Raw genomic sequence first — 72,089 nt, 5'->3', positions numbered from 1 at the left:
TTTTTGTCCTATTGTGCCCTCCGTGTCGCGCAAGCGTGAGGGAGTACCTCTGTAGGGTGTTGCAATATGTTAATGATTCGCTTATAGTGGGTTGCTTGAGTGACAGAAGCATAAACCCGAGTAAGGGGATTGTTGCGTATGGGATAAAAGGGGACTTGATGCTTTAATGCTATGGTTGGGTTTTACCTTAATGAATCTTTAGTAGTTGCGGACGCTTGCTAGAGTTCCAATCATAAGTGCATATGATCCAAGAAGAGAAAGTATGTTAGCTTATGCCTCTCCCACATAAAACTTGCTATCGGTCTAGTAACGTAGTCAATTGCTTAGGGACACTTCCACAACTCCTATCACCACTTTTCCACACTCGCTATATTTACTTTCTTGCATCTTTATCTAAACAGCCCCTAGTTTTTGTTTACGTGCTCTTTATTATCTTGCAAACCTTTCCTATCACTCCTACAAAGTACTTATAGTTTCATACTTGTTCTAGGTAAAGCGAACGTCAAGCATGCATAGAGTTGTATCGGTGGTCGATAGAACTTGAGGGAATATTTATTCTACCTTTAGCTCCTCGTTGGGTTCGACACTCTTACTTATCAAAAACTGTTGCGATCCCCTACACTTGTGGGTTATCAAGACCTTTTTCTGGCGCCGTTGCCGGGGAGTCATAGCGTGGGGTGAATATTCTCATGTGTGCTTGTTTGCTTTATCACTAAGTAATTTTTATTTGCTGTTCTTGTTCTCTATCTTTAGTTATGGATATGGAACACAAAATACCAAAAAATTAGAGGTACTTGCTACTCATGTAGATGGGGTAACTCCTAAAACCCCCGATTCTCATTATGTGAGAGATATTATGTACTACTTTGATAATCCTGAGAAAACCCCATTCAACTTTCTAATGGGAGACACGTTGGATCAACGTGAATAATTTAGGGATTATCGCTCGACACAAAAAGGGAAACTATTATGGGATCAATTTATTATGTTGCGTTGGTATGCTTGGAATCTATGCTTGAGATATGATATTACTTGTTGCTCTAGGATGGAGGCTCCACACCTTCCCCTTTCATGCAAATTTAATGATAATGAAACCTTAGCTTCTTATGCTAATGGTATATATGGTTACTATGATGTGGAACAAATAAAAGAATTTGTTGCTTTTAAGGCTTCTTATGAAATTGAAGCTTTGTTTGAAAAGTATGTAGCTCTTGATGATGAGGGTTATAGGCCTAAAAATCTTGCTATACTTAGATATTGCTATGCAAATTATGAATACAATTACTATATTAATGCATTTATGAAGAAAGTCTCCGCTGTCCAAGAAGAGACTAATATTTTGCAGGAAGCTATGGAAGAAGAAATTGATGAAACTGTGAGCTCATTGGATGAAAAAGATGATGAGGAGAGCGAAGAACAAAACGAGGAAGAGCGGATTAGCTACCCGTGCCCACCTTCTAATGAGAGTAACCCTCAAACTCATACATTATTTAATTCCCCTTCGTGCTTACCGAAGGATGATTGCTATGATCCCTTGAATTTGTTCGAAATATCCCTTTTTGATGATACTTGCTATGCTTGTGGCCAAGATGCCAATATGAATTATGCTTATGGAGATGAACTTGCTATAGGTCCTTATGTTAAACATGAAATTGTTGCTATTGCACCCACACATGATAGTCCTATTATCTTCTTGAATTCTCCCAACTACACTATATCGGAGAAGTTTGTGCTTATTAAGGATTATATTGATGGGTTGCCTTTTACCATTGCACATGATGATTTTGATGAATGTAATATGCATGTGCTTGTTGCTCCTACTTGTAACTATTATGAGAGAGTAACTTTATCTCCATCTCTGTATGTTTCCAATACGATAGAATTGCAAGAAACTACTTATACTATGCATTGGCCTTTACTTGGTGTGCATGAATTGTTCTTTTATGACATGCCGATGCATAGGAAGAGAGTTAGACTTCGTTGTTGCATGATATATGTTACTTTGTGCTCACTACTAAATTACAAATAATTGTTAATTAAAATTGGCTTTGATATACCTTGGGATCCGGGTGGATTCATTACTTGAGCACTAAATGCCTAGCTTAATGGCTTTAAAGAAAGCGCTGCCAGGGAGACAACCCGGAAGTTTTAGAGAGTCATTTATTTTTGTTGAGTGCTTTCATATAGTTTAAAAATAAAAAAATAAAAATAAAGAGGGGAACCTAAAAACTTTTCAAAAAGGAAAGTGAAAGTGAGAGAGACAAACATTGTTGAAGTGGGAGCTAGCCTTGAACTTTGGTCATGCTCACGGAAACTTTGTGAATCTTGATTACAGAAACTTTTCAACAAAAATAATTATCCCCTTGTACAATTCCATTGTATTATAAAAATAATGTGCCAAGGTTTGCCTTTAGGATGTTTACAATGCTTGTTGGTTTGTACGGTGCACGACAGAAACTTTGGTTGTAGTGCACGATTTTCGATTTTTATATGGAACGTCAATTGGTTCTGATTCCTTTTGCACCGTCTTTCTGTGAAACGTGTTTATTTTACCTAATTTTGGTAGAATTTTTGGGGTACCAGAAGTATGGTGGATGTTCAGATTGCTACAGACTGTTCTGTTTTTGACAGATTCTGTTTTTGATGCATGGTTTGCTTGTTTTGATGAAACTATCAATTTATATTAGTGGATTAAGCCATGAAAAATTTATATTACAGTAGACACAATGCAAAAACAAAATATGAATTGGTTTTCAACAGTACTTAGAGTGGTGATTTGCTTTATTGTACTAACGAATCTTACCGAGTTTTCTGTTGAAGTTTTGTGTGGATGAAGTGTCTAAATGAGGAGGTTTTGATATGAGGAAAAGGAAGAGAGACAAGAGCTCAAGCTTGGCGATGCCCGAGGCACCCCAAGTAAATATTCAAGGAGACTCAAGCGTCTAAGCTTGGGGATGCCCCGGAAGGCATCCCCTCTTTCTTCAACAAGTATCGGTATGTTTTCGCATTCGTTTCGCTTATGCATTATGTGCAAGTCTTGGAGCGTCTTTTGCATTTAGTTTTCATTTTTCTTTTATGCACCATGCTGGTATGAGATAGTCCTTGGTTGATTTATAGAATGCTCATTGCACTTTACTTATATCTTGTGAGTATGGCTTTATAGAATGCTTCATGTGCTTCACTTATATCATTTGAAGTATGGATCGCCTATTTCTCTTCACATAGAAAACTGCCATTTGTAGAATGCTCTTTTGCTTCACTTATATTTGTTAGAGCGGGGGCATATCTTTTGTAGAAAGAATTAAACTCTCTTGCTTCACTTATATCTATTTAGAGAGATGATAGGAATTGGTCATTCACATGGTTAGTCATAAAATCCTACATAAACTTGTAGATCGCTGAATATGATATGTTTGATTCCTTGCAATAGTTTTGCGATATAAAGATGGTGATATTAGAGTCATGCTAGTGGGTGGTTGTAGATTGTAGAGACACTTGTGTTGAGGTTTGCAAGTCCCGTAGCATGCACGTATGGTAACTGTTGTGTGACAAAATTTGAAGCATGGGGTGTTTCTTTGATTGTCTTCCTTATGAGTGGCAGTCGGGGACGAGCGATGGTCTTTTCCTACCAATCTACCCCCTAGGGGCATGCGTAGTAGTACTTTGCTTCGAGGGCTAATAAACTTTTGCAATAAGTATATGAGTTCTTTATGACTAATGTGAGTCCATGGATTATACGCACTTTTACCTTTCCATCATTGCTAGCCTCTTCGGTACCGTGCATTGCCCTTTCTCACCTCGAGAGTTGGTGCAAACTTCGCCGGTGCATCCAAACCCCGTGATATGATACGCTCTATCACACATAAGCCTCATTATATATTCCTCAAAACAGCCACCATACCTACCTATCATGGCATTTCCATAGCCATTCCAAGATATATTGCCATGCAACTTCCATCATCATCATATTCATGACTTGAGCATTTATTGTCATATTGCTTTGCATGATCGTAAGATAGCTAGCATGATGTTTTCATGTCTTGTCCTTTTTCTGATGTCATTGCTACGCTAGATCATTGCACATCCCGGTACACCGCCGAAAGCATTCATATAGAGTCATATCTTTGTTCTAGTATTGAGTTGTAAGTAAATAAAAGTGTGATGATCATCATTATAGAGCATTGCCCATAAAAAAAAGGAAAGGCCAAAGAAGCCTAAATAAAAAAGGGGGCCAAAGAAGCCCACCCAAAAAAGGAAAAAAAGAAAAAAAAGAAAAAGAAATAAAAAAGAAAAAGAAAAGGGGCAATGTTACTATCCTTTTTCCACACTTGTGCTTCAAAGTAGCACCATGTTCTTCATATAGATTGTCTCCTATGTTGTCACTTTCATATACTAGTGGGAATTTTTCATTATAGAACTTGGCTTGTATATTCTAACGATGGGCTTCCTTAAATGCCCTAGGTCTTCATGAGCAAGCAAGTTGGATGCACACCCACTTAGTTTTCAGTTTGAGCTTTCATACACTTATAGCTCTAGTGCATCTGTTGCATGGCAATCCCTACTCCTCGCATTGACATCAATTGATGGGCATCTCCATAGCCCGTTGATTAGCCGCGTCGATGTGTGACTTTCTCCCTTTTTGTCTTCTCCACATAACCTCCATAATTATATCCTATTCCACCTATAGTGCTATATCCATGGCTTGCGCTCATGTATTGCGTAAGAGTTGAAAAAGCTGAAGCGCGTTAAAAAGTATGAACCAATTGCTCGGCTCGTCATCGGGATTGTGCATGATGGGAGTATTTTGTGTGACGAAGATGGAGCATAGCCAGACTATATGATTTTGTAGGGATAAGCTTTCTTTGGCTATGTTATTTCGATAAGACATAATTGCTTGGTTGGTATGCTTGAAGTATTATTATATTTATGTCAAATGATATACTATTGCTTTGAATCACTCGTGTCTTAATATTCATGCCATGATTAGACATATGATCAAGATTATGCTAGGTAGCATTCCACATCAAAAATTATCTTTTTATCATTTACCTACTCGAGGACGAGCAGGAATTAAGTTTGGGAATGCTGATACGTCTCCGTCGTATCTATAATTTTTTATTGTTCCATGCCAATATTATTCAACTTTTATATACTTTTGCCAACTTTTTATACTATTTTTTGGGACTAACATATTGATCCAGTGCCCAGTGCCAGTTCCTATCTGTTGCATGTTTTTTGTTTCGCAGAAACCCAATATCAAACAGAGTCCAAACGGGATAAAAACGGACAGAGATTTTTTTTGGAATATTTATGATTTTTGGGAAGTAAAATCAACGCGAAACGGTGTCCAGGGTGGCCACGAGACAGGGGGCGCGCCCTCCCCTTGGGCGCGGCCTGGGCTCTCGTGGGCCACCCGTGAGGCGGTTGACGCTCTTCTTTTGGCGCAAGAAAGCTAATTTTATGAGAAAGATCTGGGCGAAAGATTCACCCCAATCGGAGTTACAGATCTCCAGATATAAAGAAAACGGTGAAGGGGTAGAATCAGAAAACTCTCGCCCCTCCCAAGCCATGGGAGCCAAGGACCAGAGGGGAAACCCTTCTCCCATCTAGGGAAGAGGTCAAGGAAGAAGAAGAAGAACGGGGCCTCTCTCCTCCTTGCTTCCGGTGGCGCCGAAGCGCTGCCGGGGGCCATCATCATCACCGTGATCTTCACCAACACCGCCGTCATCTTCACCAACATCTCCATCACCTTCCCCCTTCTATATTCAGCGGTCCACTCTCCCGCAACCTTCTGTACCCTCTACTTGAACATGGTGCTTTATGCTTCATATTATTATCCAATGATGTGTTGCCATCCTATGATGTCTGAGTAGATTTTCGTTGTCCTATCAGTGATTGATGAATTGCTATGATTGGTTTAATTTGCTTGTGCTTATATTGCTATCCTATTGTGCCCTCCGTGTCGCGCAAGCGTGAGGGAGTACCGTTGTAGGGTGTTGCAATATGTTAATGATTCGCTTATAGTGGATTGCTTGAGTGACAGAAGCATAAACCCGAGTAAGGGGATTGTTGCGTATGGGATAAAAGGGGACTTGATGCTTTAATGCTATGGTTGGGTTTTACCTTAATGAATCTTTAGTAGTTGCGGACGCTTGCTAGAGTTCCAATCATAAGTGCATATGATCCAAGAAGAGAAAGTATGTTAGCTTATGCCTCTCCCACATAAAACTTGCTATCGGTCTAGTAACATAGTCAATTGCTTAGGGACACTTCCACAACTCCTATCACCACTTTTCCACACTCGCTATATTTACTTTCTTGCATCTTTATCTAAACAGCCCCTAGTTTATGTTTACATGCTCTTTATTATCTTGCAAACCTTTCCTATCTGAAATCGTGGCACTCGGGCCCTACTGACAAGCATTAAGCATAGCAAAATCATAGCAACATCAATCTTAGAACATAGTGGATAGTAGGTGAGGGAGTCCCGGATTAGGGGGTGTCCGGATGGCCGGACTATGACCTTTGGCCGGACTCCCGGACTATGAAGATACAAGATTGAAGACTTCGTCCCGTGTCCGGATAGGACTTTCCTTGGCGTGGAAGGCAAGCTTGGCGATTTGATATGAAGATCTCCTCCCATTGTAACCAACTCTATGTAACCCTAGCCCTCTCCGGTGTCTATATAAACCGGAGAGTTTTAGTCCGTAGGACGAACAACAATCATACCATAGGCTAGCTTCTAGGGTTTAGCCTCTCTGATCTCGTGGTAGATCAACTCTTGTACTACCCATAGCATCAATATTAATCAAGCAGGAGTAGGGTTTTACCTCCATCAAGAGGGCCCGAACCTGGGTAAAAACATCATGTCCCTTGTCACCTGTTACCATCCGCCTAGACGCACAGTTCGGGACCCCCTACCCGAGATCCGCCGGTTTTGACACCGACATTGGTGCTTTCATTGAGAGTTCCTCTATGTCGTCACCTTTAGGCCCGATGGCTTCTTCGATCATCAACCACGATGCGATCCAGGGTGAGACTTTTCTCCCCGGACAGATCTTCGTATTCGGCGGCTTCGCACTGCAGGCCAACTCGCTTGGCCATCTGGAGCAGATCGAAAGCTATGCCCCTGGCCATCAGGTCAGGTTTGGAAGTTTAAACTACACGGCAGACATCTGCGGGGACTTGATCTTTGACGGATTCAAGCCACGGCCGAGCGTGCCACACTGTCACGATGGGCATGATTTAGCTTAGCCGCCGGATAACGCCCAAAGCGTCGCTCAGGTGCCCGCTCTGACCATTAGCTCGGAGCCGACTATGCCAGTTGGGGACGGACGGTTGGACGCCGCCCCAGGAGCCGCAATCTCTACGGCAATAGAGCCGAACACCAGCCTAGTCCTTTGCGAGGCCTATGACTCCAGGGTGCCGGACTCCGTTCCGAACTCCGAATCTTCCACACCTCTTCCGATCGAACCCGATTGGGCTCCATTCATGGAGTTCACCGCCACGGACGTCTTTCAGCACTCGCCCTTTGGCGATATCCTGAATTCACTAAAGTCTCTCTCTTTGTCAGGAGAGCCCTGGCCGGACTATGTTCAGCATGTTTGGGATGCGGACGACGAAGAAATTCGAAACCCACCCACCAGCCACTTCGTAGCCGCTGTCGACGATTTAACCGACATGCTCGACTTCGACTCCGAAGACATCGACGGTATGGACGCCGATGAAGGAGACGACCAAGAACCAGCGCCTATAGAGCACCGCGTAATCACCTTATCACACGATGTATGCATGGTGGACACACCTAAAAGAAGCAACGACAAGGATCAAAAGGGCACAACCAGGGATCGTTCCCTCGAAAAACAATCAAAGCGGCGGCGTAAGCGCCGCGCCAAGCCCCACCTCGACAGAGACCCAGCCATGGAGCAGGGCGAATCAACAGAAGACGAACATGCCATCGAGCAACCGTTCAAACAAGGTGGACAAACCGAACAATCCGTCCCCAGCAAAGGTAATAGTCTGGACGACCTCACGCCGGACAAGTCGCTGGAGCACCAGAACCTCCACCAAAGGCTCGTCACCACTGCACGTAGCCTGAAAAAGCAGAAGCGGAAGCTCAAAACAGCGGAAGATGCAATCAGAATAAGATGGAGCAAAGTACTCAATACCGCACACAAGTATGGCAACAGTCGTCACACAAAGAGCTTTCCGAAGCGGAAATTACTACCGGAATTTGATGAAGAGGCCCTAGAGCCCCCATAATCAAAAAACAAGGAAGTCACCAGGTCGGATAGACGACCCCACGATCGACCTCAAACAACAAAGGGCGCCGCATTCAATGCGGCACACGAGTCTCCCAAAGATTCGCATCAGAAAAACGGCCCGACCAGATCCATCTACGGGCCAAGAAAGCAAGCTTCATTGAGCAATGCAATGCAAAAAATATCCGAACATCGCGGCACACCTACATACAGGGGCGCCGTGCATCCCCTATGTTTTACCGATGAGGTACTGGATCATGAATTTCCAGCGGGATTCAAGCCCGTAAACATAGAAGCATACGACGGAACAATAAATCCTGGAGTCTGGATCGAGGATTGTATCCTCCATATACACATGGCCAGAGGAGATGTCCTTCACACCATAAAATACTTACCCCTTAAGCTTAAAGGGCCAGCCCGGCATTGGCTTAAAAGCCTCCCCGAAAACACCATGGGAAGTTGGGAAGAGCTCGAGGATGCTTTCCGGGCAAATTTCCAAGGGACCTATGTCCGACTCCCAGATGCAGACGATTTGAGTCATATAACTCAACAACCCGGAGAGTCAGCCCGGAAACTCTGGAACAGATTTCTTACTAAAAAGAATCAGATAGTCGACTGTCCAGACGCCGAAGCCCTAGCAGCTTTCAAACATAGCGTCCGAGACGAATGGCTCGCCAGACACCTTGGCCAAGAAAAGCCAAGAACAATGGCCGCATTAGCAAGCCTCATGACCCCCTTTTTTGCAGGAGAGGATAGCTGGTTGGCAAGAAGCAGCACCAGCGACCCGAATACGTCCGAACTCAGAGATGGAAACAGGAAACCGCGCCATAACAAAGAACTGTGCCGGATCAAGGACAACAGCCCGATGAGCACGGCAGTCAACGCCGGATTCAAAAGCTCTCGGCAAAATCAAAAAAAGCCGCCCCCAAAGATGACAGGGACGAGCTATCCAACCTCAACAAAATCCTGGACAAAATATGTCAAATCCACGGTACTCCCGGGAGACCTGCAAACCACACCCACAGAGATTGTTGGGTCTTCAAGCAGTCCGGCAAACTCAATGCCGAACACAAGGGGCTCGACACACCAAGCGAGGATGACGACACGCCCCACAAGTAGAACAACGGAGAACAAAAGAAGTTCCCATAAGAAGTCAAAACAGTAAATTCACTTGAGCTGACAAAAGGGAAAAACAGAATGGCGCCCACGAAGATACGCGCCACACGGCCCGCCCCAGAGGAGCACCATCACTGGTTGTTACAACCAATCACCTTCGATCATCAGGATTACTCCATAGGTATCCGGAACGCAGGCTGGACTGCCTTGGTCTTGGATCCGATTATTGACGGACTCCAATTTACACAAGTCCTAATGGATGGCGGCAGTGACCTAAACCTATTATATCAGGACACAATCCGCAAACTGGGGGTAAACCCAGCAACAATTCGCCATGACAACATTTCCTTTCAAGGAATCACGCCGGGCCCAGATACCCAGAGTATGGGTTCCCTGTCGTTAGAAGTCATGTTCGGCTCACCCGAGAACTTCCGAAGCGAAAAGCTAACCTTCCACATCGCCCCATTGATAAGTCGCTATCAAGCGCTACTGGGACGTGAAGCTTTCGCCCGCTTTAACGCAATACCGCATTATGCATCCCTCACACTCAAAATGCCCGGTCCGCGAGGCATCATCTCATTAAAGGGAAATATCAATTGATCCCTGAAGTACGGATAATGGTACGGCCGCCTTGACAGCCGCACACTAATCCAGCTTCACTACCCCGGACACGGTTCGACAAGTCCGGCGTAAACATACAAAGGCCTAACAGCCGCATAACTCTGTACAAGGGGCTCCCCGTGTTTACACCAGGAAACAATACGGCCCAATCTTACTCATGCCTCTGTGTTATATTTTGTTTATTCTAATATAGATTTCTCGCACGATTATTTTTCACTAAGTCCCTCTCTTTCACAGACAAACACTGTGCTACGCCCGTCCAGGATATGGCACAACGGAGACACAGGCGCAAACGTGCAGTAGGGACCCGTTATAAGGATTCTCTTCAGATTAAGACCCTGCGTAAACCTTTCTTACTGTCTCTTGTTGATACCATCCCCCGGTTTTCACTATAGCCGAGGAGGAGGCTGGCGTCTTGGCATGTGGCCACGCTAGAATTTTGCACATACCTGGACACCAGGGGCCTTTTTACCAAAGGGCTATTGTTCGGCCCGTCCTCAGAAAGACCGAATACCTTAGGGAGTGTTTGGCGTCGCGAGTTTGGCCTTATATGCATCAGCTCCGAATCATGTCTTTGGTCAAATGTTGGGTTTGCTCAGCTCCTGTGTTTTGTTGCCTTATGTTCCGCTCTATCGGCTAAGGCGGCACCAGGAGAACTACTGCGATTGTGCCCTAGTTCGGCCAGGCGAGCACCTCAGTAGAGAAAGCCGAAAACTGACTGTCATGATATAGCGAGAGACTGGTCAACCACTCGATGACTTTCGGAATCTTTAGGATTCCTCCGCATTAACGAAGGGACGCTTCCTGGTCAGGCACACACGTGCCTCGAATTCGGGCGAGCGCGGTGCCCCTAGGGGCTATTCAGTAGCCCCACTGTCAAACTCCTATGGCTATGTGAAAGTGATAAAGCATTATAGTCCGGTTGCCTAGTTCGCTGCGCTACCACCTCCTTTATAGGACCAAGACGTTGGATTAAGTGTGAAAAGGCGCCTTTTTGCAAACACCCCCGCATTCTATGCGTGGGGGCTGAAGCCAACGACTGTCATCTTTCAGGTTATATACACATATACATTAACGGCCACACAGGAGGCATTATAATTCTTGCAAGCACAAGTATAAAAAGCTTTTATATTCTATCAAAATATTCGTTTTACAATAGTACATGCTATTCGAACACAACATCCTTCGAGCATTGCGACTCTATTAAACGAGCGCCATGAAGAACTTCCTCAAATTAGTGCTTGGCAGGTACTCGGCTTTCGTCCGAATCCCGGGATGCAACGACACTGGCCTTCATATCCGCCCAGTATGTTTTGACACGGGCAAGAGCCATCTGTGCACCCTCTATGCACGCCAACCTCTTCATTACATCAGCATGCGGCACCGAACCAAGGAACTGCTGCACCAAGCCAAAATAACTCTTCGACTCCGGCTTCTCCGGCCACAGACGACTCGCAACATACCTCATGGCGAGTCCGGATAATCTGTTCAGCTCCGCCCAGGCGGCCAAACGGTCGGATACCGAAAGTGGGCGTTCTGGATTGTAGAACTGCGACCAAAATAGCTCTTCCAATCCATGGTCACCTCGGCCGCGGAAGTGTTCGGTCGCGTCTGCCGCACTAGCTGCCAAATCCAGATACGTGTTTTCCACACTCCACTGCCGGTCTAACGGAGCATACTTGGGGTCCCCGAACTCCATCCCCAGCATATAGGGCTTTCCAGCCATGATATCTCCGGCCTGACGTGGCTCCTCCTTTATAGCTCTCATTGCAGAGCGAGTATCCTTGGCCTCGGCAGTGATCTTTTCAAGATCCTTCTGAGCCGCCTTATCTCCTTGTTCAAGAAATTTACAGCGGTCGGCAGCATCCTTCAATTTTATAGCCATCTCGGCTACTACTTTCTTGCTCTGGCAGTGAGCAGCCTGTTCGGCTCTTAGCTCTTCAGCCGCCTTAATGGCAGCCGCATCACTTTCCCTTGCTTCCTCCTTGGCTCGGGCAAGTTCCGCCCGAAGGTTCTCCACGGCAGCAGCACTATCTACATTAAGCACATATCTTATAAGGCACGAGCACCAAACTCCTCTTATCAGATGTCTTTGGAACATACCTTGGGCCTCATCTAGCCGCTTATTTACAAGCGCGATGTCGGCATCCGCCACGTCAAGTTGCCGCTTTAGCTCGGTAGATTCATCAGTCTGGCTAGCCACCGAACGCCTCACCACCATCATAAAATAGGTGGCATATTATACCTGGGGTTATGATCCTCTGCGCGCCGTCACTTTTGACGACACACAGAGTCTCAGGGGCTACTATTTATACAGGGCGCATTTTATATGCTGCTCTACCAAAAGGTGCACCTTTTTACGTACCTCAAAGCCTGTTAGTAAACTCCTGGCAGCCTCGTACAGTCCGCTTTCCGCGGATGAAATCCTTCCAATCACCGTGTTCATCAACATACGGTGTTCTTCTGAGATGGACGCCCTCCCGAGCAGATCCTTCAACCCCTCTGACCGCGCACCAGAGGGTGCCGGACTAGCCGGACGACCTTTTTCAGGGTCCGGACTTAGAAAAACCCTCCGAGACAACACCTCGGGGTCGCCTGCCTCATGAGACGGTTCAACAAGGGGAGGCGTTTCGCTCTCTATCATCTCCAGACGAAGATCCCCTGAAGATGAGCTCTACTGAGAAGGCTTGAGATCCGAACTGCAAGGTAATATTTCGGTTATCTTCCTCAGAAATAAAACAGGAATGTCATTCATTTTGGAACCCCTCTCTTCACTTACGGCTCGGGGGAGAGCGGATCCCCTTGAGGGCGCAATGCGGCCGGGGCATTCTCCGGCGCCGAACCCTCTTGCGAAGATTTCTTCCCCCGTTTTGAGGCCATCCCCTCCGGGTCTTCAGAGGCAGTCCTTTTCTTTCCCTGGTCGGGGGAATTTTCGATTCCTCCCTTCCTAACAGCCTCCTTCGCGGAGGCGGTAGCTCCTTGGTTCCTCCCTTCGCCTTCTGCCAAAAGCACGACCTCCAGCATCCTGGTTAACACGGGATCCGGCGCGGTCTCAGGCATGGGGGCTGGACACCTGATAAGCTTTGCCTTCACTATCCACTCCTGTTCAAAGGACAGCTCTGTTAAGGGTAATTTTATGATGAAAATACAGATGGCATGTCCAAATACGGGGCTACTTACTCGAGCATCCGGGCGATTGCAGCTCAGACTTGCGTCCTTGGACAAATCCGGACACCTTGCTTGTGATCCGAAGAACAATTTGTACATCTCCATGGGCGTCGTGCCCATAAAGTGTTGGAGGACTCGCGATCCCTCTAGATTAAATTCCCATAGGCGGAGAGGGCGACGTTTGCAGGGCAGCGTGCGGTGAATCAGCATAACTTGCGCCACTACGGTCAAGTTGATATCTCTTTCTAGAAGATCTCGAATGCGGTCCTGCAGCAAGGGCACGTCTTTGGACGGCCCCCGGGTAAGCCCTTCATTGACCCATGACGCTAGCCATGGTGGGGGACCCGAGCGAAAAGCAGGTGGCGCCACCCATGTGGTGCCCCTGGGGGCTGTGATGTAAAACCAGTCCCGTTGCCATAAGACGAACTCCTCTTGGAAAGAGCCCTCGGGCCATGGAGCGTCGGCCATCTTGCTTACGATGGCTCCTCCGCACTTAGCGTGCTGCCCCTCGATTGTCTTCGGTTCCACCTTGAAGGTTCTCAGCCACAATCCAAAGTGAGGAGTAATATGGAGGAAGGCCTCACACATGACAATGAACGATGAGATCTGGAGGATGGACTCCGGAGCTAGGTCGTGAAATTCCAGCCCGTAATAAAACATAAGTCCCCTCACAAAGGGATCAATCGGGAAGCCTAGCCCCCGAAGGAAGTGAGATATGAACACCACGCTCTCACCGGGCTGGGGAGCGGGAATGACTTGCCCTTGTGCAGGCAGCCTATGCGAGATTTCGTCGGTCAGATACCTGGCATCTCTCAGCTTTCGCGCGTCTTCTTCCGTAATGGAGGAAGGCATCCACCGGCCTTTAAGGTCGGAGCCGGACATCGTTGAGGGTCCGAGGCGCCTAAAGCTGGAGCTCTGGATGTTGGAGCTCAAGGCGAGGGGCGGATTCGATCGAGTTAAAGGAGTCGAGCCTTGGTCTCTTTATAAAGAGCTTGAATACCAAGAGCCCTCCCCGTAACCATTTGGGACTCGCTTTCAATTAGGGAGTCATACCAAAGGCACGGTTGGGTTACCCATGCCCGTATTGATGATAATCCCGGAATAAGAGGACACGATCTCTGCTTTGACAAGACGTGCCAAGGAAACCGCCTCACTAAACGCGCTGAGGTGGAACAGTAAAATGATTCGAATAAAGGCCTGGCCGTGGCGTGATGTCACGCTGCGGAATACGTCAGCATATTAGATTTGTGCAGATATTATTCTCTCTACGGTGGCATGTGGAACTTATTTTGCAGACCCGGACACTATCCTTGTGTTCAACATCTTCTATGAAAAATTTGGAGGAGGAACCCGCCTTGCAATGCCGAAGACAATTTGCGCGCCGGACTCGTCGTCATTGAAAGCCTGGTTCAGGGGCTACTGAGGGAGTCCCGGATTAGGGGGTGTCCGGATGGCTGGACTATGACCTTTGGCCGGACTCCCGGACTATGAAGATACAAGATTGAAGACTTCGTCCCGTGTCCGGATAGGACTTTCCTTGGCGTGGAAGGCAAGCTTGGCGATTTGATATGAAGATCTCCTCCCATTGTAACCGACTCTATGTAACCCTAGCCCTCTCCGGTGTCTATATAAATCGGAGAATTTTAGTCCGTAGGACGAACAACAATCATACCATAGGCTAGCTTCTAGGGTTTAGCCTCTCTGATCTCGTGGTAGATCAACTCTTGTACTACCCATATCATCAATATTAATCAAGCAGGAGTAGGGTTTTACCTCCATCGAGAGGGCCTGAACCTGGGTAAAAACATCGTGTCCCTTGTCTCCTGTTACCATCCGCCTAGACGCACAGTTCGGGACCCCCTACCCGAGATCTGCCGGTTTTTACACCGACAGTAGGGATCAAACCCTAACAAAACTAACATGATTACATGATAAATCTCATCCAACCTGTCACCGTCGAGCAAGCCTACAATGGGATTACTAATGCACATCGGTGAGCATCATGAAATTTGTGATGGAGGATTGTTGATGATGATTATGGCGATGGATTCCCCTCTCTGGAGCCCCGAACGAACTCCAGATCTGTAGCGACTAGACCTCAAACGATCAAGTCTCTGTGCATCAGTGTCATCCCTGGATCGATAATGCTGACACACACATTACGTGAGGAATTATAACAGAGTTTCAATCACACACTTACTACATCGAGTCCTCTTAAAGAGTATGATTACACAAAATATCATGGCTGAAGGCCATCTAAACTAGATAACAACGGAAGCTTCGAAGGTAAATGAGTCCATCAACTCCAACGACATAGTTGAGTGCAAAACAACGACCTATCGCACCTTATTCGTTGTCTGAGTAGTCTGCAACATGAGACGTTGTAGCCGTGTAGGTCAGCACATTGAATATGCTCGTAGAGTTACATTGTAAAGCAATGAAATGCAAGAACTATGTCTACATTACCGTGGAATTGTCACGGAAGATATCCTAGTGTAAGGACTTAGTCGTGAGGCTAACGCATCCATGTGGTAGCTTGAGAGGGGTTGATCGGGATGAGAGACGCAACACACAAGACAAGGATTTAGACAGCTTCGGGCCCCGGGAAACATCATCCGGTAATAGCCCTACATGCTGTTTATGGCTAGGTCTCATTATGCTCATTAGGAGACGCAGTAAATCCGGCTCTCCTCTAGTTGTGTCTAGCCTTAACAATTATTTTCTTGTCCCCTCTTTTGGGGTGCCCCGCCCCTCCTTATATAATTTGAAGGGGCGGATTACATGTAGAGTCAAACTCGGATAGGACTTAACCTATTTTGACGTCTTACCATAGGTTTCTCACCATTGGATTCTTAACGTCTTGGGCTTCTTAACGTAAGCCGGCTTACAACCCGGCTTACAATTTGGCGTACAATCTGGCTTAACTGTCTGCCAGCTTACATGATTGTGTCTGTCGGCTTACAATGCTTAACTGTGTCCGCTGGCTTACAATGCTTAACTGTGTCTGCCGGCTTACATGACCGTGTCTGCCGGCTTACAATGCTTAACCGTGTCTGCCGGCTTACGTGGCTGTGTCTGGCGGCTTACATGACTATGTCTGCCGACTTACAATCTCTTGGTCACTGATGTCCCAGCCGGGTCATATCTCCGGCCAGGTCATACCGCAGGGTATATCCCCGACATTAGCCCCCAGTTTAATTTGGATTCATCCACGTTAAACTGATCCTGTAAAACAAACACAAGAACAATTTTGACAGATTATGCTCCGGGTTAAGAACTCTTGTAAGTCGACACCTGATCATCCTTAACTCCTTGGTATTTCCTTGTTCTAGAAAATCTGAGTCAATAGACCAGCTTCAAAAACATTGGTCATGAAGTACTCATCCGATTTTCAGCCAGCTTGAAGATGTAGAACTTCATTATATTCATATCACTTGTAGCCCCCAAGTGCCGGGTCATTATGAAAGAATAAGCACGGACATGGTAAATATGATCATGTAGACTTGAGCAACGTGTAGCCCCCAAGGGCCAGCTTAGTAAGATGATACTGAGCTGGGACTCTGTATATAATTCGTTGATAATAACATCATATGATGTAATGTCCACCATGGGGCTTGAACCCACGTCCATAAGGTTAAGAGCTTGGTACTCTACCAACTAAGTAGTGATTCTTTCAATGTAATGGATTAAAGCTTGCGTACCTTGAATTTCTGACAAGAGCAATTGGTAGCCCCCAAGGGTCGGCTCAATACAATGTGATGAGTCGGGTCTTCAATAAGTTGAGCAAAACATGACTTTGCATTAGCCCCCAAGTGCCATGGTGCATGCTGGCAGTGACATGGGACTTGCATATTTGACATAATCTTAATTGGAATAATGTAGCCCCCAAGTACCGGGTCGTAAGCCTACAGCAACTCAGGACTATTCCCTCCATTGTAACATAAATCATGTCCATTGATAAAATAATAGCCATTATGCTGAAGCGACTTTGAAGACCTCCATCATAATATTGGTTATGATAACAACAAAAAATCCAGCCATGTTGGCTATTAAAGATTTGAATAATATAATCTGTGATATTGAATCATACTGCCGGTTTATGATACCAATGAAGTAAGGGTGATAACCCAAATCTTAGAAGCCAAGACTTCCAACTATTTGATGTTTGTCATATGCTGCGACTTATCATTCAAAGTCAAGCCGGGTTAAATAGAAACCTCATATATATGCCTTAGACATGAACAAAAAGGTCTCAAGACAAACCCAAAATATTGTATTTTCAAAACATTAAGTCAAACAGAGAGAAAAAAGCGAGGCTTCTGATTCAGATACGACCAGTAAGCCGGACCAAAAGGGGTTAAGCTATGATTCGAATACGATCAATGAAGCCCCCTAGTGGGTTTGGTATTGCGCCGATCAAGAGGGTACCGACAGCTATGTTCTCTTTGGTTCGAATACGACCTATGTTTGAACAGGAAGCCCCCCTAGTGACCTTGAGAGTTTTTTAAGCACTCTGATTCGAATATGATCAAAGTCGGACCCAGAAAGGGGTTAAGCAATGATTCGAATACGATAAAGAAGCCCCCTAGTGGGTTTGGCATTGCACCAATCAAGAGGGTACCGACAAATATGTTCTCTTTGGTTAGAATACGACCTATGTTTGAACAGGAAGCCCCCAAATGACCTTGAGACATTTTTTAACGACCCTGATTCAAATACGACTAGAGTCAGACCAAACGGGTTAACGGCTATGTTCTATTTGGTGAATGTCACCTATGTTTGAACAGGAAGCCCCCAATGGTTATTGAAGTAGGGTACCTATGTTCTTGTTGTGCTTTGCATCAGACTCTCTTTGGTCCCTTTAATTTTTCCTGAGAACTCGAACTTTACAAGATATAAATTCTTCTTGAGCTGGAATTTTAAACCGGATATTGAGAGCTTCAAAACCTTGTGAGAGCCATGTCCATGTAGCCCCCAAGTATTTAAGACTACTCAAGGAGTTGCCTTGAGACTCTCCATGTTTGACCATGATATGACCAATGGATTGCTAAAATATGTTGAATCTCGACGGGTTATGAATGACCCTATCCATTGATCCATCCGGTGTAGGCAAGGGCCATAGCTTGATGGTCTCCTTTATGATGAATTCTGCATAAGGATTTACACAAATGAGATTAATTGTTCATGAAGAAAAATAATATGTACTAATAAAATAGACTTAGATGGATATCACGTGATTTGTCCGGACAACCTATGACCAATATGTAACGTTCGTAGATAACCTTTCAGTACTGTTACTGAATTCCCTTTGATCCATATGAATCGAGAGTATTTTTATGTTGAGCCCCTCGAGGATCCTACCACATACTGCCATAGCTCCTTTTTATCCATTGGGTCAACTTCTCCTCCTCCTTTATTTTTCTTGTCTACACAAGAGCAGCACAGAGCATAAAGTAGAGCAACGTGAGCAGAACCATCGATGGGGAAGCAGCTTGGCGGTTAACGAGGCGACTTAGCGGCATCCTGGTGCGCCCGCAGCGGCGTCTTGGCGCAGAACAGATTTGGCGGCTCAAGCGGTGGCGGCAATGCACAGCGAGGGCAGCGGCCCAAAGCAGCAGCTCGGAGTCGGCGTACAGCAAAGGCGGCCCGCGACCCGCAGCGACGACTCGGCGATTTGAGTCAGGCCGGGGAGGCCCATGGCACGGAGGCGAGTTAATAGAGTCAGGGTCCAGCCATGGCAAGCCGTTGAGGGGCAGGCAAAGGCCCGCAGCAGAGCATCTTGAGGCGAGCGAGGCTGCGCTCGACCTGTGGCAAACCAGGCTGAGACGAGTCCACGGTAAGGCCACAACGACAATAAGTCGGTGCCGAGACCACAGAAACGGTAGCTCAAAAGTGAAGGCTGGCAGCGGCGGCTTGACGCGAGGTCCTGCATTGGCGTGTCAGAGGCGAGGAGGGCCGCAACAGCAGCCCAGCATGTCGACAAAGGCGGCTTAAGCATGGCTGATGCAAACAGTTTGACATGCCGAAGATGAGGCGAACAGAGGCCCAGGTGCTGAGTAACGGACCAGAAGCAAGGCGGCGAGGGCGAGCTTGCACCGGCAGAAGCAGTGGCGCGGCCCAGGGCGACAGAGTGTCACTAGCGCATGGCCGCACAGGAGCACATGGAAGAGCCGGACGCCGGGGGCGCACAAGGGCGACTTGACAGCTGGCAGAGGCGGAGCCAACGGGTCGGAGCACCGCAAAGGGGACAACCCTATGCAGTTCAAAGCGGAAGCAGCAGTTGGCGTAGGCGCGGCGTCGTAATTCGCATGGGCGGCTTGTCCGGCCGCTTGGGATATGGGTGCATGAGCGCAGAGACAAGGCCAAGGCGGGCCACAACCCAATGAGGAAGCAGTTTGTTGCCCTGGTGGCTAGCGCGAGCAAGGTACCAATACATGGTCTGGTGTTCGAATTCGGCCGAAGGCAAATTTGATGGAGGTGACCCGCTGCACAGTCGAAGATGCGGCAATAGTGGAGGTGTGCTAAATGGAATGGCCCACAGCGGCGACTGGGGAGACCCTGGCGACTCAGCGCAGAATGATGTGGTGGCGGCTCAGCAACACAGGGCCGCGGCTCCAGGCGGGTGATGGCCATAGGAACGGTGGTCTAGCGCGAGGCAGGTTGCAAAGGCAGAGCAGAGGGGCCGACGACGGTGTGGGCAACCCGTAGTAGCATGACCCGGATGCTCGGGAGCAGAAACAGCGGCGGCTCGGCCGCGGAACTGGGCGGCGGGTCAGCGCATGGAGAGCTAGCACAGTCACTCTCCACATGGTTGGTGGTTCAGGGAGGTGTGAAGCCAAGGCAGCTTGGCCGCTCAAAAATCCGACATAGGTGGGTCGCAGCGTGACTGAAGAGGCCCAAAGCGAGGCGACTTGACGGAAGGGCCGACTCGGAGGTGCTCTGGCAAAGGCGGGTTATAGTCAGAGGCGGAGCCGGCTTGAAGCTCGGTTGTGGCCATGCAATGGCAGCTTGAAGGTGACGCCAGCGAGGTGACATGGCGCCATCTCCGGTGAGGTGAAGGTGACACCACGGGAGAAGTGCAACGATATTGGCGGGTCGATGGACGCAGTCAACACGTAGTAGGCAGGGGAGGCATCCGAGGCGGGGTCAGTACGGTGACTTGCGGCAAGGCCTCGCAAGCATCAATGATGGAGTCCGGGGCGGCTTGAGGCTCGGTCCTCAGCGGCTTGAAGGTGGAAGTGAGCGGGGCCGGCTTATGGGGGCGGAGCTGCGTCGCAGCGACAGAAGAGAGGATAGCACCATGGTGACGGTGGTTCTCCATGGCGACTCGGCAAAGCGAGGGCGGCCTGGAGGCGGGTCATCTCGACGGCATTTGGCAGGCGGTGCAGTTGAGCAAAGGCCGGCGTGGTAGGGGAGGCCCCATCGCTACTGCTCAGGGCGCAGCTCGGCGGGTCAACGGAGCGGGTCAACAGAGGAGTCCCAGGCCGAGGAGAATCTTCTTCCGGGTCGTGGCCCTTTTCCTTTGTCTCTGATCCAACTTTTTAACTCGCACTTGGTAGTTTTGCTTAGTGGCCATAACAACTAATGAATTTGAGCCGTCTCGTGACGTAGTTAGGATTGGATGATCGCTTCAACTGGATTTAGTCTTTGTGCCAGAAAACAACATCGGCAGACCGCTGTCATAGGAAATAGGAGCAGTGGTAATAAGATCGGATCAACTTGAGTCTTGTCTCTGTATCCCTTGGCAGATCGGGTTTTGCGTGTTTCGATCAGAACACGAGCTGCAAGGGACAAGTTTAATCCACTACGGAAACTTTCATCATCACTGCGACAGAAAAAACAGCGTGCAACCGATGCAACCCTAAACTTTTATGCTCAATCTTGTATACACCGCCGCTGAAAACTTCCTCAATCTTTACTGATGAATCTTCGTAGTTGACGTGAATTCTTTCATGCCGGCTCTTGCTGATCCGGCGGTTCGTAGTTTCTCGGTCCCTGAAAGATATCCCTTCAAGAACTCAACACCACCGTGCGCCAGGCCCCATGGTGGGCGCCAACTGTCGTGGAATTGTCACGGCAGATGTCCTAGTATAAGAACTTAGTCGTGAGGCCAATGCATCCATGTGGTAGCTTGAGAGGGGTTGATCGGGACGAGAGACGCAACACATAAGACAAGGATTTAGACAGCTTCGGGCCCCGGGAAACATCATCCGGTAATAGCCCTACATGTTGTTTGTGGCTAGGTCTCATTATGCTCATCAGGGAGACACCGTAAATCCGGCTCTCCTCTAGTTGTGTCTAGCCTTAATGATTATTTTCTTGTCCCCTCTTTTGGGGTGCCCCGCCCCTCCTTATATAAGTTGAAGGGGCGGGTTACATGTAGAGTCAAACGCGGATAGGACTTAACCTATTTTGACGTCTTACCATAGGTTTCTCACCATGGGCTTCTTAACGTCTTGGGATTCTTAACGTCTTGGGCTTCTTAACGTAAGCCGGCTTACAATCCGGCTTACAATCTGACATACAATCTGGCTTACCATCTGGCTTACAATCTAGCTTACCATCTGGCTTACCATCTAGATTACAATCTGGCTTACAATCTGGCTTAACTGTCTGTCGGCTTACATGACTGTGTCTGCCGGCTTACAATGCTTAATTGTGTCCGCCGGCTTACAATGCTTAACTGTGTCTACCGGCTTACATGACTGTGTTTGCCGGCTTACAATGCTTAACTGTGTCTGCCGGCTTACGTGACTGTGTCTGCCGGCTTACATGACTGTGTCTGTCGGCTTACAATCTTCCGGGTCACTGATGAAACTCCAAGTCCCAGCCGGGTCATATCTCCAGCCAGGCCATACCGCGGGGTATATCCCCGACATTAGCCCCCCGTTTAATTTGGATTCATCCATGTTAAACTGATACTGTAAAACAAACGCAAGAACAATTTTGACAGATTATGCTCCGGTTTAAGAACTCTTGTAAGCCGGCACCTGATCATCCTTAACTCCTTGGTATTTCCTTCTTCTAGAAAATCCGGGTCAATAGACCAGCTTCAAAAACATTGGTCATGAAATACTCATCTGATTTTCAGCCAGCTTGAAGATGTAGAACTTCATTATATTCATATCACTTGTAGCCCCCAAGTGCCGATTCATAATGAAATAATAAGCAGGGACTTTGTAAATATGATCATGTAGACTTGAGCAACATGTAGCCCCCAAGGGCCGGCTTAGTAAGATAATACTGAGCTGGGACTCTGTATATAATTCATTGATAATAACATCATATGATTTAATCTCCACCATGGGGCTTGAACCCACGTCCATAAGGTTAAGAGCTTTGTACTCTACCAACTGAGTAGTGAATCTTTCAATGTAATGGATTAAAGCTTGTGTACCTTGAATTTCTGACAAGAGCAATTGGTAGCCCCCAAGGGTCGGCTCATTACAATGTGATGAGTCGGGTCTTCAATAAGTTGAGAAAAAAATGACTTTTCATTAGCCCTCAAGTGCCATGGTGCATGCTGGCAGTGACATGGGACTTGCATATTTGACACAATCTTAATTGGAATAATGTAGCCCCCAAGTGCCGGGTCGTAAGCCTGCAGCAACCCGGGACTATTCCCTCCATTGTAACATAAATCATGTCCATTCATAAAATAATAGCCATTACACTGAAGCAACTTTGAAGACCTCCATCATAATATTGGTTGTCATAACCATAAGAAATCCAGCCATGTTGGCTATTAAAGATTTGAATAATATAATCTGTGATATTGAATCGTACTGCCGGTTTATGATACCAATGCAGTAAGGGTGATAACCCAAATCTTAGAAGCCAAGACTTCCAACTGTTTGATGTTTGTCATATGCTGGCGACTTATCATTCAAAGTCAAGCCGGGTTAAATAGAAACCTCATATATTTTCAAAAACATAAGTCAAACAGATAGAAAAAAGCAAGGCTTCTGATTCGAATACGACCAGTAAGCCAGACCAAAACGGGTTAAGCTATGATTCGAATACGATCAATGAAGCCCCCTAGTGGGTTTGGCATTGCGCAACTCAAGAGGGTACCTACAGCTATGTTCTCTTTGGTTCAAATACGACTTATGTTTGAACAGGAAGCCCCCTAGTGACCTCGAGAGTTTTTTAACGACTCTGATTCGAATACGATCAAAGTTGGACCCAGAAAGGGGTTAAGTTATGATTCGAATATGATCAAGAAGCCCCCTAGTGGATTTGGCATTGCGCCGATCAAGAGGGTACCGACAAGTATGTTCTCTTTGGTTCGAATACGACCTATGTTTGAACAGGAAGCCCCCAAATGACCTTGAGACATTTTTAACGACCCTGATTCGAATACGACCAGAGTCAGACCAAAAGGGTTAACGGCTTTGTTCTCTTTGGTGAATGTCACCTATGTTTGAACAGGAAGCCCCCAATGGTTATTGAAGCAGGGTACCTATGTTTGAGTTGTGCTTTGCAATAGACTCTCTTTGGTCCCTTTAATTTTTCCTAAGAACTCGAACTTTGCGAGATATAAATTCTTCTTTGAGCCGGAATTTTAAACCGGATATTGAGAGCTTCAAAACCTTGTGAGAGCCATGTCCATGTAGCCCCCAAGTCTTTAAGACTACTCAAGGAGTTGGCTTGAGACTCTCCATGTTTGACCATGATATGACCAGAGGATTGCTGAAATATGTTGAATCTCGACTGATTATGAATGAACCTATCCATTGATCCATCCGGTGTAGGAAAGGGCCATATCTTGATGGTCTCCTTTATGATGAATTTTGCATAAGGATTTACACAAACAAGATTAATTGTTCATGAAGAAAATAGTATTTACTAATAAAATAGACTTAGATGGATATCACCTGATATATCTGGACAACAGATGACCCATATGTAATGTTCGTAGATAACCTTTTAGTATTTTTACTGAATTCCCATTGATCCATATGAATCGAGAGCATTTTTATGTTGACCCCCTCGAGGATCCTGCCAGATACTGCCACAGCTCCTTTTTGTCCATTGGGTCAACTTCTCCTCCTCCTTTATTTTTATTGTCTACACAAGAGCATCATAAAGCATAAAGTAGAGCAGCGTGGGAAGAACCGGCGATGGGGAAGCATCTTGCCGGTTAACGAGGCGACTTAGCGGCATCCTGGTGCACCTGCAGCGTGGCTTGGCGCAGAACAGATGCGGCGGCTCAAGTGGTGGCGGCAGCGCGCAGCGAGGGCGGTGGCTCAAAGTAGCAGCTCGAAGGCGGCGTACAGCGAAGGCGGCCCGTGACCCGCGGCGACGGCTCGGCGATTTGAGTCAGGCCGGGGAGGCCATGGCGCGGAGGCACGTTAATAGAGTCAGGGTCCAGCCATGGCAAGCCGTCGAGGGGCGGGCAATGGCCGGCAGCAAAACATCTTGAGGCGAGCGAGGCTGCGCTCGACCTGTGGCAAACCAGGGTGAGACGAGTCCACGGTAAGGCCATAATGGCAATAAGTCGGCGGCGAGACCATAGAAACAGCAACTCAGAGGTGAAGGCAGGCAGCTGGACATGGCTCTCAAATCCCAATTAAAAGTATCATCATTAACCCAACAAATTAATTAAAGTAACGTGATGAGATCACATCAATAGATTCAATTACTAGACACTCAAGATGTCCATAACCGGGGACACAGCTAACCATGATTAGTTTATACACTTTGCAGAGGTTTGCACACGTTTCCCGACAAGACTCGACCGCATCCATGATTGGATGATCGAGACATAGTCTTTCTGAAACATTAACTCTCTACTCCGGGTGGACCGGTACTCCTACTTTCCCCTACATCTGCTACTCCACCTCTTCAAGAGCTGACGCAACATACTCAACTAAGCCAGAGCCCATAATGGCTTGTGGCTGCACACGGAAGTTTCTAGCATGAATAATCTTATGATCCCTTTGAGCCTGGGTGGCATTCCATAGGAAAAATCACACGGGTACTCTGGGATTTCCCATGAACAGGCAACACTGGGTTCCCCAGGTGCCTCAACCAATCCACCCAGATGTATATTAATGTTACCACCTTAATGTTATCCATGATTAAATAACTCTCAAACTTCCATGCGTGAATCACGATCCAATCCCCGTCTACGAGCATGGCTAAGCTATAATAAGCATAAGGTATATTCCTTGTGTGATCCAAAGGTATTAGGTTCCTACCTCAAGCACTACAACCAAAGCCACATGTTCCCAATCCTACTCATGCAAATATTTGAGGGGCAGAACTAATGCATAGTAAAAAAAACTGGGTATAAAAGAGTATGATCAAAGTGTAACTTGCCTTGCTGATGATCCGCAAACTCTAGAGATTCATAGTAACAAGCTTCACACTCCGGGTAATCTAGCGTAAACAAACAATAGCATACATAAGCAATCGCTCAATCGAAACAACGGGAAAACCGAGAAAAGATTCAAATCAAACACAAAACAGGCAAATGACTTAAACTAACAAAAGTCAATCCTAACAGCAATATTATCATGTGGATTAGATCTTATCAATAGGTACATGTGATTAGCTACGATTTGCAAAAAGAATCAACTCAAATGGAGAAACGAAACTCAAAATACGAACGAAATAAGATCATTTACTAATCTGGACTAAACTCAAATTTTACAGTACCCAAAACATGTTCAAGTTGGTTAACTGGAAAGAACAGAATGATATGAAGATTCAGGCGTTGGTTTCATCTAATATGGATAAACGAGTAAAAAGTTATGCTAGTTTAAAGATCTGGGGCTAAATCACAATAAAACTATTTGCGGATAGGTCCCTGGCCGAAACTAAACTAAAAAGAAAAAATACTACGATGCGAACGTTTGCTAACAGAACTTATACGGCGAAAATCATTCGTTAAAATGAACGAACGAAAAACGTTCGTTAAACTAAACCGTAAAATAAAAAAATGGAAATAAAACTAAACCGAAAGAATCGACGGTTCTTACTGGTTTCCAAAGAAAAACTGGCGGCGGCGAGGTAGATCGGAATGGCGGCGGCTCCGGCGACGACGTGCGGTGGCGACGGCGGGACGGCGGCACGCGACAGTGCGGTGAGGCGGCGGCGGCGGCACGCTGCTGTGGTGGAGGCGGGGCGATGCGGGGCGAGGTGGAGGAGAGGCAGTGGGGATGCGGGCTTATAAAAGCCGTCGGGAGGGGGGGCTCGACCCCGACTTGGTGCCCAAGTCGGCTGGCGGCAGTGGCGCGGATCCGGACTCCGGCGAGTCCGGTTCCCGCACGGAAGGGCGAGGCGGTGGCACAACGGGCCGGCCTGCTTGGCTGGGTCTTCGGCCGAGTCGGGCGGGAAGTTTTTTTTTTAAATAAATTTCGTCCGAAAGAAAAATCCTAAATAAATATAAAGAAAAATCTAAAAATTCCAGAAACAATTTTCACCGTCTAAACTTAATATTTAGGACAACGTGAACATTTTTCTGGACTAAGATGCAATTTTAAAAAATGCAAAAAAATTCTAATTCAAATAAAATAGCAAATAAAATACCAATAAAATCATAATTTGATTTTAAAATTCTTTCTCCAATATTTCTCTTGGGTTGAAGAAGTCATATTATCTTCTCTCATATATTTTAGTTATTGGAAATAATTGGAGAGGAAAATAATAAAATCAATTTGATCCTTTCTTCAAATTTGAAAAAAAATCAAATATGAATTGTTGAAACCTCCAACTCTCTCCTTGGGTCCTTGAGTTGCTTAAGATTTCTAGGACCACAACAAAATGCAGAATAAATATGATATGCATATGATGATCTACGTATAACATCCAAATTGAAAATTTGGGATGTTACAAACCTACCCCTCTTAAGATGAATCTCGCCCTCGAGATTCGGGTTGGTCAGCAAAAAGGTTTGGGTGGTCTCTACGGAGATCTTTTTCTCGCTCCCAGGTAGCTTCCTCCTCGGTATGGTGGCTCCACTGAACTTTGCAAAACTTGATAACCTTGCTGCGAGTAACTCGACTGGAAAACTCGAGAATTTTGACTGGCTTCTCTTCATAGGTCAAATCACTATCTAACTGAATTGCTTGCAATGGCACTGTATCTCTGAGAGGAATATCGGCCATCTCTGCGTGGCACTTCTTCCACTGGGAAACGTGAAACACATCATGAACTCCTGACAATCCTTCTGGCAATTCCAGCTTGTATGCAACTTCTGCCGTGCGTTCCAAAACTCTGTATGGTCCCACAAAACAGGGTGCCAGCTTTCCCTTGCCTCCAAAACGCTTAAGTCAACAAAGTGGGGACACCCGAAGATATGCTCTATCTCCGACTTCGTAAACTATCTCCTTGCATTTAGTATCTGCATAACTCTTCTGCCTGGATTGGGCTACCTTGAGTCTATCGCGAATCAACTTAACCTTCTCTTCCGAGTCCTTCATTAAATCTGGTCCGAACAACTGTCGATCTCCAACTTCATCCCACGATAACAGTGTCCTGCACCTCCTTCTGTACAAGGCTTCAAAAGGGGCCATCTTCAAACTGGCTTGATAACTGTTGTTATAAGAGAACTCTGCATACGGCAAATTGCCGTCCCAACTAGATCCATAATCTAGTGCACAAGCTCTCAACATGTCCTCCAGAATCTGATTAACTCTCTCGGTCTGTCCATCTGTCTGTGGATGAAAGGTTGTACTAAACTCTAGCCTGGTACCCAAAGTTTCATGCAACTGATTCCAAAACTTTGAAGTAAACTGGGTTCCTCTATCTGATACAATGGTCCTCAGAACTCCATGTAGACATACAATCCTGGTCATGTATATCTTTGCCAACTTAGCACTCATATAAGTGGTCTTCACCGGGATGAAATGAGCTACTTTCGTCAAATGATCAACTACAACCCAGATACAGTCATAGCCTGAACGAGTCCTGGGTAATCCAGTGATAAAATCCATGCCAAGCTTATCCCACTTCCATTCGGGTACCGGCAATGGTTGTAGCAATCCAGCTGGCTTCTGATGCTCTGCCTTGACTCTCTAACATACATCACATACTGCTACATACTCGGCTATATCCTTCTTCATTCCTGTCCACCAGAAACTTTCCTTTAAATCCAGATACTACTTAGTGTTTCTTGGGTGAATCGAGTACGGTGAATTATGGGCCTCCTACAGAATCAACTTCCTGATCTTGGGGTCGTTAGGCACATATATGCGATCCTGAAACCATAAAGTGTTGTACTCATCCTCACAAACTTCTTTAGCCTTTCCTTTACTCATCCTTTCCTTTATCTCCGCAATCCCCTTGTCAATCTTCTAGGCTTCCCTGATCTTACCCAAAAGAATTGACTGAATTTCCAATGCTGCAACATAACCTCTCGGAACTATCTCCAAGCATAACTCTCCAAGATCATCTGCTAGCTCATTTGGTAATCCTCCTGTTATGAGTGTGTTAACATAACTCTTGCGTCTCAACGCATCTGCTACGACATTGGTCTTTCCGGGATGGTAGTGCAATTTCATATCATAATCCTTGATGAGCTCCAACAATCTCCTTTGCCCGAGGTTCAACTCCTTCCGCGTGAAGATGTATTTCAAACTCTTATGATCCGTGTATACATCACAATGTCTTCCAATGTGAAAGTGTCTCCATGTCTTCAGCGCATGCACTACGGCTGCTAACTCCAAATCATGTGTAGCATAATTCAGCCCATGAGGTTTAAGCTGTCGTGAGGCATATGAAACAACTCTTCCTTCTTGCATAAGTACAACTCCAAGTCCTTGACATGAAGCGTCACAATATACTTGGTAATCCTTACGTTGGTCTGGGAGAATCAGCACTGGGGCTGTAACCAAACGTTTCTTCAAGTCCTGAAAACTGGCTTCACACTCCTCAGTCCATTTAAACTTGGTGTCCTTCTTCAATAACTCCGTCATGGGCTTTGCAATCCTGGAGAAATTCTTAAGAAACCTCCGATAATAACCTGCGACTCCAAGAAAACTCCTGACTCTCCAACTGATGTGGGTGCCACCCATTTAGTGACAGGTAGGGTCTACTGCTATTCCTTCTCCGGATATAACATGTCTGAGAAATCCAACTTCCTTAACCAAAACTCACATTTGCTGAACTTGGCATACAACTGATGTTCTCTGAGCTTCTCAAGAACCAAACACAAATGCTCCTTATGCTCTTCTTCATTCTTCGAGTAGACCAATATATCATCAATGAACACCACGACGAACTTATCCAGAAACTCATAAACACTTTGTTCATCATATTTATGAAATAGGCAGGTGCGTTAGTCAGACCAAATGACATAACGGTATACTCATATAGCCTGTACCTTGTGGTAAAAGCTGTCTTCGGTATATCCTGCTCTTGGATCTTCAACTGGTGATAACCTGATTGAAGATCGATCTTGGAGAAAACTTTAGCTCCTTGCAACTGGTCAAACAAATCATTGATCATCGGCAAAGGGTATTTGTTCTTGATTGTCACTTCATTCAGTGCATGATAATCAACAACCATCCTTAAAGATCCATCATTCTTCTCCACTAGAAGCACTGGGGCTCCCCAAGGTGATGAACTTGGTCGAATGTAACCTTTCTCCAGTAACTCCTTTTATCTGCATCTTAATTTCCTCCAGATACTTTGCGGGCATCCGATATGGTCTCTTTGATATTGGAACAGTGCCTGGCAATAGCTCAATCAAAAACTCAATGTCTCGATCTGGTGGCATGCGTGATAACTCCTCCAGAAATACGTCGGGGTAGTCCTTCACCACTGGTACTTCCTCCTGTACAACTCCTGATAAGGAATTCACTTGAGTCCTCCTCGGCGCATGCCGGGATACATACTTGATCCTGTTTCCTTCTGGGGTGGTGAGAAGAATTGATTTACTTGCGCAGTCGATGTTTCCTTCAAACTTGGATAGCCAATCCATTCCCAGTATCACTTCCAATCCTTGTGACTCCAGAACAATTAGGTTGGTGGGAAAACATGTCTACCTATGGTTAGTGGCAACTGATAGCATCCCCTACTAGCCATATACTCCGCTCCTGGGGAACTTACTAACATAGGTGACTTAAGCGCTACGGTTGGCAGGTTATACTTATCCACAAATCACCTTGATATGTATGAATGTGATGCACCAGTATCGAAAAGAACAAGTGCGGTAAATGCATTAATCAAAAACTTACCGACAACTGTGTCGGGTTGATCCTCAATTTTCTCCAGCTGACGTGGTTCACCTGACCTTTGGTGAAGGGGTTCGGCTTCTTGGCAGAACCTCCATTGCCATTTCCATTCTTAGCTTCAAGACATTCAATAGCATAATGTCCGGTCTTCTAGCACTTGAAACAGGTAATGTGGCTCAGATCCCTCTTGGCTGGTGTTGAAGGGTTCGAACGGTTCTGGGTGCTGCTTCCTCCATTCCCGTTGCCATTCTTGGGGCCACTATGTTTGTGCGAACTTGCTCCATTGTGCGTGTGTCCTCCATGGTTATGGCCTCCATGGTTGTGGTTATGTCCTCCCGAGTACGGGGAATAGCGGGGATTCTGCTGAGCTCCTGAGGTGTACCTCCACTGTCCATACTTCCTCTTGCGATTATCAATCTGTTGTTGCTTGCCTTCAATCATGAGAGCCATGTTACCAACTCCTGGTAGTTGTTGAATATTGCCACCATCAACTGCATGCTTAGCTCATCATTCAGTCCCCCCAGAAACTTCTCCTGCTTAGCGGCATCTGTAGCTACGTCATCAGGGGCATAACGTGCTAAATTGATAAACTCATCCACATACTGGCCCACTGTACGTCCTGCTTGGCGCAAGTTGCTAAACTCGCGCTTCTTCATGCTCATAGCTGCTACTGAAACATGGGCAGTGCAGAAAGCCTGCTAAAATTGATCCCATGTAACAGTGTCAATGGGGGGTAAGTGGCTGTGAAATTCTCCCACCAAGATGTTGCGGGTCCATCAAGCTGATGTGCGGCAAAACACACTCTCTCTGCATCCGTGCATCCTGTAGTGGTCAGCTCTCTTCCAATCTTGCGGAGCCAATCATCTGCAACAATCGGCTCGGTGCTACTAGAGAACACCGGCTGATTCAACCTTAGAAAGCGGGCTAGGTGATCAACAGGGGGTGGTGGTGGTGGGATGTTGTTGTTGTTGTTGTTGCCTTGGTTCTGGTTCTGAACTAGTATCTGCATCAAGGCATTTTGCTGCTGGATCAACTGAGTGAGCTCCAGTGGGAAGGAAAATCCATTGTCACGTCTCGGAGGCATCTGATGGGTTAGAAGGGGTGAGAAAACAGAATAGAAATGAGGTCTAAGAGAGATTCACTACCCATATGCCCATGAGACAAACACAATAAATTTCACTTCAATCAATAGCACACAAGATCACACAATCGGTCTAACCTATGATTACAAACTCGATTGTTGCTAATTACTTGGAGGAAAAATGACTACTAATTACAATGATGGTCATCTAGAAATTTTTATCAGAGGAAGACTCCATGATATCTGCTCCAACTTCGTCAATGTAGTCGTCATCACTATCATCATTTGCATCACTATCCGTGTCGGTGTCGTCCAAGATGATGTAGTCCTCCGAACGGATCTCTGTTGCTCACTTGATATTCTCCACTGATATTCCCATCTTCCTCTTCAGATCTTCATGATTCTCCTCTAGTACGGAAATCTCTTCCTCATATCCATCGCGTGTAGAATTGAGTTCCTCTTCTAGCTAGTTATTTCTCTTCACCAATTTCTTGATCTTCTTCATGTGGATAATCTGTTGATTCTCCTGGCGATGAATAAGATCTCCCATTTCTTGAATGTAGGCTGCAATTGATCCATCCCTCCTGGTACGAATCATCTCCAATTTGTCATCTAGGCGGCCACATATTTGATCAATGGTATTCTCCAGCTCCTTATGATACACCTCACATATGCGTCCAAAGATGATATGTGCTGCCATGCTCTTTCCTATACTCCAGCTTGGTGCATCCAGGTAGAAATCAATAGGCTCTATTGTTGGCGCAAATGTCCTCCTAGGTACCCAGACTTTGATCTTCCAGCGCGCCTCTTCCGTTACAGATGTAGAGAAAGTCCCCGTGCAGCTTGGTAGTCTGATGTTCAAATAATTAGTGACTTCCTTCAAGTGGCGTCTGAAAGGGGTGTCGTCATCCGGTTGAGTGAACTTGTTCCTGGGATCCGCCATCTATAGAGTAGAAAGAGAGGAGAATTAGAAATGAGTAGAGAAGAGAAATCTTGTGGCTCATTCTAGTGGTCATGTCCTACAGTCAGCGTGTGCTCTGACACCATCTTATAGCTACCAGACCTCAAACGATCAAGTCTCTGTGCATCACTGTCATCCCTGTATCAGTAATGCTGACACGCACAATACTCGAGGAATTATAACAGAGTTTCAATCACACACTTATTACATCAAGTCCTCATAAAAAGTATGATTACACAAAAATATCATGGCTGAAGGCCATCTAAACTAGATAACAACGGAAGCTTCGAAGGTAAATGAGTCCATCAACTCCAATGACATAGCTGAGTGCAAAACAACAACCCATCACACCTTATTCATCATCTGAGTAGTCTGCAACATGAGACGTTGCAACCGTGTAGGTTAGCACATTGAATATGCTGGCAGAGTTACACTGTAAAGCAATGAAATGCAAGAACTATATCTACATGCAATATTTGGCTCGTGGAGGCTGTAAGTTTATGGTTTTGCATAAAGCTAGTTTTTCCCTACAACAAAACAACAACAAACAACAACAAATCCTTTAGTCCCAAACAAGTTGGGGTAGGCTAGAGGTGAAACCCATAAGATCTCGCAACCAACTCATGGCTCGGGCACATGGATAGCAACATTCCACGCACCCCTGTCCATAGTTAGCTCTTTGGTGATACTCCAATCCTTCATGTCTCTCTTAACAGACTCCTGCCATGTAAAATTTGGTCTACCCGGCCCTCTCTTGACATTCTCCGCACGCTTTAGTCATCCTCTATGCACTGGAGCTTCTGGAGGCCCGCGCTGAATATGCCCAAACCATCTCAGACGATGTTGGACAAGCTTCTCTTCAATTGGTGCTACCCCAACTCTATCTCGTATATCATCATTCCGGACTCGATCCTTCCTCATGTGGCCACACATCCATCTCAACATACGCATCTCTGTCACACCTAACTGTTGAACATGTCGCCTTTTAGTTGACCAACACTCAGCGCCATACAATATTGCGTGTCGAACCGCCGTCCTGTAGAACTTGCCTTTTAGCTTCTGTGGCACTCTCTTGTCACACAGAATGCCAGAAGCTTGGCGCCACTTCATCCATCCGTCTTTGTTTCAATGATTCACATCTTCCTCAATACCCCCATCCTCCTGCAGCATTGACCCCAAATACCTAAAGGTGTCCTTCTGAGGTACCACCTGGGCATCAAGGCTAACCTCCTCCTCCTCACACCTAGTAGTACTGAAACCGCACATCATGTACTCGGTTTTAGTTCTACTAAGCCTAAACCCTTTTGATTCCAAGGTTTGTCTCCATAACTCTAACTTTCTATTTACCCCCGTCCGACTATCGTCAACTAGCACCACATCATCTGCAAAGAGCATACACCATGGGATATCTCCTTGTATATCCCTTGTGACCTCATCCATCATCAATACAAAAAGATAAGGGCTCAAAGCTGACCCCTGATGCAGTCCTATCTTAATCGGGAAGTCATCAGTATCGACATCACTTGTTCGAACACTTGTCACAACATTATCGTACATGTCCTTGATGAGGGTAATGTACTTTGCTAGGACTTTGTGTTTCTCCAAGGCCCACCACATGACATACCGTGGTATCTTATCATAGGCCTTCTCCAATTCAATGAACACCATATGCAAGTCCTTCTTTTGCTCCCTATATCTCTCCATAAGTTGTCGTACCAAGAAAATGGCTTCCATGGTCGACCTCCCAGGCATGAAACCATACTGCTTTTTGGTCACGCTTGTCATTCTTCTTAAGCGGTGCTCAATGACTCTCTCCCATAGCTTCATTGTATGGCTCATCAGCTTAATTCCATGGTAATTAGTACAACTCTAAACATCCCCCTTGTTCTTGAAGATTGGTACAAATATACTCTGTCTCCATTCTTCTGGCATCTTGTTTGCCCAAAAAATGAGGTTTAAAAGCTTGGTTAGCCATACTATCTCTATGTCCCTGAGACCTTTCCACACCTCAATGGGGATACAATCAGGGCCCATCGCCTTGCCACCTTTCATCCTTTTTAAAGCCTCCTTGGCCTCAGACTCCTGGATTTTCCACACAAAACACATGCTGGTCTCATCAAAGGAGTCGTCCAGTTCAATGCTAGAACTCTCATTCTCCCCATTGAATAGCTTGTCAAAGTACTCCCGCCATCTATGCTTAACCTCCTCGTCCTTCACCAAGAGTTGTCCTGCTCCGTCCTTGATGCATTTGACTTGGCCAATATCCCTTGCCTTCCTCTCTTGGATCTTGGCCATCTTATAGATGTCCCTTTCGCCTTCCTTCGTGCCTAACTGTTGGTAGAGGTCCTCACATTCCCGGCCCCTTGCTTCACCAACAACTCGCTTTGCGGCTTTCTTCGCCATCTGGTACTTTTCTATGTTGTCTGCACTCCTATCCAGGTATAGGCATCTGAAGCAATCTTTCTTCTCTTTAACCGCCTTCTGGACATCATCATTCCACCACCAGGTATCCTTATCTTTGCTTCTCCTTCCCCTGGATACTCCAAACTCCTCTGAGGCCACCTTACGAATGCAAGTCGCCATCTTCATCCACACATTGTCCGCATCCCCTCCTTCCTCCCAAGGGCCCTCCTTAATGACCATCTCCTTGAACGCCTGAGCTACCTCCCCCTTGAGCTTCCACCACTTCGTTCTAGCGACTTTGGCACGCTTATCCCGCTGGACAAGAATCCGAAAGCGGAAGTTAGCAATCACCAGCTTATGCTGGGGTACAACACTCTCTCCATGTATCACCTTATAGTCTAGGCACACATGCCTATCTTCTCTTCTCGAGAGGATGAAATCAATCTGGCTAGAGTGTTGGCCACTACTAAAAGTCACCAGATGTGATTCTCTCTTTCTAAAGAGGGTGTTAGCTACAATCATGTTGTAGGCTAGAGCAAAGCTTAAGACATCTTCTCCTTCTTGATTCCTGATGCCATAGCCAAAGCCCCCATGCGCCCCTTCAAAACCTGTGTTAGACGTACCCACATGGCCATTGAGGTCTCCTCCTATGAAGTGCTTCTCACCAATAGGTACACTCCTAACCATGTCTTCCAGGCCTTCCTAGAACTCCCTCTTGGTGTTCTCATTGTGGCCTACTTGTGGGGCATACGCGCTGATAACATTGAGAACCAAGTCCTCAACTACCAGCTTGACCAGGATAATCTGGTCCCCACGTCTCTTGACGTCTACCACTCCATACTTGAGGCTCTTGTTGATCAAGATGCCTACGCCATTTCTGTTTGCAGCCATCCCCATGTACCACAGCTTGAAGCCGATATCCTCCACCTCCTTCGCCTTCTGTCCTCTCCATTTGGTTTCTTGGACGCAAAGGATATCAACACCTCTCCTCACCGCTGCATCAACTAGCTCCCGAAGCTTCCCTGTCAGAGACCCTATGTTCCAGCTACCTAAGCGAATCCTCCTAGGCTCGGCTAGCTTCCTTACCCTTCACACTCGTCAAGTCAAATGCGAAGACCCTTGCTCATTTTCCACTACATCCGGGCGCCGATGTAGCGCGCCACTAAGGATGCGACGACCCAATCCTCGCTCACTTGCCAGCGTATTCGGATCAAGATATAGCATGCCACCTAGGGGTGATGGCCCAGCCCTTGCCCATTTTCCACCACAGCCGGATTCTGATGTAGCGCATCGCTGAGAGGGTTACGCCCCAACGAAAATATTTTGGGTTTCATCTCCATAAGAGTGGCTGAGTTTTTATGTTAGCTCGCCAAGCCTATCACAACCCTCCTCCTTTACCCGGGCTTGGGACAGGCTATGTTGAGACAACATAGGCGGAGTTAGTTTTTCCCTACAACAAAGGAATAAATTTATTTAACTACTCCCAAGTTGCCCAATATTTGAGAAGGTAACCCCAACTCAAATCCCAATTAGAAGTATCATCATTAACCCAACAAATTAATTAAAGTAACGATGAGATCACATCAATAGATTCAAGTACTAGACACTCCAGATGTCTATAACCGGGGACATGGCTAACCATGATTAGTTTATACACTCTGCAGAGGTTTGTGCACATTTCCCCACAAGACTCAACCACGTCCATGACCGGATGATCGAGACATAGTCTTTCGGAAACATTAACTCTCTACTCCGGACAGACCGGTACACCTACTTTCCCCTACATATGCTAGTCCACCTCTTCAAGAGCTCACGCAACATACTCAACTAAGCCAGAGCCCATAATGGCTAGTGGTTGCACACGGAAGTTTCTAGCATGAATAATCTTATGATCCCTATGAGCCTGGGTGGCATTCCATCGGAAAAATCACACGGGTACTTCGGGATTTCCCAAGAACAGGCAACACTGGGTTCCCTAGGTGCCTCAACCAATCCACCCAGATGTATATTAAAGTTACCACCTTAATGTTATCCATGATTAAATAAGTCTCAAACTTCCATGTGTGAATCATGATCCAATCCCCGTCTACGAGCATGGCTAAGCTATAATAAGCATAACGTATATTCCCGGGGTGATCAAAAGGTATTAGGTTCCTACCTCAAGCACTACAACCAAAACCACATGTTCCCAATCCTACTCATGCAAATATATGAGGGGTAGAACTAATGCATAGTAAAAAAATTGGGTATAAAAGAGTATGATCAAAGTGTAACTTGCCTTGTTGACGATCTGCAGACTCTAGAGATTCGTAGTAACAAGCTTCGCATTTTGGGTAATCTAGTGTAAACAAACAATAGCATACATAAGCAATCACTCAATCAAAACAACGGGAAAACCGAGAAAAGATTCAAATCAAACACGAAACAGACAAATGGCTTAAACTAACAAAAGTCAAACCTAACAGCAATATTATCATGTGGATTAGATCTTATTAGTTGCTACATGTGATTAGCTACGATTTGCAAAAAGAATCAACTCAAACGGAGAAACGAAACTCAACATACGAACGAAACAAGATCATTTACTAATCTGGACTAAACTCAAATTTTACAGTACCAAAAACATGTTAAAGTTGGTTAACTAGAAAGAACAGAATGATACGAAGATTTAGGCACTAGTTTCTTCTAATTTGGATAAACGACTAAAAAGTTATGCTAGTTTAAAGATCAGGGGCTAAATCGCGATAAACTATTCGCGGATAGGTCCCTGGCCGAAAATAAACTAAAAAGAAAAAAATACTACAGCGCGAACGTTCGCTAACAGAACTTATACAACAAAAATCGTTCATCAAAACGAACGAACAAACGAACTTTCGTTAACTAAGTAAAACGAAGCTAAATCGATCTAAACCGTAAAATAAAAAAACCAGAAATAAAACTAAACCGAAAGAACCGACGGTTCTTACCGGGTTTCAAAGAAAAACCAACAGTGGCGAGGTAGATTGTAATGGCGGCGGCTCCGGCGACGGCGTGGGGCGACGGCGAGCGGCGTAGGACGGTGACGCGCGATAGTGCGGCGAGGCGGCGGCAGCGGCGGCGCACTGCTGCGGTGGAGGTGGGGCGATGCGGGGCAAGGTGGAGGAGAGGCGGCGGGGCTACGGGCTTATAAAGGCCATCGGGGGAGGGGGGTGGCTCGGCCCCTACTTGGTGCCCAAGTCGGCCGTCGGCGATGGCGCGGATCCGGACTCCGGCGAGTTCGGTTCCCGCATGGGAGGGCGAGGCGGTGGCGCAACGGGCCGACCTGCTCAGCTGGGCCTTCGGCCGAGTCAGGCGGGAAGTTTTTTTCTTTTTGAAATAAATTTCGCCCGAAAGAAAAATCCTAAATAAATATAAAGAAAAATCTAAATATTCCAGAAACAATTTTGACCGTCCAAACTTAATATTTAAGACAACGTGAACATTTTTCTGGATTAAGATGCAATTTTGAAAAATGCAAAAAAAAATCTAATTCAAATAAAATAGGAAATAAAATACCAATAAAATCATAATTTGATTTTAAAATTCTTTCTCCAATATTTCTCTTGGGTTGAAGAAGTCGTATTATCTTCTCTCATATATTTTTATTATTGGAAATAATTGGAGAGAAAAATAATAAAATCAATTTGATCCTTTCTTCAAATTTGAAATAATTTCAAATATGAATTTTGTGAAACCTCCAACTGTCCCCTTGGGTCCTTGAGTTGCTTAAGATTTGTAGGATAACAACAAAATGCAGAATAAATATGATATGCATATGATGATCTATGTATAACATCCAAATTGAAAATTGGGGATGTTACAAGATCTACCCTCCCGAGGAAGAACATGGATTGGCGGCGGCTCCATATCGTAAAACGCGATGAATCCTTCTCTCTTGTTTTTTCTCCCCGAACGTGAATATATGGAGTTGGAGTTGAGGTAAGTGGAGGTCCAGCTGGCCCACAAGATAGGGGGCGCGCCCTCCGTCCTTGTGGCCAGGTTGTGGGCCCCCTTCGGTTGATTTTTTGCCAATATTTTTTATTTATTCCAAAAGTTATCTCCTTGAAGTTTCAGGTCATTCTGAGAACTTTTATTTCTGCACAAAAATAACACCATGGCAATTCTGCTAAAAACATCGTCAGTACAGGTTAGTTCCATTGAAATCATGCAAATTAGAGTCCAAAACAAGGGCAAAAGAGTTTGGAAAAGTAGATACGATGAAGATGTATCAACTCCCCCATGCTTAACCCATTGCTTGTCCTCAAGCAATTCAGTTGACAAATTGAAAGTGATAAAGAAAAACTTTTACAAACTCTGTTTGATCTTGTTGTTGCAAATATGTAAAGCCAGCATTCAAGTTTTCAGCAAAGATTACGAACTAACCATATTCATAATAACATTTAGGTCTCACGTTTTTACTCATATCAATGGCATAATCAACTAGAGAGTAATGATAATAAATCTCGGATGACAACACTTTCTCAAAACAATCATGATATGATATAACAAGATAGTATCTTGCTAGCCCTTTCTGAGACCGCAAAACATAAATGCAGAGCACCCCTGAAGATAAAGGACTGACTAGACATTCTAATTTATGGTAAAAGAGATCCAGTCATAGTCATACTCAATTATCAATTAATAACAATGCATACAAATGACGGTGGTGCTCTAACTAGTGCTTTTTATAAGAGGAAGATGACTCAACATAAAAGTAAATAGATAGGCCCTTCGCAGAGGGAAGCAGGGATTTATAGAGGTGCTAGAGCTCGAGTGTTTGAAACAGAGATAAATAATATTTTGAGTGGTATGCTTTCATTGTCAACATAACAACCAAGAGATCTCGGTATCTTCCATGCTACATACATTATAGGCGGTTCACAAACAGAATGGTAAAATTTATACCCCACCCACATTCCACGGCTGGTCCGAAACAACGGGTACCATCCAACTAACAACAATCCTGGGGGAGTTTGTTTGCAATTATTTTGATTTGATTTGAGCATGGGACTGGGCATCCCGATTACCAGCCATTTTCTCGTGAATGATGAGCGGAGTCCACTCATCGTGATAATAACCCACCTAGCATGGAATATATAGATAGCTCTAGTTGCCACATGAGCGATTCAAGTATAAAAAAACATAATTTCATTTGAAGGTTTAGAGTTTGGCACATGAAAATTTACTTGGAATGACAGGTAAATACCACATATAGGTAGGTATGGTGGACTAATATGGAACAACTTTAGGGTTTATGGAAGTGGATGCACAAGTAGTATTCCTGCTTAGACAAGTGAAGGCTAGAAAAAGACTGGGGAGCGACCAACTAGAGGGCGACAACAATCATAAACATGCATTGAGATTAACCAACAATGAGTGCAAGCATGAGTAGGACATAGATCACCATGAACATAAACATCGTGGAGGCTATGTTGATTTTGTTTCAACTACATGCGTGAACATGTGCCAAGTCAAGTCACTCAAATCATTCAAAGGAGGATACCATCCTATCATACAACATCACAACCATTTTAATAGCATGTTGGCACACAAGGTAAACCATTATAAACTCCGAGCTAATTAAGCATGACATGAGTAACTATAATCTCTAATTTTCATTGCAAACATCTTTCATTCATAATAGGCTGAATCGGGAACGATGAAGTAATCATATTTACAAAAACAAGATAGGTCGAGTTCATACCAGCTTTTTTTTCTCATCTCAATCATTTCATCATATTACATCATTATTGCCTTTCACTTGCATGATCAAACGTTGTGGATAATAATAATAGTGCACGTGCATTGGACTAAGCTGGAACCTGCAAACATTTATTCAAAGGAGAAGACAAGGTAATATGGGCTCTTTGTTAGATCAACAATAATGCATATGAGAGCCACTCATCATTTTCATTGTGGTCTTCTCCTCTCGACCCCCAAAGAAAAGAAAAGAATTTCAAAGAAACACACTGAAATGTTTTTGGAGTTTTTTTTATCTGAAGTAAGTAAAACAAGAATGAGAAAAACTATTTACACGGGAAAGCTCCCAACAAGCAAAAGAAGAACAAGAAATCTTTGTGGGTTTTCTTTTTAATACTACTAAGCAAGCAAACTAAACTAACTAGAAGCTCCAACTAATTTTTTTGGTTTTTTTCTCAAAGTTTTTTCAAACACACAAGAAGAAAGCAAGAAAAGAAAATAAACTAGCATGGATAATACAATGAAAAAGTATGAACACTAACAACTAGAATGAGTGTGTGAACATAAATGTAATGTCGGTGAGAAATATGTGCTCCCTCAAGCTTAGGCTTTTGCCCTAAGTTGGTCCAGGGCCACCACTGGCCTGGATGATATTCAAAATCATAGTTGGGGTCGTACTGTGCTGCGGCAGCTACCGCCTGGCGAGCTGCTTCTTGGAGGCGAGTGGCCTTCGTTGTTCTCTCATACTCGTTTGTCTCCTCTCTAGTTACAAAATATTTCCCATTTGCCTAAAAGTTAAAGAAGGAAGGAGCGGGAAGGGTAATATGGACAACACGCCGACTGTCAAAGATTAGTCGGTACTGGAGGGACTGTTCGTTCCTCTCAAGAAATTGGTAGCGTATCATAGCATTATAATCTAGAAAAGCGGGTGGAAACTCAATGTCATTCTCTCTTATAGGTACACCAACATAATTAGCTAAACGAGTTGCATAAATCGCACCAAATAAATCTCCATCTTTAGCATTAAGATGTAACCTCCTCGCAACAATGGCCCCCAGGTTATATCGCTTATCACCTAACACCACACTCTTGAGGACACCAAGATATGGGACGCAAAGGTGGCTATGCTCATGCTTACCATTAATGCATCTACCTATAAATAGAGAAAAGTAATGTATGGCAGGAAAGTGAATGCTCCCTATGGTAGCTTGTGTGATATTTCTAGTTTCTCGCATAGTGATGCTAGCAAGGAAATCATTATATTCAGATTTATGAGGCTCACTAGGAACGCCCCACTGTGGGATTTTGCAGGCAGTATTAAAATCTTCAAGGTCCATGGTATATGATTCATCATAAAGATCAAATAAAACAGTATGAGTATTATGCTTAGATGAAAATTCAAACCTCCGCACAAAGGAATCGGTGAGGTAATAGTATTGTTGGCCCTTATCTGATACGAATTCCTCAAGATCAGCATTACGTATATACGCATCAAATTCATCTGAAGCCTGCATGAACCATAAACTCATCTGATGGCCATTCACAAGGCCGCACTTGAGCTTCCCTTGGTGGTTCAAGGTCCGGCTCATTATCGCGAGCATCGGTGCTTGCTTCCTCGAAGAACCACCTTGGTACAGGTTCCTAAACATTTTTCTTCCTCCGAAAAATTCCTGAAATTTTTAGTGACTCAAAATAAAAGTGAACCAAACACGAAAAAATTGATAGCAACTACTCCTACAAGTGTGTAGAGGCTATATCATACATCAAAACTACTTTGGACCATATCTAATTGACATGCAAGCTCAAGAACAGGGTCACCACAGCAGCAAAAATTTGCAATACATAAAGCACTAGAACAAAAACTAGTAGGACCATTGGAGGAGTCACATAGCAAAGAACAATCCCCCAAAGCAGTTTCATGAATGGAGCTTTGAGCAAGGAGATCGAACATGGCAGCAAAATGAGCAAGATCACGGGTTTGAGCTACGAGATAATTTTTTCTGGAGGAAGACGAAGTGGATGGGTGCTGGGATAAGTGAAGGGGACCCACGTGGGGCCCAAGAGATAGGGGCGCGCCCAGGGGGTAGGGTGCGCCCTCCGTCCTTGTGGCTCACTGGTGCATCCCCCTGGTGTGTTCCCATTGCCAGAAATTCTCAAATATTCTATAAAAAATCCTACTAAATTTTTAGGGCATTTGGAGAACTTTTATTTTCAGGTTATTTTTTTATTACATGGATAATTCAGAAAACAAATAGAAAAATACTATTTTTTCTTTATTTATTCTAAATAACAGAAAGTAAAAGGAGGGTACAAAAAGTTGTGCTTCCTAAATTCATCCATTTCATGCTCATCAAAAGGAATCCATTAACAAGGTTGATCAAGTCTTATTATCAAACTTCTTCCGAATGACATGAAACCGGAGAATTTTCGAATAACACTAGGTTACCTCAATGGGGATATTCATGTCCCCAACAATAAGAATGTCATATCTCTTTTTGACTGTAGGAAGAGGGAATTCAAAACCACCAATAGTAATAGTTGGATTTTTCCAATAGAAAAATTGATACTATGAACTTGAGGTTGCTTCTTCAGAAAGTGTACCATATTGTCATTACCATTAACATGAAAAGTGACATTGCCTTTGTTGCAGTCAATAATAGCCCCTGCAGTATTGAAAAACGGTCTACCCAGGATGATCGACAGACTATCATCCTCGGGAATATCAAGAATAACAAAGTCTGTTAAGATAGTAACGTTTGCAACCACAATAGGCACATCCTCACAAATACCGATGGGTATAGCAATTGATTTATCAGCCATTTGCAAAGATATTTCAGTAGGTGTCAACTTATTCAAATCAAGTCTACGATATAAAGAGAAAGGCATAACACTAACACCGGCTCCAAGATCACATAAAGCAGTTTTAACATAGTTTCTTTTAATGGAGCATGGTATAGTTGGTACTCCTGGGTCTCCTAGTTTCTTTGGTATTCTACCCTTAAAAGTGTGATTAGCAAGCATGGTGGAAATTTCAGCTTCCGGTATCTTTCTTTTATTAGAGACAATATCTTTCATATACTTAGCATAAGGAGGCATTTTAAGCATATCAATCAAACACATACGCAAAAAGATAGGTCTAATCATTTCAACAAAGCGCTGAAAATCCTCATCGTCCTTTTTCTTGGATAGCTTGGGAGGAAAAGGCATGGGTTTTTGAACCCATGGTTCTCTTTCTTTACCATGCTTCCTAGCAACGAAGTCTCTCTTATCATATCATTGATTCTTTGATTGTGCGTTATCAAGATCAACATCAGGTTCAATCTCTACATCATTATCATTACTAGGTTTAGCATCATCATTAACATTATCACTAGGTTCATGTTCATCGCCATATTGTGTCTCAGTATCAGAAATAGAAATATCATTGGGATTCTCACGTGTGTCAATAACAGGTTCACTAGAAGCATGCAAAGTCCTATCATTGTTCCTTTTCTTTTTATTAGAAGGACTAGATGCATCAGAATTAATTCTCTGAGAATCTTGCTCAATTCTCATAGGATGGCCCTCGGGATACAAAGGTTCCCGGGTCATTTTACCATCTCTAGTCATAACCCTAACAACATTATCATTGTTCTTATTATTTAACTCACTAAGCAAATCATCTTGTGCCATAAGTACTTGTTCTACTTGAGTTGTAACCATGGAAGCATGTTTACTAATGAGCTTAAGATCACTTTTAACTCTAGACATATAATCACTCAAGTGTTCAACCATATAAGCATTACGTTTCAATTTTCTACCAACATAAGCATTGAAATTTTCTTGTTTAACAATAAAATTATCAAACTATCCAAGCATTGACTAGCAGATTTATTATGAGGAATATCACTTTCATCAAATCTATAGAGATAATTTACCTTTACTACCTGTGTCGGGTTATCAAGACCATGTATTTCTTCAATAGGCGGTAAATTCTTAACATCTTCAACTTTAATACCTTTTTCTTTCATAGATTTCTTTGCCTCTTGCATATCTTCAGGACTGAGAAATAGAATACCTCTTTTCTTTGGAGTTGGCTTAGGAGTTGGTTCAGGAAGTATGCAATCATTATCATTAGTCAATATATTATCCAATAGCAATTCAGCTTGCTCAACAGTTCGTTCCCTGAAAACACAACCATCACAACTATTCAGGTGGTATCTGGAATCGTTGGTTAGTCCATTTTTAAAGATATCAAGTATTTCATTTTTCTTGAGAGGATGATTAGGAAAAACATTAAGTAATTAGAGAAGCCTCCCCCAAGCTTGTGGGAGACTCTCTTCTTCAATTTGCACAAAGTTAAATATTTCCCGTAAGGCAGCTTGTTTCTTATTAGCAGGAAAATATTTTGCAGAGAAATAGTAAATCATATCTGGGAACTACGCACACAACCATGAGCAAGAGAATTAAACCATATCTTAGCATCACCCTTTAATGAGAAAGGAAACAATTTAAGAATATAGTAATAGCGAATTTTTTCCTCATGAGCAAATAGGGTGGCTATATCATTCAATTTAGTAAGATGTGCCACAACAGTTTCAGATTCGTAACCATGGAAAGGATCAGATTCAACCAAAGTAATTAACTCATGATCGATAGAGAATTCATAATCCTTAGTAACACAGATAGGTGAAGTAGCAAACTTGGGATCATATTGCATTCTAGCATTCAAAGACTTTTCTTTCAGCTTAGCTAACAGTTTCTTAAGATCATCTCTATCATTGCAAGAAAGAAAGTCTCTAGCAGTTTCTTCATCCATAATACAACCCTCGGTTACCACAGGCAATTCATATCTAGGGGGAGAATCATAATCTTCAGTTTCAGTAATTTCATTCTCTCTAACCCTAGCAAGTTGCTCATCAAGAAATTCACCTAGTGGCACAGTATTATCAAGCAAAGAAGTAGTACCATCATAAGCATCATGCATATTTGAAGTGGCATCATCAATAACATGGGACATATTAGAATCAATAGCAGGTGTAGGAGTCGCAAGTTTACTCAAAACAGAAGGTGAATCAAGTGCAGAACTAGGCGACAGTTCCTTACTTCCCCTCATAGTTGAGGGATAGATCTTGGTTTTGTTGTCTTTCAGATTCCTCATAGTGATCAACAGATATAAATCCCAAGTGACTCGGAGAATAGAGCTATGCTCCCCAGCAACAGCGCCAGAAAAAGTTCTCGAGAACCCACAAGTATAGGGGATCGCAACAGTTTTTGAGGGTAGAGTATTCAGCCCAAATTTACTGATTCGACACAAGGGGAGCCAAAGAATATTCTCAAGTATTAGCAGCTGAGTTGTCAATTCAACAACACTTGAAAGACTTAATATCTACAACAGAGTATTTAGTAGCAAACTAGTATGGAAGTAATGGTAACAGTAGCAAAAGTAACAGTAGTAGTTTTGCAGCGATCGTAACAGTGGCAACGGAAAACTAACTTAGCAAAACAAGCTCGTAGGCAATGGATCAATGATGGATAATTATGTCGGATGGCATTCATCATGCAACAGTTATAACATAGGGTGACATAGAACAAGCTCCAATTCATCAATATAATGTAGGCATGTATTCCGAATGTAGTCAGACATGCTTATGGAAAAGAACTTGCATGACATCTTTTATCCTACCCTCCCGTGGCAGCGGGGTCCTATTGGAAACTAAGGGATATTAAGGTCTCCTTTTAATAGATTACCAGACCAAAGCATTAGCACTTAGTGAATACAAGAACTCCTCAAACTACGGTCATCACCGAGAAGTGTCCCAACTATTGTCACTCCGGGGTTGCCGGATCATAACACATAGTAGGTGACTATAACTTGGAACGTAGGATCAAGAACTCACATATATTCATGAAAACATAATAGGTTCAGATTTGGAATGATGGCCCTTGGTCCCTAGTGACAAGCATTAAGCATAGCAAAGTCATAGCAAAATCAATCTTAGAACATAGTGGATACTAGGGATCAAACCCTAACAAAACTAACTCGATTACATGATAAATCTCATCCAACCCATCACCGTCCAGCAAGCCTATGATGGTATTACTCATGCACGACACTGAGCATCATGAAATTGGTGATGGAGGATGGTTGTGATGACGATGGCGACGGGTTCCCCTCTCCGGAGCTCCGAACAGACTCCAGATCTGCCCTCCCAAGGAAGAACAGGGCTTGGCGGCGGCTGTGTATCGTAAACCACAATGAATCCTTCTCTCTGGGTTTTTTCTCCCCGAATGTGAATATATGGAGTTGTAGTTGAGGTCGGCGGAGGTCCAGGGGGCCACAAGATAGGGGGCGTGCCCAGGGGGTAGGGCGCGCCCTCCGTCCTTGTGGCCAGGGGGAAGGAAATATGCCCTAGAGGCAATAATAAAGTTGTTATTTTATATTTCCTTATATCATGATAAATGATTATTATTCATGCTAGAATTGTATTAACCGGAAACTTGATACATGTGTGGATACATAGAAAAAACACTGTGTCCCTAGTATGCCTCTACTTGACTAGCTCGGTAATCAAAGATGGTTAAGTTTCCTAGCCATAGACATGTGTTGTCATTTGATGAACGGGATCACATCATTAGGAGAATGATGTGATGGACAAGACCCATCCGTTAGCTTAGCATAATGATCATTCAGGTTTATTGCTACTACTTCCTTCATGTCAAATACATATTCCTCCGACTATGAGATTATGCAACTCCCGAACACCGGTGGAATGCCTTGTGTGCTATCAAACATCACAACGTAACTGGGTGATTATAAATATGCTCTACAGGTATCTCTGAAGGTGTTTGTTGGGTTGGCATAGATCAAGATTAGGATTTGTCACTCCGAGTATCGGAGAGGTATCTCTTGGCCCTCTTGGTAATGCACATCATACGAAGCCTTGCAAGCAATGTGACTAATGAGTTAGTTGCAGGATGATGCATTGCGCAACGAGTAAAGAGACTTGCCGGTAACGAGATTGAACTAGGTATGAAGATACTGATGATCAAATCTCGGGCAAGTAACATACCGATGACAAAGGGAATAACATATGTTGACATTGCGGTTCGGCTCATAAAGATCTTCGTAGAATATAACCAATATAAGCATCCAGGTTCCGCTATTATTTATTGACTGGAGAGGTGTATCAGTCATGTCTACATAGTTCTCGAACCCGTCGGGTCCGCACGCTTAACATTCGATGACAATATGTATTATATGAGTTATGTGTTTTGGTGAACAAAGGTTGTTTGAAGTCCCGGATGAGATCACGGACATGATGAGGAGTCCCAAAATGGTCGACAGGTAAAGATTGATATATTGGAAGGTGGTATTCAGACACCGGAATAGTTCCGGAGTGTTTCGGGTAGTTATTGGAGTACCGACGGGTTACCGGAACCCCCCGGGGGAAGTAATGGGCCACATGGGCCATAGGGGCGAGGCAAGGCAGCCCGCAAGGGGGTGGTGCACACCCCCCATGGGGAGTTCGAATTGGCAAGGGGAGGGGGTGTGGCCCCCCTTTCCTTTCCCCTCTCCCTCTCCTTCCCCCTTTCCCCCTCCGTTAGAAGGAAGGGGGCGAATAGGACTCGGAGTCCTAGTAGGACTCCCCCCATGGGGCGCGCCCTAGGACGGCCTCCTCCCCTCTCCCTCCTTTATATACAGGGGCAGGGGGCACCTCTAGGCACATCAATTGTTCTTAGCCATGTGCGGTGCCCCCTTCCACCGTTTACTCCTCCGGTCATATTGTAGTAGTGCTTAGGCGAACCCCTGCATGGATCACATCACCATCACCGTCACCATGCCGTCGTGTTGATGGAACTCATCTACTCCCTCGACCCTCTGCTAGATCAAGAGTTCAAGGAACGTCATCAAGATGAACATGTGCATAACTCGGAGGTACCGTATGCTCGGTGCTTGCTCGGTTGAATCGAGAAGATGTTCGACTACATCAACCGTGTTAAGCTAATGCTTCCGCTTTCGGTCTACGAGGGTACGTGGATCTTGCAGGAGCGTAGGAATACTGCTTACCACCAATGTCTTATTTTAATTCAGCGATATTGTTGGATGAAGCGTCCCGGACCAACCTTACATGACCACATTCATGAGACCGGTTCCACCAACAAACATGCAACTAGTTTTGCATAAAGGTGGATGGCGGGTGTCTATTTCTCCAACTTTAGTTGAATCGAATTTGACCGCGGCCGGTCCTTGTTGAAGGTTAAAACAGCAAACTTGATAAATCACCGTTGTGATTTTGTGCCGTAGGTCAGAACAGTTCTTTCTAGAAGCCTGTAGAAGCCACGTAAAACTTGCAACAACAAAGTAGAGAACGTCTAACTTGTTTTTGCAGGGCATGCTTGTGATGTGATATGGTCAAGACATGATGTGATATACATTGTTGTATGAGATGATCATGTTTTGTAAAAGTTATCGGCAACTGGCAGGAGCCTTATGGTTGTCGCTTTATTGTATGAAATACAAACGCCATGTAATTGCTTTAGTTATCATTAAGTGGTAGCGATAGACGTAGAAGAAATAGTTGGCGAGACGACCACGACACTACAATGGAGATCAAGGTGTCAAGCCGGTGACGATGGAGGTCACGACGTTGATTTGGTGATGGAGATCAAAAGCACAAGATGATGATGGCCATATCATGTCACATATTTTGATTGCATGTGATGTTTATCTTTTTGCATCCTATTTGGCTTAGTACGGTGGTAGCATTACAAGATGATCCCTTAACTAAATTTCAAGGTATAAGTGTTCTCCCCGAGTATGCACCGTTGCGAAAGTTCTTCGTGCTAAGACACGACGTGATGATCGGGTGTGATAGACTCTACGTTCAAATACAACGGGTGCAAGCCAGTTTTGCACATGCGGAATACTCAGGTTAAACTTGATGAGCCTAGCATGTACAAACATGGCCTCAGAACATTGGAGACCGAAAGGTCGAACGTGAATCATATAGTAGATATGATTAACATAGTAATATTCACCATTGGTGACTACTCCATCTCACATGATGATCGGACATGGTTTAGTTGATTAGGATCACGTATCGTTTATATGACTTGAAGGATGTCTATCTAAGTGGGAGTTCTTAAGTAATATGATTAATTGAACTTAATTTATCATGAACTTAGTCCTGATAGTATTTGCAAATTATATTGTAGATCAATAGCTCGCGTTGTAGCTCCTGTATGTTTTTTGATATGTTCCTAGAGAAAACTAAGTTAAAAGATGATAGTAGCAATGATGCGGACTGGGTCCATGTTCTAAAGATTGTCCTCATTGCTGCACAGAAGAATTATGTCCTTGATGCACCGCTAGGTGACGGACCTATTGCAGGAGTAGATGCAGACGTTATGAACGTTTGGCAAGCTCGATATGATGACTACTTGATAGTTTAGTGTGCCATGCTTTATGGCTTAGAATCGGGGCTTCAAAGACATTTTGAACGCCACAGAGCATACGAGATGTTCCAAGAGCTGAAATTGGTATTTCAGACTTATGCCCGTGTTGAGAGGTATGAGACCTCTGGCGAGTACTTTGCCTACAAGATGGAGGAGAATAGCTCAGCTAGTGAGCATGTGCTCAAAGTGTCTAGGCACCAGAATCGCTTGAATCAAGTGGGAGTTAATCTTCCAAATAAGATAGTGATTGACAGAGTTCTCTAGTCACTATCACCAAGCTACTAGAACTTCGTGATGAACTATAATGTGCAAGGGATGACGAAAGCGATTCCTGAGCTCTTCGTGATTCTAAAATCTATGAAGGTAGAAATGAAGAAAAATCATCAAGTGTTGATGATTAAACAAGACCACTAGTTTCAAGAAACGGGCAAATGGAAAGAAAGGGAACTTCAAGAAGAATGGCAAGCAAGTTGTCACTCCCGTAAAGAAGCCCAAAGCTGGACCTAAGCCTGAAAATGAGTGCTTCTACTCCAAAGAAAATGGTCACTGGAAGCAGAACTACCCCAAATATTTGGCAGATAAGAAGGATGGCAAAGTGAACAAAGGTATATTGGATATACATGTTATTGATGTGTACCTTACTAGTGCTCGTAGTATCCCCTAGGTATTTGATACCTATTCGGTTGCTAAGATTAGTAACTCGAAACAAGAGTTGCAGAATAAATAGAGACTAATTGAGGATGAAGTGAAGATGTGTGTTGGAAGTGGTTCCAAGATTGATATGATCATCATTGCACACTCCCTATACTTTCGGGATTAGTGTTGAACCTAAATAAATGTAATTTAGTGTTTGCGTTGAGCATGAACAAGATAGGATTGTTTTTATTGCAATAAGGTTATTCATTTAAGACAGAGAATAATTGTTATTTTGTTTACATGAATAAAACCTTCTATGGTCATACACCCAATGTTAATGGTTTATTGAATCTCGATCGTAGTGATACACATATTCATAATATTGATGCCAAAAGATGCAAAGTTGATAATGATAGTGCAACATACTTGTGGCACTGCCGTTTAGGTCATATTAGTGTAAAGCGCATGAAGAAACTCCATGCAGATGGACTTTTGGAATCACTTGATTATGAATCATTTGATACTTGCGAATCATACCTTATGGGCAAGATGACTAAAACTCTGTTCTTCAGAACAATGTAATGAGCTAATGACTTATTGGAAATAATACATACCGATGCATGAGGTCCGATGAGTGTTGAGGCTCGTGGCAGGTATCGTTATTTTCTAACCTTGACAAATGATTTGAGCAGATATGGGTATATCTACTTAATGAAACACAAGTCTGAAACAATTGAAAAGTTCGAAGAATTTCAGAGTGAAGTGGAGAATCATCGTAACATGAAAATAAAGTTTCTACGATCTGATCGTAGAGGTGAATATTTGAGTTACGAGTTTGGCCTTCATTTAAAACAATGTGGAATAGCTTCACAACTCACGCCACGTGGAACACCACGGTGTAATGGTGTGTCCAAACGTCGTAATCGCACGTTATTAGATATGGTGCGATCTATGATGTCTCTTACCGATTTACCACTATGGTTTGGCAATAAACCTAAGTTGTCATTTGTTAGAGTTTGGGGATGCGATGCTTATGTCAAAAGGCTTCAGTCTGATAAGCTCGAACCCAAATCGGAGAAGTGTGTCTTCATTGGATACCCTAAGGAAACAATTGGGTACACCTTCTACCACAGAATCAAAGGCAAGATCTTTTGTTTCCAAGAAAGGAGCCTTTCTAGAGAAGGAGTTTCTCTCGAAAAAAGTGAGCGGGAGGAAAGTAGAACTTGATGAGGTAATTGTACCTTCTCTTAATTTGGAAAGTAGCTCATCTGAGAAATCCGTTCCCGTGATGCCTACACCAACTGGAAAGGAAACTAATGATAATGATCATGAAACTTCAGATCAAGTTACTACAGAACCTCATAGGTTAACCAGAGCATGATCCGCACCATCGTGGTACGGTAATCCTGTTCTGGAAGTCATGTTACTTGACCATGACGAACCTATGAACTATGAAGAAGATATGATGAGCCCGGATTCCGGTAAATGGCTTGAGGCCATGAAATCTGAGATAGGATCCATGTATGAGAACAAAGTGTGGACTTTGATGGATTTGCCCGATGATCGGCGACCCAGGGAGAATAAATTGATCTTCAAGAAGAAGACTGACGTTGATGGTAATGTTGTTGTCTATAAAGCTCGACTTGTCGCAAAAGGTTTTCGACAAGTTCAAGGAGTTGACTACGATGAGACTTTCTCACCCGTAGCGATGCTTAAGTTTGTCTGAATCATGTTAGCAATTGCCGCATTTTATGATTAGGAAATCTGGCAAATGGATGTCAAAATTGCATTCCTTAATGGATTTCTTAAAGAAGAGTTGTATATGATGCAACCAAAAGGTTTTGTCGATCCTAAAGGTGCTAACAAAGTGTGCAAGCTCCATCGATCCATTTATGGACTGGTGCAAGCATCTCGGAGTTGGAATATACGCTTTGATGAGGTGATCAAAGCATATGGTTTAATACAGACTTTTGGAGAAAGCTGTATTTACAAGAAAGCGAGTGGGAGCACTACAGCCTTTCTGATAAGTATATGTGAATGACATATTGTTGATCGGAAATGATGTAGAATTTTCTGGAAAGCATAAAGGAGAGTTTGAAAGGAGTTTTTCAAAGAAAGACCTCGGTGAAGCTGCTTACATATTGGGCCTCAAGATCTATAGAGATAAATCAAGACGCTTGATTAGATTTTTCAATGAGTACATACCTCGGCAATATTTTGAAGTAGTTCAAAATGGAACAGTCAAAGAAGGAGTTCTTGCATGTGTTGCAAGGTGTAAAGTTGAGTAAGACTTAAAACCCGACCACAACAGAAAATAGAAAGAGAATGAAAGTCATTCCCTATGCCTCAGCCATAGGTTCTATAAAGTATGATATGCTGTGTACTAGACCTATTGTGTACCTTATCATGAGTTTGGCAAGGGGGTACGATAGTGATCTAGGAGTGGATCACTGGACAACGGTCAAAGTTATCCTTAGTTACCTAAGAGGACTAAGGAAATATTTCTTGGTTATGGAGGTGATAAAGAGTTCGTCGTAAAGAGTTACCTCGATGCAAGCTTTTATACCGATCCAGATGACTCTGATTCTCAATCTAGATACATATTGAAAGTGGGAGCAATTAGCTAGAGTAGTGATACGTCTCCAACGTATCAATAATTTTTGATTGTTCCATGCTATTATATTACCTGTTTTGGATGTTTATGGGCTTTAATTTACACTTTTATATCATTTTTGGGACTAACCTACTAATCGGAGGCCCAACCCGTATTGCTGTTTTTTTGCCTATTTCAGTATATCGAAGAAAAGGAATGTCAAACGGAGTCCAAACGGAATGAAACCTTTGGGAGCGTGATTTTTGGAACAAACGTGATCTAGAGGACTTGGAGTGCAAGTCAAGAAGCTCCCGAGGAGGCCACGTGGGTGGAGGGCGCCCCCCCCCTATAGAGCGCGCCCCCTGTCTCATGGGCCCCTCGGGCATCCACCGACGTGCTTCTTCCTCCTATATATACCCATGTACCCCGAAACCATCGAGGGAGCCACCGAAGAACAATTTCCACCATCGTAACTTTCTGTATCCACGAGATCCCATCTTGGAGCCTTGGTCGGCGCTCCGCCGGAGGGGGAATCGACCATAGAGGGCTTATACATCAACACCATAACCTCTCCGATGAGTTGTGAGTAGTTTACCACAAACCTTCGGGTCCATAGTTATTAGCTAGATGGATTCTTCTCTCTTTTTGGATCTCAATACCATGTTCTCCTTCCTCTTCTTGGTGAGTCGATGTAACTCTTTTTGCGGTGTGTTTGTTGAGATCCAGTGAATAGTGGGTTTATGATCAAGTTTATCTATGAGAAATATTTGAATCTATTCTGAATTCTTTTATGTATGATTGAGTTATCTTTGCAAGTCTTTTTGAATTATCGTTTTGGTTTGGCCTACTAGATTGATCTTTCTTGCCATGGGAGAAGTGCTTAGCTTTGGGTTCAATATTGCGGTGTCCTTTCCCAGTGACAACAGGGACAGCAAGGCACGTATTGTATTGTTGCCATCGAGGATAAAAAGATGGGGTTTATATCGCATGAGTTTATCCCTCTACATCATGTCATCTTTCTTAAAGCGTTACTCTGTTCTTATGAACTTAATACTCTAGATGCATGCTGGATAGCGGTCGATGTGTGGAGTAATAGTAGTAGATGCAGGCAGGAGTCGGTCTACTTGTCACGGACGTGATGCCTATATACATGATCATGCCTAGATAATCTCATAATTATTTGCTTTTATATCAATTGCTCGACAGTAATTTGTTCACCCACCGTAATACTTATGCTTTCTTGAGAGAAGCCTCTAGTGAAACCTATGGCCCCCGGGTCTATCTTTTATCATATACGCTTTCAATCTACTTTTATTTGCATCTTTACTTTTCCAGTCTATATCATAAAATACCAAAAATATATTTATCTTATCATACTATCTCTATCAGATCTCACTTTCGCAAGTGGCCGTGAAGGGATTGACAACCCCTTTATCGCGTAGGTTGCGAGTCTTTGTTTGTTTGTGTAGGTGCGTGGGACTTGTGAGGATCCTCCTACTGGATTGATATCTTGGTTCTCAAAAACTGAGGGAAATACTTACGCTACTGTGTTGCATCACCCTTTCCTCTTCAAGGAAAACCAACACAAGCTCAAGACGTAGCAAGTAGCTTCATGCAAAGCATTGTAAACATAGAAAATTTTCAAAATACATATCACTCTGAATATGGCAGACCCATTCACTAAACTTCTCTCACAAGCAAAACATGATCACACCTTAGTACTCTTTGGGTGTTAATCACATAGCGATGTGAACTAGATTATTGACTCTAGTAAACCCTTTGGTTGTTGGTCACATGGCGATGTGAACTATGGTTATTAATCACATATAGATGTGAACTGTTGGTGTTAAATCACATGGCGATGTAAACTAGATTATTGACTCTAGTGCAAGTGGGAGACTGAAGGAAAATTGCCCTAGAGGCAATAATGAAGTTGTTATTTTATATTTCCTTATATCATGATAAATTTTTATTATTCATGCTAGAATTGTATTAACCGGAAACTTGATACATTTGTGGATACATAGACAAAACACCGTGTCCCTAGTATGCCTCTACTTGACTAGCTCGTTAATCAAGGATGATTAAGTTTCCTAGCCATAGACATGTGTTGTCATTTGATGAACGGGATCACATCATTAGGAGAATGATGTGATGGACCAGACCCATCCATTAGCTTAGCATAATGATTGTTCAGTTTTATTGCTACTGCTTTCTTCATGTCAAATACATATTCCTCCGACTATGGGATTATGCAACTCCCGGACACCGGAGGAATGCCTTGTGTGCTATCAAACATCACAACGTAACTGGGTGATTATAAAGATGCTCTACAGGTATCTCTGAAGGTGTTTGTTAGGTTGGAATAGATCAAGATTAGGATTTGTCAGTCCGAGTATCGGAGAGGTATCTCTGGGCCCTCTCGGTAATGCACATCATATGAAGCCTTACAAGGAATGTGACTAATGAGTTAGTTGCGGGATGATGAATTACGGAATGAGTAAAGAGACTTGCCGGTACGAGATTGAACTAGGTATGAAGATACCGAAGATCGAATCTCGGGCAAGTAACATACCGATGACAAAGGGAATAACGTATGTTGACATTGCGGTTCGACCGATAAAGATCTTCATAGAATATGTGGGAACCAATATGAGCATCCAGGTTCCGCTATTGGTTATTGACCGGAGAGGTGTCTCGGTCATGTCTACATAGTTCTCGAACCTGTAGGGTCCGCACGCTTAACGTTCGATGACGATATGTATTATATGAGTTATGTGTTTTGGTGACCGAAGGTTGTTCGGAGTCCCGGATGAGATCATAGACATGACGAGGAGTCTCGAAATGGTCGAGAGGTAAAGATTGATATATTGGAAGATGGTATGCGGACACCGGAATAGTTCTAGGGTGTTTCGGGTATTTATCGGAGTACCAGGGGTTACCGGAACCCCCCAGGTATTCGAGAGGCAAGGCAGCCCGCAAGGGGGTGGCTCCCCCCCATGGGGAGTCCGAATTGGACAAGGGGAGGGGGCGCGGCCCCCCTTTCCTTCTCCGTCTCCCTCTCATTCCCCATGTCCCCCTCCATTAGAAGGAAGGGGGGCCGAATAGGACTAGGAGTACTAGTAGGACTCCCCCCATGGGGCGCGCCCTAGGCCGGCCTCCTCCCCTCTCCCTCCTTTGTATACGGGGGCAGGGGGCACCTCTAGGCACATCAATTGTTCTTAGCCGTGTGCGATGTCCCCCTCCACCGTTTACTCCTCCGGTCATATTGTCGTAGTGCTTAGGCGAAGCCCTACGCGGATCACATCACCAAAAATGTCACCATGCCATCGTGTTGACGGAACTCATCTACTTCCTCGACCCTCTGCTGGATGAAGAGTTTGAGGGACATCATCGAGCTGAACGTGTGCAGAACTCGGAGGTATCGTACGCTCGGTGCTTGATCGATTGAATCGAGAAGACATTCGACTACGTCAACCGCGTTAAGCTAACGCTTCCGCTTTCGGTATATGAGGGTACGTGGACACACTCTGCCCCCCTTGTTGCTATGCACCTCCTAGATAGATTTTGCATGAACGTAGGAAAATTTTCAAAATTGCATGCCATGTTTCCCATCAAAGGGTGTGGGCCCCCTTCGATTGATTCTTTCGCCAATATTTTTTATTTATTACAAAAGTTATTTCCGTAAAGTTTCAGGTCATTCCGAGAACTTTTATTTCTGCACAAAATAACACCATGGTAATTCTGCTGAAAACAACGTCAGTCTAGATTAGTTCCATTCAAATCATGCAAATTGTAGTCCAAAACAAGGGCAAAAAGTTTTAAAAAGTAGATACTATAAAGACGTATCACCCCATCGGTCAGGTGCCGCAATTCTGGCCAAGTGGCACGAAAACTGAACCATCTGCTCCACCTCGAAGCCCGCGTCATCGCGCCATCCCCGTGCGTCGATCACCACCTCGTCGGCATTGAGGAGCATCAGCCGCTGCCCTCGCGTGGATGGATCCTGGTCGGAAGATCAGCAGCGCCCTGCCGAGATTTGGCACGAAATCACACCCAAGGTGTGTGTTGCACCGAAGCCGTGCGATGCGCGTCATCTCCTCTTCACCCCCCGCCCGGGACACGGAGGGAGGAATAGTCATCCCGCCTCTGGTCTCTGCTTCCCGTTCTCGAGCGACAGGAAGCGTGAGCGTGCGCCCCACTACTCTCAAAGAAATACGAGAGCAAAGAGGCATTCCGTAAGCAAAAGAAATACGAGACAGAGCCAAAGAGGCAAGCCAAATTGGCACCTTTTGTTGTTTCTTACAAGAGTTAACCTTTGTTGTTGGTCCAGTCCATTGGCCCACTTTGCCATGGGGAAGCCCAAAAGATCAGACCAAACGTTAAGCAGTCAATGGATATGAATGCATGGATTATTCACTCATAAAAATTAACATGAGTAGACCCTAGAAAAATAACATGAGTAATTAGTGGTCCTACATCTTTTCCAGTGAGAAATTGAAAAAAAAATGATTGTGTGATTTTCTACCACATGTGTCAATTCTTTTTTAGGGAAGGCCATATGTCATGCTTGATTTCACATAAATTATGGATATATGTTGAAATTATTGGGACATGACCCATTATTATTTTCAGTAATCCCATGTTGCCTATTCATTTTTTTTAGAAAAGGACGATGCACCCTCGGCCTGTGCATCTGAGTGATGTATGCGGCCATTTTACTTATTATTCACAAAGACCTTACTAAGAAATACATCAGTAAGCCCGAAGCCACCATCTAGACGACACGTATCGCTACTCCTATCCTCTTGATGAAGGAGTGCCGAATGTCCGAGCCAAATACCAAACAGACATCGCACCAAAGCCTAACATCTAAATCCGGATGCCCCATCCAAGCCACATAGGCAGGACTGGGTAACACTCCGGTCCGGTGCATTCTCAGTGAGTACCACACGCACATGATGCAAGGGCCGTCACCTCCGCCTTCCATCAATCCATCCTCAAAGCAGACACTGACGCATCGACCTTGTCGTGCCTCTCTACCATTGACACCACCACGACGCCAAACAATATCGTCCTCCTGCGCGTGTCCATCGCCACACATCTGACGCCGATCCTCCACCGCTCCACGCCGTCGAGAACCGCCGTCATGAATATGTAGAAAGAAACACCGCTCCACCGAAGAAGCCGTTCGCTGGTCCCTCAAGCCCGAGTGCACCTCCAAAAATGGCACCCCCAAGGGGGTAACGACACATGATTGCCGCCATCATCCGATCAACTGATCTTGGGTTTCCCCCAGAGGTATTGGGTGGGGTTGGCAGCTTCACCTCTATGATGCCTTCATGAAGGAAATGATGATAAGGGCATCGTAATCACCGGCTCCGGCCACTAACCGAAGACCAGGTTTTCACCCGGATCCGTCCCAAGAAATCCACCCAACAACGTGTGCACTGTCTCAATCGCCTTTAAAGCCACATATCTAGCCGCCTAGATCCAGTGACCAACCGCAACGACACTGCCACCGTAGGAGCCCTGGCACACTGGCCACCACCTGATTGTGCCACCACCGGAGCCTCGGAGGAGGACTCCTACCCCACCTCGCCAAACCGTGAGAGCCACCGAGATGGACCCGCGCGCTCTTCACTGTCTCTGGTCTGAACCAATCCGTAGCAAAAACCACCAGCTCGCCGATGCAGATCCGCCTTGGACAGGGACTGCACCACGCCATGCCGTCGCGGGAAGCCGTAGCTTCACCCGCCGCCACCTTCCAGGGCCGCCGCCCGGGATCTAGACAGAACATTGCTGCTGCCACCGGCCATGTTCCACCGCCGCCGATAGGACGAGCCGCCGGCCACCGCGACCAAGGCCGCCATGACCCTGTGTGCCCACCGAGTGGTCGGCGCCACCATATCTTCCATGAAGCCCAGCCGTTCCGCTACCTCCGCCCAGCAACACGCCGCCGCCTTGCGCCGTCGCCAGAGGCGAACAGCCGCGCTGCCGTGACGCAGATCGGGGAGGAAACGCCCCGGCGCCATGGGTGACCCGGGTCACTCGATCCGACACGGGAGGGAAGAGGGCCTCCGCCGTCGGGGTTTCGACCGGCGACCTCCTCCAGCGGCGGCAGAGGGGAGGATGAGGGTGGATGTGCCCCGCGGAAGGGGTTAAGGTTTCCACCCGAGCCGCCCTAGCGGGGGGCGACGTGGGGGGCGACCGGCTCATGCTGCCTATTCATGCATCACAACAAGTGTGGAAAGTTTAGTCCCACCATATTAGTGAAAGATGAAACTTGACAGTTATGACTGGTCCTTTTTCTCTCCAAAGAGGACGGTTGTTTTCCTTTCTCTTGTGAGTACGTTAGTTCAAACTTGCCTATAAGAGGTCGCTCCTCTTCTCAGAAGAGTGTGTGTGTGACACTTTGCCTCTTATGCGCCTGACGCGTCGTTCCAAAGCTTTGTGTAGCCTAGGTCTTTTCCATCTCTCTTCTCAGTGTGAACCGACAAGTGAGACAGCAAGCCTCTAGAACCTCGCCTCTTGGGATGCCTTACGGGAGAAAGATGGTCGGGTTTTTGGGAGTGCTTTTGCGTGACTGATAGATTCTTCTTTTCCATGGTTGCGCACGACTACTTCCCCAACGATGATTTCATCCCCGAGGTCAACAACCTCTTCAACAACATGTCGCTCGCTAGTGATGGTACCGCAACTGCGAATGCCTCTTCCACAGTCTCGTATGTGTTCTTCTCCTGAAATATTAGTAGTAACAATTGATCTGGACATGTTGCTTTTATCATATCTACATGATCACGTGAATTTTTTCTTTTGATCATCATGTTTTGTCTGTTCGGCATGATTAATCTATCATACTACTGGATTAAACTATATGACAAATTGCTTAAATATACAACACTACATACTTTGTAAGTTTGCTCAATAAAGCCCGGAGGTTCATCGACCAATTACATTAAGTTTTACTACCGTAAAAACTCTTAGTTAATTCTCATGAGCAACTTCATTTGCCTCCCCCAGACAAGGCCTTTTAAAATAACCTTCCCACCCATTTATAGATTGAATTTCTTTCACATACACTAACTGTTTTAATAGAATCAGATACAACTTCAATTTCATTTCACCTATATGTGCATTACACATGGAAGTAGCCTCGGTCACAGACGGACTCGTTACTTCTAGAAGCATCTCCTAGAAGTAAAAAAATTCATTGCATTTCCTCAAGTTGAATACGAGAAATAGGCAGTATAGTACATGAGGTGTTTGTAGAAAACTAGTTAGTACGAGGACGGGTGGGTTAAAATAGGGCGTGACTATACCTCACAGCAAGCGCGAGCGTGCACTCACCTCAAGTGACGTGCTATTGGGCCGGCTAAGCGTGGGGAGGTCCTTTTTTTCTCTCCTTTTCTTTTTTATTACTTACATTTACACATTTGAAATTAAAAATATCATATTTAAATTTAAAAAAATTAATCATACATTCAATAAAAATTTATGTGTAACAACAAATATTTTTTATTACATTCGAAAATAATGTTCATGACATTAAGAAAAATGTTCACACACCTTTAGAAAATCATCATGATATATAAAAACACATATCTATAACATGTAAAATGTTCACATAATTCAAGAAATTTTTATGTACCATTCATAAAAAATATAAGTAATATTTCAAAAAAACATTCCCGTGTTTACAAATTATATTCTTGACACTTAAATAATTTATTATACAATGTATAAAATGTATGTGCAGTATAAAAAAGCTTCTTTTTTCATTCAAAATAATGTACCTGACATTTAGAAAAATATGGACGGGCTTAAGAAAAGCTTCACGACCTTTTGAAAAAAGTTTATACAATGTAACAAAATGTTTGCATAGTTGTTTATTGCCACTAAAAAATATGTTCACTATATATTAAAAATTGTTGAGCAGGTATTCGAAAAATGTTCTAAACACATATTTAAAAAAATGTACAACATGGATTTAAAAATGTACAACATGTCTCAAAAAAATGTTCCACATGTACATTACGAATGTACCATCTGTATTGAAAAAGCTGAGATGTGTTGAAAATTTAAGAAAAAAAGAAAAATAAATTGAAAGAACCCAAAGAAAATCAGGGGAAAACGCCAAAGGGAGGAAAACTGGTGAACAAACACAATGAAATAGGAAAACAGAAGAAAACCAAGGAAGAAAAACAGAAAAACTAAAAAAGAGCGGAGATAAGCAAAAAAATAATAACCCAATAAAAAACCGATACAAACAACACATAGAAACAAAGAAACAAAAAATCGCTCAGTTCAGTTATATTTTTCAGAGCGCTCTAGCTGGATTGATGGATTCTTCTTTTCGTTGGTTGCGCACGACTACTTCCCCGACGAAGGCTCCATCCCCGACGTCGACGACCTCATCACCAAATATCGCTCGCTGTTGATGGTAGCGCGATTGCGAATGCCTCTTCATCCACGGTGTCGTATGTGTTCTTATCCTTGGAGTATTAGTTTGTGTAGTATAAAAACTGTTTTTTAGTATTGAAAAAATGTACATGAAAATTCAAAGAAATATGCACGGGTTTCAAAAAAAATCTTCGTAACATTTTACAAAAGTTTTTACGATGTAAAAAATATATTTGCATAGATAAAAATGTTTATTGCCACAAAAACTAATATTCAACATCTATTAAAAAATATTGAACATGTATTCGATAAAATGTTGTAAACGCATATTTGATTTTTTTGTGTATTTAAAAAATGCTCAGCATGTATAAAAAAAGTTCCATGTGTATTACAAATTAACAATACATATAGGAAAAGTTGACACGTGTTGAAAATAATATTAAAAAATGAAAATGAAAGAACCCAAAGAAAATCAGGGAAAAGGCAAAAGAGAAGAAAACCGCTGAACAACCACAAAAAAAACCCAGAAAATTGATGAAGAACGACCAAAAAGAGTTGAAGAAACGCAAATAAATAAATAAAACAATGAAAAACGGATGTAAACAACATGTTTATACCTACTAATAAAGAGAGCTGATATTATTGGTTCGTCTTGCTATTTTGCAGAGTTCTGTTAATCAACCCATAGTCCTTAAGTCGGATTTGTTGTTTTTGCGGAAAACCCGCTGATGTTTCTGGTAATCAACCCGCATGCTAGTTTTAAGTCAAATTTTTGCTTTTGCAGGAAACCCCGTAATATTTGGGTTAATCAACCCGTGGTACATATCAATTATTTTCAGCAATATCTATATCTTTTATACCCTAACTCCAAATTTAACATGTTACATGTGAAATTTATTCAAAAATAATGTAGAATATAAATATGATATTATTTTTACATGTTGATCATTTAAAAATTGCTATTTACCTTCTTTTTTTCATACCGGTGCCAATTCTGGTTGAAAATTAACACCTCAGCAAATCCAAGATTAGAGACGAAAGAAACCATCTATAACGACACATGCACGCCTCGGCAAAACCTCATAGAAAAAAGTACATTTCTCATCTTATGTCGAAAGAAAGATAACTTAGGATTGACACCATTCAAATGCATTATGATTGTGTGAGCACTGAGGCCACCATTGGCGAGGGTGCAAAGAAGGATAAGTGGCAACTCAGACGGGGTGTCGTGTGATAAAATAAAGAACATGAGCCTATTGGGATCTTATGCCATGATTATTTTTCCCAATTGCAACGCTGCGGCCTCTTTTGCTTGTAGAAACAAAAAAAGGAAAATATATCACTCTGTTGGGCTATAGTGTTGGGCCCAGTGCATTAACCGATCGCCAGAGGCGAGGCCAGGCTACATCTCTCAGTAAGCGAGATATAACCTGATGATTAAAACATGACGTGGGCTTGAAGGTGCACTCGGAATAATTAAAAGGCTGTGCTTGACGAATCAGATAGTAAGCTATATATAAAATCCATCATTTCTCAAAAGAAAAATAAAAAAATCCATCTGCTAAAAAAATACGTGTTCAACCGTTAGGAGATTAGGGCTGGGCGCGGCCGCCGCCTGCGGCGGCGCCGGCGCAGGCCGTTTTTTCTCGCGTGTTGCCTCTTGGTCATGATGACTACTACCACGGCGTTGTTGCGTTTGGTCCTTCTGGTGCTTATGCATCAGGAACTTGGCTGCTGACCGGATCAGGAGACAACTTCAAGTTCGTCAAGTTTTCTGTCCCGGCGTTGGCTTCGGCAGCGAGCGGTGTTTTGTCCCGTCGTTGTTTTCGGCAACGATCGGTTTTCTGTCCTATAGCTCTGGCCGATCCCTCGGCAAGGTTCGTGCAGTCTTGATTTCCGTCTACTCTGCTCCTTGCGAGTTAGGGTTTGGACGTACGACGTTTTGGCTTGTTTGACTGGTGGGTGATCGCCCTGAATAATGAAACTCATATGTTGGAATTGCCATGGCATGGCTAGTGCCGCGGCAGAAAGAGCGCTTCTGAACGTCCAGAAGCAGTGGGGGCCGGATGTCGTCTTTCTGTCTGAGACGCATCTGAACAAAGCTAAGGCAGAAAAACTCCGAAAAAAGTTAAAGATGGACAACATGGAGGTGCATGAAAGTAATGCGAGCGAGTGGTGGCTTGCTTCTGTTTTGGCGGAGACCATTAGCAATTCAACTCAGAGATAAGGATAAAAATTTCATAGATGTTATCATGGGGGGTGGCACGGATGAGGTTTGGAGGTTTACAGGGTTTTATGCTGAGCCGAAGTGGGAAGATAAACATCTGTCATGGTCATGTTTGCGTGATCTACATCAACGAATAAAACTCCTGTGGTTGATAACCGGGGACTTTAATGAGATCTTATACTCCCATGAGAAGGAGGGTGGTGCACCGAGGCCAATGCACATGAAGCAAAATTTCAGAGATGCTCTTGTTGATTGCGAATTGGAGGACAGGGGTTGTAGTGGTGATTTATATACTTGGAGGAGGAGGATGCTTAGAGAACGCCTCGACAGAGCGGTATGTAATGGTCAGTTCCATGGGCTTTTTCCCGAGGCAAAGATTACTAATGCTGCACACACCAAGTCTGATCACAAACCGATATTCATTGATACGGAGGGAGATGCACAGGGGGACCATTAGCGAACCCATGAGAGGTGCTTTGAATCTAGGTGGTTGCAAGAGGAGAATGTTATGCAAATTGTGTCTGAAGCTTGGGATCAAACCAATCCATTGGCACCCATTGCAGGGTGCATAGCAAGTGTACACGCCACCATGCATGAATGGGATCGTTCGATCTTGAAGTCTCCCCATCGGTGTTTGAAGGAGCTGAAGACGGAGTTGGAATTGCTGCGGTCAGGCCCTCTCACTGACGAGGCAGGAGACAGGCAAAGAATATTGCTAATGGAGATAGAAGAAAATTTGGAGAAGGAAGAGATCTATTGGGTACAACGTAGCCGCGCAAACTGGCTAAAATTCGGTGATCGGAACACTAGTTTCTTTCATAATTTTGCATCGGCTAGGAAGAAAAGAAATTACATTAAACGCTTGCTTGATGACTCAGGTGTATGGAGAGAGAATAATGAAGCTATGCGAAGTTTGATTACTGAGTACTTTCAGCATCTCTTCTCTGCTGAAGTTAATGTACCAGCGATGAATGTTATAACTAAAGTTAAGAGGCGTGTTACGGATTATATCAATGAGTCACTTATGGCTCCGTACACATAGGAGGAGGTCAGGAAAGCTTTATTCAGTATTGGTGATTTGAAAGCACCGGGACCGGACGATTACATGTTATCTTTTATAAAAAGTTTTGGCACCTGCTCGGAGGAGATCTAACGAAGGAGGTTCTTGTGGCTGTCAATACAGGTACGATCCCAGAAGGTTGGAACTCTACTACTATCGTGTTGATTCCCAAAGTGGACAACCCAGAGAAGATCACCCAATTTAGGCCTATCAATTCATGTAATGTGGTTTATAAGGTGATCTAAAAAATGCTCGCAGCACGCCTGATGGTTTTTCTTCTAGATATAATCAGTGAGACACAAAGTGCATTTGTGCCAGGGCGCATCATTACTGATAACATCATAGTGGCATATGAGTGTTTACATACGATGAAGAAGAGAAAGAAGGGGAAGTTTGGAACATGTGCAATCAAGTTAGATATGCACAAGGCATATGACAGAGTTGAGTGGGTATTCTTGGAGGCCATGCTCACCAAATTGGGATTTCATGCTCAGTGGATTCAAATGGTGATGACTTGCGTAAGGTCGGTTGAGTATAAGGTTCGGTTCAACTCAAATGAAACGTTGCCTTTTTCACCAACAAGAGGTTTGAGACAGGGGGATCCCCTCTCCCCATATCTGTTTCTCTTATGTGCTGAAGGACTGTCGGCCCTTATTGCTCATGAGGAGGAGGCTGGTAACTTGAATGGTGCGCACGTGTGTAGAGATTTGCCAACGATTTCTCATTTACTTTTTGCTGATGATTCTCTTATTCTCATGAGAGCAGATGCCCACAACGCAAACACCCTGCGTGGGATTTTAGATGAGTACTGTGCAGCCTCAGGTCAATTGGTGAGTGAATCAAAATGCTCTATATTTTTCAGTCCTAACACAAATGTGGAGGTGAAGGCAGAAGTATGTCAAATTATGAATATTATGACAGAGTCTATTTCAGATAAATATTTGGGTCTTCCATCCATGATAGGGGTGGACCATGTTGATTGTTTTAAACACATAATAGAAAGAATTCAAGCAATGGTGAATGGATGGAAAGAGAGAACTCTCTCATTCGGAGGCAAAGAGGCTTTGCTAAAAGCGATGGCCCAAGCCATCCCAACTTAGGCGATGGGTGTATTTAAATTCCCGAAGAAAATTTGCAAGGGAATCACTGATGCAATGTCGCAATACTGGTGGGGTGATGAGGAGGACCAACGAAGGATGCATTGGTTTGCATGGTGGAAGATGTGTATTCCGAAGGAGAGAGGAGGTATGGGATTCCGGGATATTCATAGCTTTAACTTGGCAATGTTGGCAAAGCAGTGTTGGAGACTAATTGAGAACTTTTGGTTCATTATGTGCACGGGTTCTGAGAGCCAAGTACTACCCTACAGGGGATATTCTGAATTGTCAACTGAAGAAGGGGTCGTCCTATGTGTGGCAAAGCATTTGGTCTCGAATTCAAACGTTCAAGAAGGGTTACATTTGGAGAGTAGGCAATGGAGAAAATATTAATATATGGGATGACTGTTGGATCCCGAACAGTGCCTCCAAAAAAGTTTTAACAGTAAGGGGGGACCAAGTACTTACTAAAGTGAATGAGTTAATTGACCCAATCACGGGAGAATGGGATGAGGTGTTAATCTGGGAGAATTTCTGGAACATTGTGTTGGGGAACGTTGCAAAAAATAAAAAATTTCCTACGGTTTCACCAAGATCAATCTATGAGTTCATCTAGCAACGAGAGAGAGAGGAGTGCATCTACATACCCTTGTAGATCGAGCGGAAGCGTTCAAGAGAATGGGGTTGAGGGAGTCGTACTCGTCGTGATCCAAATCACCGGAGATCCTAGCGGCGAACGGACGGTACCTCCGTGTTCAACACACGTACGGTCAGGGAGACGTCTCCTCCTTCTTGATCCAGCAAGGGGGAGGGAGAGGTTGATGAAGATCCAGCAGCACGACGGCGTGGTGGTGGATGCAGCAGCGATCTCGGCAGGGCTTCGCCAAGTGTCTGCGAGAGGGAGAGGTGTAGCGGAGGGAGAGGGAGGCGCCAAGAGCATGGGTGCGGCTGCCCTCCCTCCCCCCTCTTTATATAGGCCCCCTAGGGGGGGGGCCTAGGAGATTGGATATCCAAGGGGGGCGGCCAGGGGGGTGGCTTGCCCCCCAAGGCAAGTGGAGGCGCCCCCACCCCTAGGGTTTCCAACCCTAGGCGCAGGGGGGCAAGGGGGGCGCACCAGCCCACCAGGGGCTGGTTCCCCTCCCACTTCAGCCCATGGGGCCCTCCGGGATAGGTGGCCCCATCCGGTGGACCCCCGGGACCCTTCCGGTGGTCCCGGTACAATACTGGTAACCCCCGAAACTTTCCCGATGGCCGAAACTTCACTTCCTATATATAATTCGTTACCTCCAGACATTCCGGAACTCCTCGTGACGTCCGGGATCTCATCCGGGACTCTGAATAACTTTTGGTTTACTGCATACTCATATCTCTACAACCCTAGTGTCACCGAACCTTAAGTGTGTAGACCCTACGGGTTCGGGAGACATGCAGACATAACCGAGACGCCTCTCCGGTCAATAACCAATAGCTGGATCTGGACACCGATGTTGGCTCCCACATGCTCCTCGATGATCTCATCTGATGAACCACGATGTCGAGGACTCAAGTAATCCCGTATACAACTCCCTTTGTCAATCGGTATGTTACATGCCTGAGATTCAATCATCGGTACCCCAATACCTCGTTTAATCTCGTTACCGGCAAGTCACTTTACTCGTACTATAATGCATGATCCCGTGACCAGACACTTGGTCACATTGAGCTCATTATGATGATGCACTACCGAGTGGGCCTAGAGATACCTCTCCGTCATACGGAGTGACAAATCCCAGTCTCGATTCGTGCCAACCCAATAGACACTTTCAGAGATACCCGTAGTGTACCTTTATAGTCACCCAGTTACGTTGTGATGTTTGGCACACCCAAAGCACTCCTACGGTATCCGGGAGTTGCACAATCTCATGGTCTAAGGAAATGATACTTGACATTTGGAAAAGCTCTAGCTAAACGAACTACACGATCTTTGAGCTATGCTTAGGATTGGGTCTTGTCCATCACATCATTCTCCTAATGATGTGATCCCGTTATCAATGACATCCAATGCCCATAGTCAGGAAACCATGACTATCTGTTGATCAACGAGCTAGTCAACTAGAGGCTCACTAGGGACACGTTGTGGTCTATGTATTCACACGTGTATTATGATTTCCGAATAACACAATTATAGCATGAATAATAGACTATTACCATGAACAAAGAAATATAATAATAACCATTTTATTATTGCCTCTAGGGCATATTTTCAACAGTCTCCCACTTGCACTAGAGTCAATCATCTAGTTACATTGTGATGAATCGAACACCCATGGAATTTTGGTGTTGATAATGTTTTGCCCTAGGGAGAGGTTTAGTCAACGGATCTGCTACATTCAGGTCCGTGTGTACTTTACAAATATCTATGTCTCCATCTTGAACATTTTCACGAATGGAGTTGAAGCGACGCTTGATGTGCCTGGTCTTCTTGTGAAACCTGGGCTCCTTGGCAATTGCAATAGCTCCAGTGTTGTCACAGAAGAGTTTGATCGGCCCCGACGCATTGGGTATGACTCCTAGGTCGGTGATGAACTCCTTCACCTAGATTGCTTCATGCGCTGCCTCCGAGGCTGCCATGTACTCTGCTTCACATGTAGATCCCGCCACGACGCTTTGCTTGCAACTGCACCAGCTTACTGCCCCACCATCCAAAATATACACGTATCCGGTTTGTGACTTAGAGTCATCCAGATCTGTGTCGAAGCTAGCGTCGACGTAACCCTTTATGACGAGCTCTTTGTCACCTCCATAAACGAGAAACATATCCTTAGTCCTTTTCAGGTACTTTAGGATGTTCTTGACCGCTGTCCAGTGTTCCTTGCTGGGATTACTTTGGTACCTTCCTACCAAACTTACGGCAAGGTTTACATCAGGTCTGGTACACAGCATGGCATACATAATAGACCCTATGGCTGAGGCATAGGGGATGACACTCATCTCTTCTTTATCTTCTGCCGTGGTCGGGCATTGAGCCGAGCTCAATCTCACACCTTGCAATACAGGCAAGAACCCTTTCTTGGACTGATCCATATTGAACTTCTTCAATATCTTATCAAGGTATGTGCTTTGTGAAAGACCTATGAGGCGTCTCGATCTATCCCTATAGATCTTGATGCCTAGTATGTAAGCAGCTTCTCCAAGGTCCTTCATTGAAAAACACTTATTCAAGCAGGCCTTAATGCTGTCCAAGAGTTCTATATCATTTCCCATCAAAAGTATGTCATCTACATATAATATGAGAAATGCTACAGCGCTCCCACTCACTTTCTTGTAAACGCAGGCTTCTCCATAAGTCTGCATAAACCCAAACGCTTTGATCATCTCATCAAAGCGAATGTTCCAACTCCGAGATGCTTGCACCAGCCCATAAATGGATCGCTGGAGCTTGCATAGCTTGTTAGCATTCTCAGGGTCGACAAAACCTTCCGGCTGCATCATATACAGTTCTTCCTTAAGATGACCGTTAAGGAATGCCGTTTTGACGTCCATTTGCCATATGTCATAATCATAGTATGCGGCAATTGCTAACATGATTCGGACGGACTTTAGCTTCGCTACGGGAGAGAAAGTCTCATCGTAGTCAACCCCTTGAACTTGCCGATAACCCTTAGCGACAAGTCGAGCTTTATAGATGGTAACATTACCATTCGCGTTCGTCTTCTTCTTAAAGATCCATTTGTTTTCTATCGCTCGCCGATCATCGGGCAAGTCTGTCAAAGTCTATACTTCGTTTTCATACATGGATCCTATCTCGGATTGCATGGCTTCAAGCCATTTGTTGGAATCTGGGCCCGCCATCGCTTCTTCATAGTTCGAAGGTTCACCGTTGTCTAACAACATGATTTCCAGGACAGGGTTGCCATACCACTCTGGTGTGGAACTTGTCCTCGTGGACCTATGAAGTTCAGTAGTAACTTGATCCGAAGTACCTTGATCATCATCATTAACTTCCTCTTCAGTTGGTGCTGGCACCACAGGAACATCTTCCTGAGCTGCGCTACTCACCGGTTCAAGAGGTAGTACTTCATCAAGTTCCACTTTCCTCCCACTTACTTCTCTCGAGAGAAACTCTTTCTCCAGAAAGGACCCGTTCTTGGCAACAAAGATCTTGCCTTTGGATCTGAGGTAGAAGGTATACCCAATGGTTTCCTTAGGGTATCCTATGAAGACGCATTTTCCGACTTGGATTCGAGCTTTTCAGGTTGAAGTTTCTTGACATAAGCATCGCATCCCCAAACTTTTAGAAATGACAGCTTAGGTTTCTTCCCAAACCATAATTCATACGGTGTCGTCTCAACGGATTTGGACGGTGCCCTATTTAAAGTGAATGTAGCTGTCTCTAGAGCGTATTCCCAAAAAGATAGCGGTAAATCGGTAAGAGACATCATAGATCGCACCATATCCAATAAAGTGCGATTACGACGTTCGGACACACCGTTACACTGAGGTGTTCCAGGCGGTGTGAGTTGTGAAACGATTCCACATTTCCTTAAGTGCATACCAAATTCGTGACTTAAATATTCTCCTCCACGATCTGATCGTAGGAACTTTATCTTTCGGTCATGTTGATTCTCTACCTCATTCTGAAATTCCTTGAACTTTTCAAAGGTCTCAGACTTGTGTTTCATCAAGTAGACATACCCATATCTACTCAAGTCGTCAATGAGAGTGAGAACATAACGATATCCTCAGCGAGCCTCAACGCTCATTGGACCGCACACATCAGTATGTATGATTTCCAATAAGTTGGTTGCTCGCTCCATTGTTCCGGAGAATGGAGTCTTGGTCATTTTGCCCATGAGGCATGGTTCGCATGTGTCAAATGATTCATAATCGAGAGACTCTAAAAGTCCATCGGCATGGAGCTTCTTCATGCGCTTGACACCAATGTGACCAAGGTGGCAGTGCCACAAGTATGTGGGACTATCGTTATCAACTTTACATCTTTTGGTATTCACACTATGAATATGTGTAACATCACGTTCGATATTCATTAAGAATAAACCATTGACCATCGGGGCATGACCATAAAACATATCTCTCATATAAATAGAACAACCATTATTCTCGGATTTAAATGAGTAGCCATCTCGTATTAAACGAGATCCAGATACAATGTTTATGCTCAAACTTGGCACTAAATAACAATTATTGAGGTTTAAAACTAATCCCGTAGGTAAATGTAGAGGTAGCGTGCCGACGACGATCACATTGACCTTGGAACCATTCCCGACGCGCATCGTCACCTCGTCCTTCGCCAGTCTCCGCTTATTTCGCAGCTCCTGCTTTGAGTTATAAATATGAGCAACGGCGCCGGTATCAAATACCCAGGAGCTACTATGAGTACTGGTAAGGTACACATCAATTACATGTATATCACATATACCTTTAGTGTTGCCGGCCTTCTTGTCCGCTAAGTATTTGGGGCATTTCCGCTTCCAGTGTCCGCTTCCCTTGCAATAAAAGCACTCAGTTTCAGGCTTGGGTCCATTCTTTGACTTCTTCCCGGCAACTGGCTTACCGGGCGCGGCAACTCCCTTGCCGTCCTTCTTGAAGTTCTTCTTACCCTTGCCTTTCTTGAACTTAGTGGTTTTATTCACCATCAACACTTGATGTTCTTTCTTGATCTCTACCTCCGCTGATTTCAGCATTGAATATACCTCAGGAATGGTCTTTTCCATCCCCTGCATATTGAAGTTCATCACAAAGCTCTTGTAGCTCGGTGGAAGCGACTGGAGGATTCTGTCAATAACCGCATCATCCAGGAGATTAACTCCCAGCTGAGTCAAGCGGTTGTGCAACCCAGACATCTTGAGTATGTGCTCACTGACAGAACTATTTTCCTCCATCTTACAGCTGAAGAACTTGTCGGAGACTTCATATCTCTCGACCCGGGCATGAGCTTGGAAAACCATTTTCAGCTCTTCGAACATCTCATATGCTCCGTGTTGCTCAAAACGCTTTTGGAACCCCGGTTCTAAGCTGTAAAGCATGCCGCACTGAACGAGGGAGTAATCATCAGCACGAGACTGCCAAGCGTTCATAACGTCTTGGTTCTCTGGGATGGGAGCTTCACCTAGCGGTGCTTCT

The sequence above is a fragment of the Triticum dicoccoides genome, chromosome 6B, assembly GCF_002162155.2.
Source record: "Triticum dicoccoides isolate Atlit2015 ecotype Zavitan chromosome 6B, WEW_v2.0, whole genome shotgun sequence".
Taxonomy (NCBI): Eukaryota; Viridiplantae; Streptophyta; class Magnoliopsida; order Poales; family Poaceae; genus Triticum; species Triticum dicoccoides.
Note: the sequence above shows the minus strand (reverse complement) of the source record.